At 39.1% G+C, this 72,089-nt stretch overlaps 2 protein-coding genes across 2 annotated transcripts; one reads left to right on the top strand and one right to left on the bottom strand.

Annotated features, from left to right (window-relative positions):
• The first annotated feature begins 48,140 nt into the window (after positions 1-48,140).
• Positions 48,141-50,750, top strand: LOC134612026 (zinc finger MYM-type protein 1-like). Its single transcript, XM_063456410.1, has one exon. The coding sequence runs from the start codon at positions 48,141-48,143 to the stop codon at positions 50,748-50,750; it is 2,610 nt and encodes an 869-aa protein (XP_063312480.1).
• Positions 50,751-53,645: 2,895 nt separating this feature from the next.
• LOC134612025 (tigger transposable element-derived protein 1-like) lies at positions 53,646-56,660 on the bottom strand. The gene is made up of 2 exons (XM_063456409.1): positions 55,524-56,660; positions 53,646-53,657 (listed from the first exon to the last, which is right to left on the bottom strand). The coding sequence occupies exons 1-2, from the start codon at positions 56,658-56,660 to the stop codon at positions 53,646-53,648; spliced, it is 1,149 nt and encodes a 382-aa protein (XP_063312479.1).
• Between the last annotated feature and the right edge of the window lie 15,429 nt (positions 56,661-72,089).

Raw genomic sequence — 72,089 nt, 5'->3', positions numbered from 1 at the left:
CATTATATTCATTATAAACAGACATAACGCTTGCAGCACACTGAGTTGGGTTCTTTAGGGCTTACGTGGCAAGCAACACCAAAATAGAACCTCCTGCTGCTTAAAATATCACCACAAAGCTTTCCTTGTAGCATTTCTGGTTAGTTAAATTGCTTCGCTATTAAAACGCAATGAGATGCATTTTAAAAATGTAAATCTCAGTGCCCAGGTACAAAGTCATTATTTTGACTCTTCTAACGTTATGCACAAGTGATTTCATTTGCTTTAGCTGAAAGGCTGCATCTGCAAAGTTAATGTAATAACATAAAGTATAAAACAAATGTAGCATTCTTTATTGGCAATCCAGTAATATTCAGATATTACTACATATAAACAGAAACTAGGTAGTGATCTATTAGTGTTTATTGCTATTGGAGGGACATACATAAATATATAAAGAGATATACAATCATAGAGTATCTATGGTTCCACTAATTTCCTTTGAAAAGGTAAGGAGATTTAGCAGAACAAGGTGTTAGATTATTGGGAAATCAGCAGAAATTGGAGTTTGTTGTCTTTAAGCTTTATTTTTCAAAATATAACTTTTTTTTATACATGAAAACTCTATATAAAACTGAAAATTGCAAGTGTCGGTTTCGTCTTTGATTTGTAAGGGTATTGTCCTTTTCAGTGTTGGCCAAAATCTTTAAACCCCCCCCCCCCCCCCCCTCTATGCGAAAATAATTTGTCAGTGTTAAACAAATTGTCAAATGGTCCACAATGATGATTTATGGGAACAAAAAGCTGCTTAACCAGAAAAATTACAAAAAGGTTTGAGTTAATAATTATTTTTAAATGAGCAGGGGAAACTATCAAAAATTCAACAAGCTACAATGACAACTGTTTCCACTTTCTGAAAACTGGGAAATCAATAAAAAAACTGGACAACTCCTCTAGTATTTATACTGTACTAGATTTCTCACTGCTTGACTCCATAGGTGTAGGCATACACTAACAAGAATATTGTTTAGCTCTCATTGGACATATAGTGGGTGGATTATTAATTACAAACTGCTCTTGGAACCCATCCTATCCTGGTGAGAGTCAGGTTCTGTTCTTGTCCTAAGCTCATGTTGTAGTAATGATATGGTTACATTTTCCAGGGCTTATACTTCTTCACCATCCCTTAACTGTACCTGGGACTGGTTGAAGAATGAAAAACTATTCATGTGCCTAGGTAGTTTCTAATGCCTTTGGCACAACTTGTTACCATCTCTTCCCTTACAATTTGGTGCCAAGGGGTGCCCAACACTTCTGTAATGATAGTGCCAAACACAACCAACTTGTAGATTCCTTTTATATATGGATATTGCTAAAGTTCTAAAATACATCACACCAGAGTGATTTTACTGCTTAGGCAATTGAAATATAGCTTTCTATATGTATATACTTTTTTAGCAGACATCTGTAGTTTCTACATCATTGGTAATATATCACTTGCTATGCTCTGTTCTATTATACTTTCACCTCAACTCTCTGTGTTAGATTTGTTTTAACCGAATAAGCATACGTTTACCTCCTGGTATAGAGGTGAAAGGATCAATGGTTATCTGACTGATTCCTGACAGAGATTTGAGTGTTTACAGGTGGGAGATCTTGTGGATAAAACTTATTCAAGGAGCATTGCAGGCTCAGTACAAGGTAGATTTTAGTACTTTTCATTACTAAAAGAGTGTGTGGATGCTAAATAAAAGTTTTGGTAATTTACCAGATATGTCAGGGGTAGGCAACCTTCAGCACGCCAGATGTTTTGGACTGCATCTCCTATAATCATGGCAAATCATCAGGGGAAATGTAGTCCACATCTGGAGTGCCAAAGGTTGCCGTACCTCTGCCATTTGGTAATAAAATATTATTTCAGTGGCCTTACAGTAGTTGTACCATAAGAACAGGGTGTTGTGAGTTATGTCTAGTGAGGGAACGTTACACCGTGTCTTTGATGCTCTCATTTCATACCAAATATTATTATTATTATTATTGGTATTTATATAGTGCCAGCTTATTCCGCAGCGCTTTACAATAAAAATACAAATATTGTTGGCAACTACTGGGAGTTCTATTGTATTTAACCCCTTAAAACCGGAGGGCGCACTATTACGCCCTATTCTAAGCGGCTCTAAATGCCGCAGGGCGTAATAGTACGCCCTCCGTTTTTTGTTACTTACCCAGTCGCCGGCGATCCTACGCCGGCGATCGCTGTTGGGGAGACTCACCTGGGCTCCCAGGGAGTCCCCCGCGGCAGATCCTGCCTCCTCCGGCCCCCCTGGCCATGTGAGAGTGAGGTCCTTGCGAGGACCTCACAATCACATGGCCGGGTTAGCTGGCTGCTGCATTGCCAGCAGGGGAACTGCCTGTAATGACAGTTAGTTCACCTGCTGGCTGAATTCAAATAAAATGAAATTAAAATAAGTGTAAACAAAATAAATAATAAACTTAGAATATATATATATATATATATATATATATATATATATATGTATATATATATATATATATATATATATATATACAGTTGCAAGAAAAAGTATGTGAACTCTTTGGAATGATATGGATTTCTGCACAAATTGGTCATAAAATGTGATCTGATCATCATCTAAGTCACAACAATAGACAATCACAGTCTGCTTAAACTAATAACACACAAATAATGAAATGTTGCCATGTTTTTATTGAACACACCATGTAAACATTCACAGTGCAGGTGGAAAAAGTATGTGAACCCTTGGATTTAATAACTGGTTGAACCTCCTTTGGCAGCAATAACTTCAACCAAACGTTTCCTGTAGTTGCAGATCAGACGTGCACAACGGTCAGGAGTAATTCTTGACCATTCCTCTTTACAGAACTGTTATAGTTCAGCAATATTCTTGGGATGTCTTGTGTGAATCGCTTTCTTGAGGTCATGCCACAGCATCTCAATCGGGTTGAGGTCAGGACTCTGACTGGGCCACTTCAGAAGGCGTATTTTCTTCTGTTCAAGCCATTCTGTTGTTGATTTACTTCTATGCTTTGGGTCATTGTCCTGTTGCAACACCCATCTTCTGTTGAGCTTCAGCTGGTAGACAGATGGCCTTAAGTTCTCCTGCAAAATGTCTTGATAAACTTGGGAATTCGTTTTTCCTTCGATGATAGCAATCCGTCCAGGCTCTGACGCAGCAAAGCAGCCCCAAACCATGATGCCCCCACCACCATACTTCACAGTTGGGATGTGGTTTTTATGTTGGTGTGCTGTGCCTCTTTTTCTCCACACATAGTGTTGTGTGTTTCTTCCAAACAACTCAACTTTGGTTTAATCTGTCCACAGAATATTTTGCCAGTACTGCTGTGGAACATTCAGGTGCTCTTGTGCAAACTGTAAACGTGCAGCAATGTTTTGTTTGGACAGCAGTGGTTTCCTCTGTGGTATCCTCCCATGAAATCCATTCTTGTTTAGTGTTTTACGTATTGTAGATTCACTAACAGGGATGTTAGCATTTGCCAGTGACTTTTGTAAGTCTTTAGCTGACACTCTAGGATTCTTCTCATTGATCAGTCTGCGCTGTGCTCTTGCTGTCATCTTTACAGGACGGCCACTCTTAGGGAGAGTAGCAGCAGTGCTGAACTTTCTCCATTTATAGACAATTTGTTTTACCGTGGACTGATGAACAGCAAGGCTTTTGGAGATACTTTTATAACCCTTTCCAGCTTTATGCAAGTCAACAATTCTTAATTGTAGGCCTTCTGAGAGCTCTTTTGTGTGAGGCATCATTCACATCAGGCAATGCTTCTTGTGAAAAGCAAACCCAGAACTGGTGTGTGTGTTTTATAGGGCAGGGCAGCTGTACCCAACACCTCCAATCTCATCTCATTGAGTGGACTCCAGTTGGCTGACATCTCACTCCAATTAGCTCTTGGAGATGTCATTAGTCTAGGGGTTCACATACTTTTTCCACCTGCACTGTGAATGTTTACATGGTGTGTTCAATAAAAACATGGCAACATTTAATTCTTTGTGTGTTATTAGTTTAAGCAGACTCAGATCACATTTTATGACCAATTTGTGCAGAAATCCATATCAGGGTTCACATACTTTTTATTGCAACTGTATATGATCTAAGTATATATATACACATATACATAAACACACATACACTGTCTAGGTGTATTTTACTATTAATATATATATAGTTTTATATATATATATATATATATATATATATATATATATGATCAAATTACACGTAGACTGATACTGATTAAATATATATATATATATATATATATATATAATTATTGTTATATATATATTTATATATAATATAAAAAATAAATATGTAAATACGTTAACAAATAAAATTTAAAAAATAATTAAAAATAAATAATTAAAAAATATATAGATGTGTGTTATTTCATTCTAACTGTATTGTGATATTAATATATATTATCAAAATACACGTAGAACGTAATATATATATATATATATATATATATATATATATATATATATATATATATACATAAATATATACATATATGTCACTATATATATACCTATATATAAATAAAAATATTTTTAAAAAATTATATATATATATATACATATATTAATTATATATATATATTTATGCAATATTTTTTACATAATTAGGTATTTTAATGAATTACAATTAGCGGGACCTGCCTGACAACCAATGCCGAAAGTATAGGGAATTTAATTTGCTAGCACTATATTTAACCCTATAACTTTCCAAGACACCATAAAACCTGTACATGGGGGGTACTGTTTTACTCGGGAGACTTCATTGAACATAAATATTAGTGTTTCAAAAGAGTAAAATGTATTACAAAGATGATATCGCCAGTAAAAGTTACGTTTTTTGCATTTTTCACACACAAACAGCACTTACACGGACGATATTATTGCTGTGATACTTTTTAATGTTTTGAAACACAAATATTTGTGTTCAGCGATGTCTCCCGAGTACAACAGTACCCCTCATGTACAGGTTTTATGGTGTTTTCAAAAGTTACAGCCTCAAATATAAGGCTTGTGTTTCATTTTTTCACATTAAAATTCGCCAAATTGGTTACCTTGCCTTTGATACCCTATGGTAGCCCAAGAATGAAAATTACCCCAATGATGGCATATCATTTGCAATAGTAGACAACCCAAGGTATTGCAAATGGGGTATGTCCAGTCTTTTTTAGTAGCCACTTAGTCACAAACACTGGCCAAAATTTGCGTTTTTTGCATTTTTCACACACAAACAAATACTAACGCTAACTTTGGCCAGTGTTTGTGACCAAATGGCTACTACAAAAGACTGAACATACCCCATTTGCAATACCCTGGGTTGTCTACTGTTGCAAATGGTATGCCATTATGGGTGTAAATGTCATTCCTGGGCTACTATACAGTCTCAAAGGCAACGTAGCCAATCTGGCAAATTTCAATTTCAAATGTAACATGCTATATTTGACCCTGTAACTTCCCAAAACACCATAAAACCTTTACATAGGGAGCACTGTTTTACACGTGAGACATTGCTGAATACAAATATGTGTATTTTATTGCAGTAAAAGCAAACAGTATTATGACATTGACAGTTAAAATGTCATGCAGAACTAAAAAATAACAACATTTCTTATTGTCTCCCATTTTTTTCATATTAAATTATGTTTCATAGCCAAATATTTAATATTAAATGAAAGCCTTGGTTCCCCTGAATAAAATGATATATAATAAGGGGGGGGATGCATTTAATATGAAAGAGGTGAATTACGGTTGGACAGACATGTAGCGCAAATGCCAGGTTTTGTTTACGTTTTGTTTTGTTCACAACGTGTACATTTGGCTCAGTCCTTAAGGGGTTAAAGGCAGGGATATGAACAAACAGCTGGGATTTGCCTTTATAACAGTCTTGTTAAAGGGATATTTCGGACACCTAAAGCACTTCGTCTTGCTCAGAGTAATCCTTTAAGCAACTGATGCAAATGAAAATTCGCCTTACAGTTTAATATAGGCTGCTCAATTGCAGTGTATCATAAGATCTCACATACAATATTAATGTATCATTTTCTTAATCCTTCTATTTAAACTTTAACTTGGTTGTAACAAATTTAAAGATTAAAGACAAATATTTGTCAAATATAAAGATAGACTATATTTACAAATGTTGTGATATCACTGTTTATTCTGTAATTATTTACTTGCCAATCTCTTGACAATATCATACCAATATTACACATTCAGTTTATAATGCTTATATGCAAACAAAAGAAGTAATACACTAATCACAAAACAGAAGATACAAACTAAAAGCTTATTGTTTTACCCATCACTGTTTTGGTTGCATTCTAATATTTCAATAAATATATGGGGATCCTATTCCATCTTATCATATTGCATTGGACAAAGAAACATCACTTAGTTTTACAGATTGGATTTAAAACCTAATGCAGTTATCAATGGGAAAAGTAAGGTGCCAGAACAGTGAAATAGAAGTGTTGATATTAAAATAAATATTGAGCCTATGACTAAGTGCTTACCAGCGTTGATCAAGTTACCAGTCCTTAGCCCCGACTCTCCTTAATACTGGTCTTCTTTATGTTTGCTGTTTCAAATTTTTTATTTTATTTTAACAAAAGCATAAAATATCTTAGTTTGACAGATATGGAAACTGGTTCCTCTCTATTACTTCTTGCTGACTAACAACATAATATTTTTCATATCATTATCAAATTGCTGTTTCGGTTTCGTGTTTTTAAAGGTGGCATTGATCATAATTTACTTTGCCTTCTTGTAAATTCAATGATCGATTCCTTCTGGTGGCTACATGTGGATTGTCTACATGCTTTGCTAGGTATGTATGTATGTTTTTCCTGTTTAAAAAGTATCAAATGAAATTCACATTTGTTCGTGATGTACTCATCTTCAAGATTCTTAAATTATGCTAAGTAGGTATTTTAGCTGGGTTAGATATGGATGGGTATTATAGAAACAGAAAGTTGGTATAATCATACTAATTATTTTTAAAGAAAGGCTTTCAAATTTCACAGGGAGAAATTACAGCTAAAGCTGCACAAATTAAATATATAGGTACTTGTAATGAAGAAGTTACAGCTAATGCAAATTCACAAGTTTCCACGTCTTCAGGCTATCAATCTGTTTTTACAGGCAGATTAATACTTTCACTCCTATTCCTAGTTCTCTCCAGAAAATCACTACAAACTAGATACCTACATCCATGGAATTCTGAGTTACAAATTCCTTGCTATGCTACCCAATCATCAGAATTGATAAAAGGGAGTAAAAATGACCCCCCTTTTTAAATGCATTATATAGATCCACTACTGGGTTCTTTATAGGAAATGTTAAAGGGACACTCCAGGCACCCAGACCATTTCTGCCTATTGGAGTGGTCTGGGTGCCAACTGTCACTACTCCTAACCCTGCAAGTGTAATTATTGCAGTTTTCTATAAACTGCAATAATTACCTTGCAGGGTTAACTCCACCTCTAGTGGCTGTCTACTAGACAGCCACTAGAGGGAACCTGCTGTGTGAGGACCTCCAGCGTCGCTCATTTCCCCATAGGAAAGCATTGAAAATAATTTTCAATGCTTTCCTATGGGGAGCGCTAATGCGCATGCATGGCATTGCCGCGCATGTGCATTAGGTCTCCCCGGCCGGTGGGCGGGATCAGTCTCGCCCACCGGCCGACGGAGTCAGTAGGAGGAGCGGCACAGAGGAGGAGACAGCGACGTTGCTGCCTCAGGTAAGTGACTGAAGGGGTTTTCACCCCTTCAGTAACCCGGGGATTGGGGGGTGGGAGGGAGAGGGAACCTGCAGTGCCAGGAAAACAGATTGTTTTCCTGGCACTGGAGTTTTCCTTTAAGATATTTACTTTTTTATTTTACATTTTTAAAAATCTTATTATATCAGTGCAGTTTTTTTCTTCAAGAAATTAAACAATGAGAGGAAAAACTATATGTTGAAGAATTAAAAACAGTGATATCAATGTCTCCCATAGTAAATTAACCCTTAAATTCCTGTGAGAAGTAACATACTAAAATGACTGATGAGTCTGGCCGCCGGCAGTAATTACTAAATTTTACACAAAATATTCTTTGATTATGCTAACCAAAACATTTCAGACACTGTTGATTATATTTTTAACAATCCAGACATACACAAATTCTCAGCATGTGTGTTGTTTTACACTAATGCATGTTTTTTTCCCCTCAATTTCAAGAAGATGATGGATAGCATTGTAAGAAGAAGAGACCTTTACAGAGTATTTACTGCTTAGTGGGTCCTGTTTATCATGTTGCTCTTTCAATGACTTCACTGTGGAATGATGCACTGTCCTAAAAATAAAACTACTTTTAAAGATTCCCAAAGAGCAATTTAAATTTTATCCTTGGACTGAAGGTACCACCAATAGAGCAATAATTTACCGTTAGATAGAGCAATATTTACAGTTAGGTCCAGAAATATTTGGACACTGACAAAAATTGTATAATTTGTGCACAATGGAGTTGAAATGAAACAACTGAAATGTAATTGAAGTGCAGACTTTCAACTTTAATTCCAGGGGTCAAACTAAAATATTGTTTAAAACGTTTAGGAATTGCAACCAATTTACTCAGTTCCCTTATTTCAGGGGCTCAAATATAATTGGACAAATTAACAGAATCATAAATAAAATGTTCTATTTTAATACTTTGTCGAGAGCGCTGGGTTTCCACCTTTGTGATGCTTTGCTATGCCTTTACTCTAGCTGTCCTTAGTTGTTTGTGGGTCTTTCTGCCTTGTTTTGTCGTTCAGCAAGTGAAATGCATGCTTGATCAGGTGATTGACTCTGCCATTGCAGAATATTCCACTTCTTTGACTTAAAAACAAAAAACAAAAAACTCCTGGGTGCTTTTCCAGAATGTTTTGGGTCATTGTCCATCTGTAAATTGTAGTGCAGTCCAATCAACTTTGCTCAATTTAGCTGAATCTGAGCAGACAAGATATCCCTTAGAATTCATCTGGCTGCTTCTGCCTTCTGTCACATCATCAATAACCACTAGTGATCCAGGGTTATTGGAAGCCATGTATGCCCATGCCATCACACTGCCTCCTGTTTTACAGATGATGTGGTATGTTCTAAGTCTTCTCCATACTTGTTTCTTCCCTTTCTTCTGGTACAGGTTGATCTTAGTTTCATCTGTGCAAAGAATGCTGTTCCAGAACTGGGCTGGCATTTTAGATGTGTTTTTGGGCAAGGTTTAATCTGCCCTTTCTATTCTTGAGGCTATTAGATGGCTTGCACCATGTGGTGAACCCTCTCTATTTGCTTTTGTGAAGTTTTCTCTTTATTGTAGACTTGGATAATTATATACCTACATACTGGAGAGTGTTGTTCACTTGCTAGTTTTTAGTTGAAGGGGTCTTTCTTTACCATGGAAAGGATCCAAGGGTTATTTAGCATTGTTGTTTTCCATGGACATCCAATCTTTTATGTGTTACAGAGCTCACCAGTGTGTTTTTTTTTTCTCAGAATGTACCAAACTTTTGATTTGGAAGCTCCTAAGGTTCATACTATTTCTCTGTTGGATTTTCTTTTTTTGAAGCCTAAGGATGGCCTGTTTCACTTGCATTTAGATCTCCTGTGGGTTTACAGCAACAGCTTCCAAATGGGAATGCCAGACCTGGAATCAGACTATTTACCTGCTTAACTGATGAAGAAATAACCAATGAATAGCCCACACCAGTCCACAAAAATGCGTTCGAGTCAATTATCCAATTATTTTTGGCCCTTGAAAAAGAGGGGCCACAAATTAAAAAGCTGTAATTTCTAAACCCTTCCTCCAATTTGGATGTGAATGCCGTCAAATTAATTTATTTTGTAAATAGCTAAAATGACAAAACTTGTGGCAGTGTTCAAATAGTGTGGCTTTTCAGTAGTTTCCAAGCAATTTTTCCAGTAGTGTAATAAACCCCTCAAGAAACATGTGGATGCCTTACATTTATCTTTTGCATTTGAAACAGTGTGCATAAATTGTATCAATATGCTGAAGACTGCGTCTGCTTAAACCTGGTGCAAATCTGTAAGGTGAGGAGCAGACCATCTTGTCAATAGCTGGGGCACACCACCAGGCAATAAGGGTTACATTCTTTACCCAAATAATGTTCAGAGAACATGCAGAAAGATGTATTTTCTAAATCTGTCCCCTCGCATCTCCGGTGTTTCTACAGATGTAGAGACCATGAAGACTTCCCAATTCTTGTTTCATCTCATGGGAGACTGATTGAACATCTGGGCTGAATATTAACGTCAGAATAGCCTAGAGAGCTGGGGTTTTAAGAAGTTTGTTTTCCAAGCAGGCAACAAAATATCCAATATACAATAGATGGAGAGAAGCAATGCCTAAATGCCATGGATCGTGACTTTTGGATACTTATTCCTAAACCTATATACAGCACATAGGGACTGGAACATTTACACATAACAGAGAATCCACTAAAGTTAAAAAAAAAAAAAAATATTTGCAGATTTACAAATGATCCTATATAAGGATGTAAGTTAATAATAATTCTGTTATTTTTCTCATTAGAATATTCTCTTGCTTTGTTTGATCCTGCCTGTAGGGATTTTATTTTAGCATTATCACAGCACTGTGGGAGACTGTTTTAGCATCTGCTAGAGGAATATTTTGTGAAACTGAGACTATTAATGCACATCTGAAAAAGAGTGTGGAGAAAATTAGAAATGAAATTGTAAAAAAAAGGTTGGAATAAGTAAAAAAAATAAAAATAACACAGACATGAAATAATGAATGGTTCAGATTAAAAATCAGAATACAAGTTATAATAATAAAAAATAACAAATGAAATTTCATCCATCTGTACCTGAATTGGTCATGTTTTACCATTAAATGTGCTTTTATGAATGGTAGAAATGAGGAGTTTGACCATTATATCTGTGTATAACTATGTTAAGACAGTAGGCATGCTTTCTTCCAATATTGCCAAATATGAAAAACCCATGAAATTATAAATCAGAATATTAGCATGTGCTGCAACAATCATTTTATTAAAGTGTTTTTCACTGTTTCTTAAAAGAACACTCCAAACACCAAACATACTTTAACATGATGAAGTGCTTTATGTGTGAAGATTGTGTGCTCTTTTACATAGTTACATAGTTACATAGCTGAAAAGAGACTTGCGTCCATCAAGTTCAGCCTTCCTCACATATGTTTTTTGCTGTTGATCCAAAAGAAGGCAAAAAAACCCAGTTTGAAGCACTTCCAATTTTGCAACAAGCTAGGAAAAAAATTCTTCTTGACCCCAGAATGGCAGTCAGATTTATCCTTGGATCAAGCAGTTATTACCCTACATTGAAAGATTATATCCTTGAATATTCTGTTTTTGCAAGTATGCATCTAGTAGCTGTTTGAACATCTGTATGGACTCTGATAAAACCACTTCTTCAGGCAGAGAATTCCACATCCTGATTGTTCTTACAGTAAAAAAAAAACCTTTCCTTTGCCTTAGACAAAATCTTCTTTCTTCTAGTCTAAACGCATGACCTTGTGTCCTATGTAAAGTCCGGTTTGTGAATAGATTTCCACACAATGGTTTGTATTGGCCTTGAATATATTTGTATAATGTTATCATATCCCCTCTCAGGCGACGTTTTTCTAAACTAAATAGGTTTAAATTTGTTAACCTTTCTTCATAGCTGATATGTTCCATTCCTTTTATTAATTTTGTAGCCCGCCTCTGCACTTTTTCTAGTGCCATAATATCCTTCTTTAGAACAGGTGCCCAAAATTGCACAGCATATTCAATGTGTGGTCTTACCAGTGATTTATAAAGAGGCAAAATTATATTCTCGTCCCGAGAATGAATGCCCTTTTTCATGCATTACAGTACCCTACTGGCCTTGGCCACTGCTGATTGACATTGCACATTTTTGCATAGTTTGTTGTCTATAACAATTCCCAAGTCCTTTTCGTGTGTTGTTATCCCTAATTCGCTTCCATTAAGGGTATACGTTGCTTGTGTATTCTTTACGCCGAAGTGCATAACTTTGCATTTTTCAACATTAAATTTCATCTGCCATTTGAGTGCCCAGTCCTCCAGTCTATCTAAATCCCTCTGCAGCAAAGTAATATCTTGCTCACATTGTATTATTTTACAAAGTTTTGTTATCTGCAAACACTGAAACATGACTTTCAATGCTGTCTTCAAGATCATTTATAAACATGTTATATAGAAGGGGTCCCAGAACAGACCCCTGATGGACACCACTTGCCACCTCTGTCCAGCTTGAAAATGTACCATTAAGGACAACTCTTTGTACTCTGTTTTTAAGCCAATGTTCTACCCAAGAACAAGCATTTTCATCTAGACCGATTTCCATGAGTTTGAACACTAATCTTCTGTGTGGAACTGTATCAAATGCCTTGGCAAAATCCAAATAGATCACATCCACTGCAACACCCTGATCTATACTTCTACTTACTTCTTTGTAGAATGCAATCAAGTTAGTTTGACACGACCTGTGCTAATAAAACCGTGCTGATTTTTGCTGATAACCATGTTTTTCTCAAGGAATTCTTGAATATTATCCCTTAATAACCTTTCAAATATTTTACCAGCCACAGAAGTTAAGCTCACAGGTCTATAATTTCCAGGCAAGGATTTTGAACCCTTTTTGAATATAGGAACCACATCTGCCTTCCTCCAATCCTCCGGGACACTTCCTGAAAGAAAAGAATCTTGAAAAATTAAAAACAGAGATTCACTTATTTCTACACTTAGTTCCTTAAGTACACGTGGATGGATACCGTCAGGCCCTGGAGCTTTGTTTATATTAACTTTCTTTAGTTGCTGCAGCACCTTGTCTTGAGTTAACCAATTACAATTATTCTGCAAGTTTTTAGTAGCAATCATTTGCACATCTATTGCCATGGGTTCTTCCTTAATATATACAGAGGAGAAATAGTTATTTAAAATCCCTGCCTTTTCCTTATTTTCATTTTACAAAAGGTGCAGATTTTAATAGAAATTGACACGTTTACATATTAACCTAGTTACATCCCACTGGTTGTCAGACAACTGCTCCTGTTACTTATTGGCTCTTTAGTTCATTGGAGCTAAACTCAAGTGGCAGGCAATTGCCCAGGCACTTGCTTTGCAAAGACTTAGCTTTGAGCTGCATTAGGAAGTCTGGACTGGGGAAAAATGGAGAGAGCTTGCAAAGGCTGCAGACAAGTGACCTGCAGCTTTTGAAAACTGTTAAATATACCCTAAATTAAAAAAAATGCATAGTTAAATGCATGCATGTTTTGATTTGGGTATAGTCTAAAATGTTTTGCTTGTTTTTTAAATTTCTTGTATTTGGACAGTGGAGTGTCCTTTTAAAGTGGCTCTGTGATAAAAAAATAAATAAAAATAATCTGAATCATATAGTATTTTAAAAGATTTCCATATATATATATATATATATATATATATATATCTTTTTTTAAAATCTGTTCATAATTGTGAATGTAAACGGACACACCTATACATGGGGCAGTAACCCTTAAAGTTCTCCGTACATGTATTCTAAAATTGCTATGTGTGTCAAAAAAGTCAACAATTATAATTTTTTTCTTTTATTTGGCATAGATTAGTGGTAAAATGGTTGCATGAAAAGAGTCAAAATACACCAAGGTTAAACCTTAGGTTGTCTTCTTTTAAAAAATATATACATGTGAAGGGTTATTCAGGGATTCCTGACAGATATCAGTGTTACAATGTAACGTTATTTTGAAAAAAAAATGGTTTGGAAATAGCAAAGTGCAACTTGTAATTATAGCCCTATAACTTTCCCAAAAAAAGCTAAGAACGTGTTAACATTGGGCATTTCTAAACTCAGGACAAAATTTATAAACTATTTAGCATTGGGTGTTTTTTGGGCGGTTGTAGATGTGTAATAGATATTGGCGGTTAAAGTTAGAAAAAGTGTGTTTTTTACATGTTTTTATCATATTTTACAATTTGTGTCCATAGTAAATTATATGATATGATAAAATGATGGTATCTTCACAAAGACCATTTAATGGCGAGAAAAACGGTATACAATATGTGTGGGTTCAGTAAAGGAAAACTACAGCTAAACACAAACACCGCAGAAATGTAAAAAGAGCCCTGGTCCTTAACGGTAAGAAGATTCAAAAACGGTCTGGTCAGTAAGGGGTTAAACACACAAAACCCCCACAAAAGTCACACCTGATAGCCCTGATCTGAGTGACCAACATATCCAAAAATCACCGAGATCAGTTCAGGGGCTTAGGAATTTCCTGGAAGTCATAATTTTGACGACCGTGCACATAATCCTAATCCCAAAACAGTTCCATGAAATCAGTGCTAACAGTCGGTCAAGTTCGGTAGTCTTTTACAGTTTTCCCTGCAGGGCCCATAGTTTGTGGTCAGGAGGCTGGCAAGCAGGCTCCTCCAGGAGCTCATGGCAAACTCACGTGAGAAGGGGAGTTTGTTACATTTAGCTCAGTGGAGCTAACTGAAACTGGGTGTGATCAGTGTGTTACAATACATGTAATACTCTTGGAATTTGTCAATGTAATTTAAACAGCTGTCCTCAGAAAATTTTAACTAATTAAAACAAATTCACACCTAAATTATTGTACTTGGTTCAAGAACAAAGTTAAAGATGGGTTGAAAGAGAATATATGGTGATAGAATTGTAGATTATGCTAGCTTTAGTGTACCTATAATCTTAATTTTATTAATGACAGGAGGCGAGTATTTGCTTAAGTCTCTCTTTACTAGAACTCCACAGCAGCACAGAAAAACAACCAATCAGAAAAAAGTTAGGTACTATAAAACTCCCCTCCCCATGCATCATTTCCTCTTTCAAGCTGCGACAAAACAGAATAAAAGGCAGAGAACATCATGGGGAAGAAACGAAGTCCTAGATACGATGAATATAACGATGTCCACCATGCAGGAGTAACCGTCAAACTAGATAGTGTTGATGGACTGTAAACTGAAACGAGAGAAAAACAGAATCGAACAGGTTGATTATCCAATGAAATGTATCCTGAATAAACATGTAGGTACCCAATGTAGCAAACAAAATTAACCTTAATATGTAGATATCCCAACCCTACTTATGATAAAACACAGACATAAGGAACAAGCGACAGGAAGCAGAGACAACAAACAGAGTTGCATACGTACCTGATAATCTAAACTATAACATTAAACAAGGGAGGGACAAGAATGGGTGGGAAATACTCGCCTCCTGTCATTAATAAAATTAAGATTATAGGTACACTAAAGCTAGCATAATCTACAATTTTATAACATGACAGGAGGCTTCGTATTTGCTGTTTCAACGCTCAGATCACCAATCCAACGCTGTTTGTGTCGCTGGTACCCATTCCAGGAGATATCAGAGTAATCCTCATAGGACTTACCAACTGCGATAACGACAGAAGCCGGATCATGAAGATGCCAGTCGATGTAGTATCTCAAGCACGGGAAAAAAACACCATCTGCCGATAGATCCATTGTACGTGGCGTTGCAACCAGTTTCCTAGCAGTCGGTCCATGAACCGGCAGGCTGACCTATCGGCTTTTTTCCCTGTAGTTGTAAAATATCGAAGACCGCTTGCGGACGTAGGGCCGCGAGAAGAAACTGACACACTGTCTCAACTCGTGCCAGGGTCATCCGGCGACATGGTCTTGCAGGTAGATCTTCAACTTCAAGGAATGCGCCTAAGTCCACCACCAAATTGCAAAAGAACCTAGTAGGATCTTTCGTACCCCCCTGGTCTACCTGGTGAGATGTCTCATCCGAAAATAAATCTATAATGCAGGCAAGAGTGTGGTCAAACCAGTTGTATCCTAAGTGATTCCGATATTCCGAATTAACTGTGTAAACCTCGGACCCGGTAGAGAAAAGATTCCAAAAGGACGTCCATTCAGGGTTCCGAACTGAACTTGTGTGGAGGAACGGTGGTCGACTATCCTGGAATAGTGAATCCAGAAATATTCAAAGGGATGAGAAGTGCAAACCGGAGCACCGATTTCCATCCAGATAAGTCCACGTCTAAGAGTGAAAGATGTCCGTTTAGGAGTCGAGGCACACCAGGTGCCCCCCTAAAATCTCATAGGTCTCCTCGACGGTAGTCGAAAAGTAGGTTAGTGGAATCCAAAACAAAAACGGCTCCCGTGAGGGATAAATAGAGAATAGACGGAGGACCCACCATCTCCGAACCCTGATCACCAGGTATGTGTTCCGAGGAGATGGGGCAGACCTGCCATTTAACACAAGATCGTAATGACCGGGGAACTCAAGACAAACCGGGGTGTCCGGTCTTGCCATGTGAACCATGCGTACGGTTATCTTCAGACCGGATAACAGGCCTTCCTTAACCTAGGTACCCGAGCAAGGCAGTGTCCGTTTGCTCCATGAAGGTTTCCGTAACTCCTGTCATCTTGATATGGGAGAAAACTGTGCGCGCGGTTGGTCCGCAATAGTCTGGATATCCAAGACAGTTCTCCGATTTATATGGTGCAGAATATACCCAAAACCTGCACTCTCGTAATACCAGAGGACCATCCGTTAGCCGTACCATCCCCAGGAGTGAGTGTACCTAAGTGGTCCGGACCCAGTAGAGGAGATAGAATGGAGGGATCCAGTCTAAAATGTATATCCTGCATGACTAGGCAGTCCTCTATAACGAAATCAGTAGCACGGACATCAGATCTAATTGAATGCAGGAGGGATGCCCCTCTATGTAGACATTGATGTATTGCACAGGTACAAGCCTGTGTGATAAGCAAATGGACGGCACTGTAGAGTGTAGAGTGTCGAGTGTATGAGGGAGCCGCGCTCTCTACTAATGTGATCGATTAACGTGATAGCGTCCGGCTGATAGCCTGAGCGGGCCACGCCCGTTAATAACCGTCAAGTCTACATCCGTGACCGGTTCTCTCTATGAGAAAGTGCCCTCCAAACATGTCCTCTGTATCCAGCACAGTATCTGGCCGAGGTTGAGCGCGCCCTCCAATAGCAAACCAGTGTTCGGTCCTGTATCTGAGAGGGGTTCGCTCTCTGTTCCTGAAAATAAAGTATTCTGGATCGAGATGATGGAGGGCCGCACCCTCCTGTGGCCCAATCTAGAGTCCCTAGAGACTCAGGGTGACCAATTGCAGGGTACACCAAATACTAATATCAGCATAAGGCTGATGCTAATCTACGGAAAAAACAACAATGAAAAAGAAAAACTACCAACTGACCGCCCGGATTCCGTGCGTGCGCGCGGGGTCCAGGAAGACCGTTGGTAGCCTGAGGAAAGCTGGAGACGTTCTCCGCAATCCACGAGCGCCCGGGAGGTCGGAGGAGGTCAAGTCAGGCCTCTCGACGACCCGAGCGAAAGGAAAAGGAAGTCAAGAAAACGAAAAATAACGTAGATAAGAGAAAATTACGTAAATTCTATTCCAGATAGAAGGCAAATAGCAGGCCGGAAGGTAAGACAGGTAAGCCCCACTGAAGCTAACCTAACGCAGGAAATAACTACCGATACCTCTAAGGATACCGGGATGCAGGTCCGGAGGTAGATGTAAAAGGCAAGGAAAAACACCGCATTCTCCTGTAGGTGTCTGAGCACCGATCCTTGCCTGTGCGAAGTTCTCCTTTGAGGTGTATGACCGGTGTCCTCAAAAGAAACCCTGCCCTTCAGGCATGAGGCTTAGGGCCTTCACCCTACCCACCATATTCGGATGGCCGTACAGAGGTGTCCTCTTGGATAGTATGGCAATGGTGCTTGTCTGGACACCTGCCTATATCCATGTCACTGGTGGGCACTGGCATTTCCTGAGTGATATTCCCCCAGGCTTGCGGCCTAAAAGGGGTTCGGCACCAATAGAGCAGGCCCGTCAGAAGGACACAGGCCCAGCAGGCCAAACTAATGGACACGGGATAGTTGGCCAAGCAAATAGGCACGGACATAGCAGGCCATTAGATAGGCACCGACATAGTAGGCCGAACAATGGGGCACCGACATAGCAGGACGTTTAAATGGGCACAGACATAGCAGGCCGTCTTAATAGGCGCAGACATAGCAGGCCTTTGAAATGGGCACAGACATAGCAGGCCTTTGAAATGGGCACAGACATAGCAGGCCGTGTAAATGGGCACAGACATAGCGGGCCATACTTATGGGCACAGACATAGCAGGCCATTCTTATGGGCACAGCAGGCCATTCTTATGGGCACAGCAGGCCATTCTTATGGGCACAGACATAGCAGGCCAATCTTATGGGCACAGACATAGCAGGCCAATCTTATGGGCACAGACATAGCAGGCCAATCTTATGGGCACAGACATAGCAGGCCAATCTTATGGGCACAGACATAGCAGGCCAATCTTATGGGCACAGACATAGCAGGCCAATCTTATGGGCACAGACATAGCAGGCCGTTCTTATGGGCACAGACATAGCAGGCCGTTCTTATGGGCACAGACATAGCAGTCCGTTCTTACGGGCACAGACATAGCAGGCCGTTCTTACGGGCACAGACATAGCAGGTCGGTCTTATGGGCACAGACATAGCAGGCCGGTCTTATGGGCACAGACATAGCAGGCCGTTCTTATGGGCACAGACATAGCAGGCCGTTCTTATGGGCACAGACATAGCAGGCCAATCCTGGGTCGTGTATCATTGTTATATATGATAACAAGTTATTTATATAGCGCCATCCCATTCCGTAGCGCGATACAATGGGTATTCTGAGTTTCAGTAGAGGTCTCTAAGAATAGTAGATCCTCAGAGCATCCTGTGACATAGGACCTCTAGACACCAACCCTTTAGGCAGCGTAATGCCGTGTGAATAACCTGAACCGGGACTGGCAGTCCCTAAATGCCCAGCAGGCAAATAGTGGTATTCCACCTGTATTGGGTATAAGCGGAAGTTGTTCCAGTGACTATCATGTCTATGAATGTAAGATACACTGAGCAATACTGTCCTTGAGCTGTGAATAGGTATGCACCCGCTCACACAGATCTGTTTGAAATTTCTCAGCATTATTATAGATAACCATCATCATACCACCTGAAGGTATTGTAACCATGAACTCTTCCAGGAGTAGGGCTAAACCATAGCCAACTCAATGAATTCCCCCAAGAACCTGATAAATAGTATAGTATCAGCGTAGACTGACCAGTTAGAGACAGAGCCAGGTCTGTTAGTTTATATAAACACGCCATGGACAGAGAATTCGTACCAGAGTAGTCCCATCTGAGACCTCATAGATGGACCAGAAAAATATATACTGAGAAGGATATGAATCCTAGAGCTAACTGGCACTGTATACACCCTGTACAGAGCCTGTATAACAGAGTTCATATAAACCTGCAACTCATAGAAATCTGTGATATACCCCGACAGAGAACGCGTAGTAGTCAGCGATATGCACTGTCCGCAAAACTCTCAGCGATCGGGGATATACACTGTCAGCAAAACTCACATGTCAGTAAAACTTACAGCAGTTTGTGATACACTGTAGGAAAACTAAATCTCGAAGTACACTGGCAGGAAAACCAAATCTGAGATATACACTGTCAGTAGCTGTCAGAAAAACACACAGCAATCTGTGAAATATACTATCAGCCAAACCCAATGTAATCTGTGATACACACTTGTCAGCAAGATTCACAGCAATTGGAATATTCAAGCCAATAAAACTCACAGCAGTCTAGATGCAATCTGCCAACTAAAAGATAAAAGAATGATCCATATCTTTATGATCACACAATGCATATAAAATATGGGGGACATCAGAACATAAAATATACGAGTACAAGGCATAATGTGTAATGGCAGTCACAGGTGTACACTGTAATAAAACTAGAATACATATCTGAAGGAAGCGAAGGCAAAACCTGAAAGTAATCCGCCGGCCAGCAGGGTGACCAAAAACGAGAACCGACCACCGGGGAACGGAGGCGGGGCCGCGAGTAGGCGCACTCTCCTCCACCCGGTCGGCTGCCCGCGGCTCTGTGAAGGAGCTGAGTGTGGCGGCGGCCACGTGGCGAGCGGGCGGCCACGTGGGAGAGCAGAGCGGTCGCCGGGTACTCGCGTCCGACCGCGAGTACCTCGGTTGCCAGAGATTACAAAGGGGTTCGGGGAAATCAGGAGACAGCCAGAGGCTAGTCTCCTGAAACCCCTATACCGCGCATGAAGCCCGCGGGAAACGGCGGGACAAAGAGAGTGGGACAACGGGGGGAAGGGGGGGGGGAGGCATGACTGAATCCCCAAGAATTCCCTTAAAACCACCATTAAAGGAAAGGAATCCCCAAGGGAACAGGGGAAGCAAAAATCAAAAGGTAGGGGTCCCAATAACATAACAAATATATAAAATACCATATACATAACCTACCTAAGCAGTAAGAAGTAAATGTATATCAGAAAAATATAACTAGACACAAAAAATATAACATATAAATATATAGAAGTAAAAAACATATGATAATAAATAAGGACAGATAACAAATAAGTAAATATGCTAAGATACCAAATATAAATCATAATAAAACCCAAAGCCACCCACTATGAGCAGGAGGCAGTGGTACTCTGACCTGTACTGATGCGGAGCAGCAAAGAAAGAGGAAATGATGCATGGGGAGGGGAGTTTTATAGTACCTAACTTTTTTCTGATTGGTTGTTTTTCTGTGCTGCTGTGGAGTTCTAGTAAAGAGAGACTTAAGCAAATACGAAGCCTCCTGTCATGTTATAAAATTTAAATTCTAAAGTTACAATTTTGAAGTTAAACAACACAGATTATTTATAATCCTACAGAGAGTATTGAAAGGGTCAGTCCATTTTTGCAGATGACATAAAATTATATAATGTAAATGTTACTTTTCTCCTGAAGGGATTGAATAAATAAGAGGACGCCGCAGAAGTATGTCAGATGCGATTCAATATAGATGAAGGTAAAGTTGACATTTAAGGATGAAAAGAAAACATTCTACATGTATCCTAAATGAGATTGATTTAAAGATATTTTTAATGAGGAAGTCTTAACCATCATTATAAACAACAGAAAAGGCATCAATGTGTAATACCATATTGCAGCTGCAAAGTACATACATGTATAAAAGGGAGTAATAATTCACTGATAAAAATAAAATGTTCTTTCTTTTTAAAACATCAAATAGCTTGTATGATTTTGGACACTAGTTGTCAATAAGGAGACAATAGAACTGGAACTGCAGTAGATGCAGGCTGTAAAATGAATAAAGGGAATGGAAGATTTAAGTGATCAAGAAAGGCTACAGTGTTATTACTTGTTCATATATATAACTCAACAAAGAATGGAGATTTCATCTACATCTGAAGCGTTTCTTCATTTGATCACAATAGAAAAAAGTAATATTATAATAAAATCATACATACACAGGTAGCAGCAGATTTCGCAATTATGTGTCTGGTTTTCGCAAATAATACTGGGTATTAAAACAGAATATTTATTAATAAACAGAATGAATAAAACTATTTAAAAGTTAACTATATAGTAAAAAGAATTATAAATAAAACCAGTCATTGTAGGCAATCCTTAATCTCCACTTGACATGTTTCGCTTACAGCTTTCTCAAAAGTGATTCAGCTATAGTTCTTTGTACTATATAGTTAACTTTTAAATAGTTTTATTAATTCTGTTTATTAATAAAGATTCTGTTTTAATACCCAGTCACTCTTGAGCTCCTTATACTCTCACCATCACTCTGCTGTTCCGGATCTACATATATCCCTAGGTGGGGATTGTTCCACCTAAAGCTCCACACACTAGAGCAGGTCATTGCTCTAGCAAATGTAAGTAGGTCAAATATTATTTACTTATCCTACTTTTACATATGTACTGTACCATTGGTATACATCCCTATTTTTTTCATATGATGAATGCCACTACCTTGGGAATCTGATACCAGCAAAAAAAATCCTTAGACGGGGATTGTTCCGTCCAGGCTCCTAAAATAGAGGTTTTTAAGCTCTGGAAAACGTGAGTGCCCCTTTGGAATATATCTTTATAACCATATTATTTATAACATACTGCACTATTATTGTACTTTTATTTCCCTTTTTTTAAGAGTAAGACACATAATTGCGAAATCTGCTGCTACCTGTGTATGTATGATTTTATTATAATAATTCTTAGCACTGTCCACCTAATTTACTTGCTTGTTTTTTTCTATTGTTCACAAGGTAAAAAGAACTCCTTGTTGGTGAATAGCTGCTTTATTGGATAGAGAGCAGTTATCACTTTTTTCCCTATCAGAAAATAAGTAATGGTTGTACCAAATGCAATAAATATTTAAAACGAATTTTTCTCTTGACGCAGTAGGCGCAGACCTACGAAATGCATAGGACTAGCACACTGTATGTATCTTTGGGATGTATCTTTAATGTATCATCTGGAACCCTGTTGGATACTGTAATTTGTGCGGATAATGCAATCTGAGCTTCTGGCTTGCACAATGCATTTTTTAAATCAGAGAATGACGACATAGATGTCCGAAATATTTTACACTCATACAGGCTCTGTGTGAATTTAGCCGTGCCAGTGTACAGGCACTTTGTCTGTAAGTACCCACCTTAAGAGGGGTGTTATAATGTCTTTTATATGTTTTACAAAAAAACCTGCTACACTACATAGGGTATCCTGGAGACTCTCTTTTTCCAAGATACACAGATTTTCAATAAGTGTTTACAAATAATTTTTGTTTGCATCACATGATATTAATGTCTATAACATTTAATATGAAAAATGATTAACTGATTGGCGATTCCAGGATAATTTTTTCTTTGAAGAAGGATATCCTTGCCATGTTGTGGCACTATTTGAGATTGGTTCAAGTTGCTTTTTATTTTCGTCTTTTAGGTCAACATCATTATAAAGGATACTGTAGTTTGAATGTGATGTCTATGATAATACACAGAAACTTACAATTTAGTAGATAAACTCCCAATTTGATGTTATACTTTCTCTGTTCTCAGATCTGTATTAATAGTCTCAATTTCCTTTTTCATTCTTGTAGCAGATGTTGAAAGAAAGCTCCCCACAGAGTTGTGATGACGCCAAAGTTAAATCACTGGAGGCTTGATCAAACAAAGTGAAAGCTTTTCACTATTATGAAAAATAACAACAGTGGATGATGATTAGTAAGTACAGCACATTCATATTAAAATGTAGGTTAAAGAAAAATAAATTGATATATACAAAAAATATTATATACAGGTTATAAAATAATACAAATCACACATTATTTATGCTACAAAAAGGCCTCTCATAATATATATCTATTTACTCTACAAAATGTATGTTTACAACATTTTTATACATTATGCAAAACAGTTACACTTTACAATAATTATTCCATTCACAGTATTTCACAATAATTAAAGTTTGCATCTTGTTCATGCACAGAAATCTAATTTATTATGTATTAAAGCTTAGATGTACTTATGCTCAAAAAATCTTTCTGATGACTGGTTTCTAATATTATTACATAACAGTAAAATGTAATTGTATCCATTAGATTCTAACTGTAATGTGTGCAATTATTATTATTATTTCCATACTAATTCTTCTTGACCTCCATGCTGCCTTTGACGCCGTTGATCATGCTCTCCTTCTTCAAACTCTTCAATCACTCGGTCTCTGTGACTCTGTCCTCTCGTGGTTTTCCTCTTATCTCTCCCAACGCTCATTCAGTGTCTCCTTTTCTAATGATATCTCCTCCCCTTGCCCTGTCTCGGTTGGAGTCCCCCAAGGCTCTGTCCTTGGTCCCCTTCTATTTTCTCTTTATACTGCCTCTCTTGGCAAACGTATTACCTCTTTTGGATTTCACTATCATTTGTACGCTGATGAAACCCAGATATAGCTCTTCTCCCCAGACCTCTTCCCTGCCGTCCTGCAACGTGTCACTGCTTTCCTTTCTTCCATCTCTGACTGGATGTCTTCCTGCTTTCTGAAACTCAATCTCTCTAAAACTGAGCTCCTTGTCTTTCCTCCTCCTAATACTGATCCTCCTCTTTCGCTCTCCCTTCAAGTTAGTGGTATCCACATAAGTCCATCCTTGCAAGAGCGCTGTCTTGGCGTCATACTTGACTCTGGCACTCACCTTTGAGCCTCACATCCAGTATGTTGCCAAATCCTGTAGATTCCATCTTAAAAACATAGCCAGAATCTTATGTAAGATGCCACCAAGGATCTTCTCCATGCTCTAGCAATTTCCTGCATGGATTATTGTAACCCTCTCCTGATTGGTCTTCCAAAATCCGTATTGCCCCTCTACAGTCTATAATGAATGCTGTCGCCAGACTGACTTTTGCTCTCTAGTTGGTCCTCTCACACCTCACCCCTCTGTCAGTCCTTACATTGGCTTCCTGTATCCTATGAGTCAATTCAAAGTGTTAACCCATAACCTATAGCCTATAAGTGCTAACCTATAAAGCACTGAACAATTCTAGCCCTTCATATATCTCTTCACAGATCCATAGGTATGCCCCTTCTCGGTCTCTCCACTCTGCCCGTGACCTTCTCCTGTCCTCTGATCGCACCCGTATTGCCAACTTACGCTTGCAGTACTTCTCACGGGCGGCTCCCTTCCTATGGAATAGCCTGTCTACCGCCATCAGACTCTCCCCTAGTTTTTAATCGTTTATGAAGTGCCTTAAAACCCATCTCTTTAGGAAAGCTTATGGCCTCCCAAAGTATGCTCTACCTTACATACCTGTCTCTTGCTCTATCCAAAAGGGCAGCACTCTACTCTCTCCTCCAGATCTGCTTCACTCCCACCTTATTTGATTGCTATTTCTTTTACTAATGTGTTTTATACTCATTCTCCTATAAACTGTAAGCTCATTTGAGCAGGGTCCTCTTCAACCTATCGTTCCTGTAAGTTTTCTTGTAATTGTCCTATTTATAGTAAACCCCCCCCCCCCCCCCCCCCTCTCATATTTTTGTGAAGCGTTACGGAATCTGTTGGCGCTATATAAATGGTGGTAATACTCCCACCTCAGGCTGCACCGCTCTTTTCTCCGTTAGACATTCACCCAGTCTCCACTCCTTAAAAAAAAATCATTGAAAACTCACTTCTTCAGGAAAGCGCTTCAACTAAATTGTTAATAGCCCCCTCACACACACCCTGATTCCTCTCCTGCAACTGTCAACAAAAAACAAAACAAAAACCCACTAAGTCTTCAGTAAATACTATTCTGCCTACCTAATTTCCTACCCCTACCTTTACCTTTTGTGTCACTGTACCTCACTCCCTCTAGAATGAAAGTTCATTGAGTAGGCCCTTATTTGGCACTATATAAATAATTATAATAATTATACAACAGAATTAAAAATCATTTAAAATGATACATGTTTTATGTAACTGCTCAATGCGAGGATTCATATAACAAGATTCTTATTTTGGATGTGATGCTGCCCATGATGTCACGTAACATTACCTTTTTCGTTACTGTTCCCCCGGATTATTGAAATTCTGTATTCTTTATCACTTTGTTATGCTATTTCTTGACCAAAAATAAAGAATTGAAAAACACAAAAAAACAGACATTTTCTGTTTCAACTAGAGATGAGTTGATATAATGCATGCTTACACACTTGCCTCCAAATCTGGATATAAATACAGAAAGGGTGTTGGTTTTCTTGCCTGAATAACATCACAACAGTGGAGGATTTATGTAACAGAAAATCAAATCTACTTCTTGGTATAAGAAACCCTGTTATGAAACGTCCTAAAGTCCAATGCTGTTCCCTGTCTTAGTAATATTATCTTTGACTACTGCTGGTAGAACTTCTAATTTAAATGTTTGTTATATCAGGTTGAACTAAGGTAATACAGGTGAAATGCTCATATCTGCAGATTTATGTTGTTATTTAAAGAAACAGTAACACCAAGAACTATAATACATTTATCATGAATGAATAAAAACTAAACTCCCAAGAAACATATTATTGATGTCCTGGCCTTTTTTTTTTTTTTTTTTAATTCTTTATTTTTGTTGCGCAAAAAGATTAACAATCATGCTTGTTATGCCACAACGGCAACCATAAACATTTCAAGAGACAGGATAGTATGGCATGTAATTGATAACTGCACATTTTTTTTTTTTTCACAAGTTACCGTATTTATCGGCGTATAACACGCACTTTTTTCCCCTGAAAATAGGGGAAAAATCGTGGGTGCGTGTTATACGCCGATATCCCATAATTACTTACCTGTCCTGAAGCGTGGGCCGGCTTCACAGCGCGCACCGCGGTACAGGAACTTTAATTTAAGGTTCCGGTTTCCGGCGGGACTGAAAGGAAGTGTGCACAATAGTGTGCACACTTCCTTTCAGTCCCGCCAGAAACCGGAACCTTAAATTAAAGTTCCTGTTCCGCGGTGCACGGTGTGAAGCCGGCCCACGCTTCAGGACAGGTAAGTAATTATGGGAGGGGAGGAAAGTACACTATGGGAGGGGAGGGGAGGGGGAGGAAAGTACACTATGGGAGGGGAGGGGGAGGAAAGTACACTATGGGAGGGGAGGGGGAGGAAAGTACACTATGGGAGGGGAGGAGGGGAAGTACACTATGGGAGGGGAGGAGGAGGAAAGTACACTATGGGAGGGGAGGGGGAGGAAAGTACACTATGGGAGGGGAGGGGGGAGAATACTATGGGAGGGGAGAGGGGAGAATACTATGGGAGGGGAGGGGGGGAGAATACTATGGGAGGGGAGGGGGGGAGAATACTATGGGAGGGGAGGGGGGGAGAATACGAGGGGAGGGGGGGGAGAATACTATGGGAGGGGAGGGGGGAGAATACTATATACTATGGGAGGGGAGGGGGGGAGAATACTATGGGAGGGGAGGGGGGGAGAATACTATGGGAGGGGAGGGGGGAGAATACTATGGGAGGGGAGGGGGGAGAATACTATGGGAGGAGGGGGGGAATACTATGGGAGGAGGGGGGGAATACTATGGGAGGGGGGAGAATACTATGGAAAGGGGGGAGAATACTATGGAAAGGGGGGACACTATGGGATGAGGGGGGAATACTATGGGATGAGGGGGGGGAATACTATGGGATGAGGAGGGAAATTTCCTGGAATTTCTTTCTAAAAATGAGGTGCGTGTTATACGCCTGTGCGTGTTATACGCCGATAAATACGGTAAATCAAGATGTGTCAGTGAATGAGTATATATCAGGGTTGATGGAGAAATGCTTGTAGCCTGACACTGAGTGATTAAATATAGTAAGGTAACACGCTATTGAACCATTAAACATGTGAACTCAAGATGTGTCAGCAAGAGAATATGCATAAGGGTTAATGAAGACATGCTTTGTAGCCTGACACTAAGTGAGTAAATATAAAAAGGTAATTCTCAATCTATTCAGTAGCATAGTAGCCGCTGGGAATTAATCTAAGGACACAGAGAAAGGACAGACTTAGCTGCACTATGGTCTCATGCTGGACAGACTAATTTCAGCCTATGCCACAAAGAGGTCGCCTTGAGCCGGCTCCCTTCCCTGTAAACTCAGTGTCCTCTTTCTCTCTCAGGCAGGTCGGTATGTCAGGCTGGACTTTAGGCTTGCAGGTTGCTGGGGAGGGACTGTGCTTCTGCTTTCTTTCCACCCGAGCTCCTTTTCCTGTTGTTTTCCCAGGGGATCTCCGTCGTCGCTTGGTGCAGGTATAGGTCTGGGGTCGCTCAGGATGCTTGGGAGACTTCCAGGCGCTTGGGTTGCTGTGTCACCGCTCGGGCCCTCAGCTCAGGGCATGGTAGATGTTCCAGTGGTTGTGTGCTGGGGGTGAGTTGTCTGTCAGAGATACGCGCCCAAAACTCCTGGCAAAGTTGGTCAAATCGAGCCTCAAAGCTTTCCCTCCATTTCAGGCTGCCAGTGACTTTCTGGGCCTGTAGGATCCGCGGGTCGGCGGCCATTTTAGGCTCACCATGCGGTCTCCAGCCCGGTGTGAGAGTCAGAGGGTGCAGAGAGATGGGGTTCCCCAGCGGGGACCGGGATATCCCCCACCGGTCCAGAGGGGGGGGTTGCGGGGTATCAGGGCTGTTGCTGAGAGATGCGCCCGCGGCGACGGGAGATCGGCCGCCTCCCCCGACTGCCTGGCTGTTATTCCCTTCAGGCCCCATGATTAGACTGCCTGATGGCACGGCTGTGCAGCGTGTTTCATGCTTGCTGGTGCTGCCGGTCCTTGCTGCTTCAAGTTGATGCTCGGGCACAGTTGATTGTAGTTTGCTAGCAGAGGAAAATTGGCTTTTTTCTGCCTGTTTGTGCAGGAGCCGAGCTGCAGCACGTCTGGCCATCTTGGCTGCCAGGCCCCGCCCCCACGAATATCTCCTGGCCTTTTTTTTTTTTAACTTAGTCTTTTTAATGAATTTCCAAATGTTCTGATTAAAAGTAGACAATTTAATGTTTTATATGTATTTCATCTATAAACTGCTACGAATGCTAAGTGCAATTTCAATTTTATCTGATGTTCTACTTGAGCATTTGATGAAACGATAATGCAAGACATGTAGTTTTCATTAACTGGGAGAAGCTATGGATCATGGATCAATGACTGCTTAAAACAGATTTTAAAAAAAGAAATAAAACGTAGTAACAATGTTTCTTGTTAATAATAAGCTTCATATTTTGCAAGGAACATTTCAACTGTGAGGAGTGATTATATATATATATATATATATTTATTCAAGCGATGCATAAGAAAGGACTTGTTTTGAAAATATTGTGTTTAACACAAAAAATTGTGTTTAAAAGATGAACATAACAGTTCATATCTTGTACAAAATATACTATGCTAGTAGTTTTTAACCCTGGCCATAATATAAAAATGCAGATCAGCCAGAATGCCCATTATTACGCTTGTCCGTTGCTGACAGTGCCTTTAATGAGGATGTAAGCATCAGATCATGATCATGTAGTAATGGAAGAAAGTTAGCTGAATTGATGAATTAAGTTTTTGTGTAGGTCAGGTAAATGGCTGGGTGCGTGTGCATTACTAACCTGGGGAAGAGATAGCAACAGGATACACTTGGCAATGCTCTTGGCAATGCTGCTGCTAAATCTTGGGTCCTGGCATTCATGTGGATGTTACTTTGGCACCTAACTATAGATTGTTGCTGACCACATACACCCTTTTGTGGCAATGGTTTTCTCTGATGGCATTGGCCTATTTCAGTAGAATTTTGCATCCTGCCACACTGCAAAACTTGCTCAGGAATGGTTTGAGGAACATGACAATGTGTTGTTCAAAGTGTTGCCTTGGCCTCCAAATTTCCCAGATCTCAATCCAATTGAGCATCTGTGTAATGTGCTAGATCAACAAATCTGAACCACCTTGCAACTTGCAGGACTTAAAGGATCTGCTGTGAATATATTGATGTCAGATATTAGATACCACATGCCACATTGCTAAGTCTTGTGGAGTCCATACCTCAACACAATCAGAGCTGTTTTGGCAGCACCAGGGGGACCTATGCAATAGTAGGCAAATGGTGTTAATGGTTAATGTTGTGGCTGATCAGTGTATTTACATATATATTATATTTTAACTGCCTTGTTTAAATGCATTAAACTATGAAGACAGTATGTGGGAAGGTGGGCATATTTTATCAATAAGGTAAAATTAATGGAGATAGGGATAGGAAGTTGGAATGAAGAAATGTGAAAGTAAGACAAGAAGGAGACAATTTAATATAAACTAGTTTGGAAGAGGGGAGTGGAAGGCATGTGAAATAAGAATAGAGGGAGTTAAGGAACGGATGATGGTTAGATGCTAAGAAGTAGAGATGAGGAAATGAAAGCACAGAAAGATAAAACTGGGGTAGTCAAAACCACATAGAGATACCCTTTTAACAAGGCCTCCAGTATGTTGATCATATAAAATGCTGCTATCTGCATTAATGGTATTATTAAGTGATGGTCTAGCTGCTAGACAATCGCTAAATAATACCATTAATGCGGATAGCAACTCTAGCATGATTATTGTAGATATATAGTTACCTTTTATGTAAAAAACTGGGTTACAGATCAACAATATTGGGGCACTTTACTATAGTGGTCATCATAGCATAGCAAAGCTATGTGATGTAAACAAATTACCATGTATTTTATTTTAGATGTGTTTTAAAAGCCTTCAATATCTTAAAACTATTGTATGCCTGTGCTGATATCTGTTTAAACAGATTGAATGACATTAGAATCCTTTTGGCAGCAGTAATCATAAAGTTCAGACTATATTAGGATTCATTATTGTATTGAGTACAAAAGATAACTAAGAAACCTTCCCATGACCCACTGAACTATGTGTATTTTCTATCTAGGAAGGATAAAAAAATGGGCATATGTGTAAGGCCTTGATAAAGGCTCTCTTGCTGAGACAGTTGGGATTTGCATAGCGCTTTATTTCCTTGCAGTGCATAACAAAAGCGATGCATACTATTTTGTATGTATCATTTATCTAACCTTTTTGCCATCACAATTAATTGTCTAAGTTTCTAATTTACTTTTTATGTTTTCATGGTATTTATCGGATTATAACATCTGTTACTAAGTAAAATCATTCAAATGTTTTCTTTGAAATCAAGTGTGTCTACATTACATACAGTACATCTATGACATGACAAGAGATTAATTTTTGCATTCTTTCTCTATTACGCCTCAAAAAAGCAGCAAAATATAAAGAAAGAAACAATCAAAAGAGGTATCCTTAAAAGGTAGTGTCACTGAGGTTACTTCCTTTTTCTTTGCTGCTCACCTCTTAAATCAGGCCAGAGAATTGATGTGACAATCATATTCCCTTGTTTACTCTTAACAATAGTGTTTTATTTTATACTTCATTTACTTTTTTTACTGTCTTTATTACAAGATTTTTTTCCCTTCCCTTCCTCCTCCTCTTATATCAATTATTGAATTTCCTATCCACTCCTCAGGTATCAACCCCTTAATTCTGTTTGTCCCATTACTTAATTTCCCAGCTGTATATATATGTCCTGGCTGTATATATTCCAGCTTACCATTGTTCTTTATTCTTCCGACCTCCCGCTCCATTAGGGATCTTGGCTATTTTCCCCCTCATGCTGACAGCACTATCTTTTATTTTTCATGTAGTTGCACATTCTCATCAATCTCCATTTTGGAAGTAGCATTGCGAGACTATGGCGCCATTTTTGGACCTACCACTCGCATCATGGGATTCGGGCACCATTTTCGGACAAGCCTCTGATTGCTTGGTTGTGCCTCTCATTGTATGTTATTCCTGCTAACATTTTACACTCGGCTACTATGTCCTGGATTGTCTCAGAGACCTGTTTGAACAGTCTGCAACTTGGATCTTGCTTGGTGAGGTAGACTCCCACTTCTATTGATCTGGTGCTGAGTGCCTGTTCCCGTGCTGCTAGTATTAGTGCATCTGTGCTGTCTTTCAGTCCTGACTGTTCCCACCACTGGTAGGATTTTGTAATGTGAGCCACATTCACTATCTACTGGTGGTGCAAGCCATGGGGAGGTTTGTCTTACCATGTAACCTCTTTCTTTTTTGCATCCTCTATCTGTTGTTGTCTCAGGCTTTATCTTAGCAGTTCATCTTTGGGAGTCATATTTGTGATGTACTTGTGTAGGCTCTTTTTTTTATCCAATGAGGAATTTATTATATAAGGTAGACTGAACATTAAGAATATCACAACACATTTTTTAGGAAATTACCAATGAGGAATTTATTATATAAGGTAGACTGAACATTAAGAATATCACAACACAATTTTTAGGAAATTACCTAAGAAAGTGGAGGTATCCTAATGAACTAAAAGATACTTAGAATATAGTGTAAAGTTACAATTTCTATTAAGAAGCAACTGTAGACAATATGTTTCCAAAATGTCACATGTATAGACCTTAACATTCACATTTTCGTAATTACATATTCTTTTCATGACGGTATATGAAGGAGACCGATCGAGTTATTCTAATTGTGCAGTCGCGATATAAGAATACCCTATAATTGTGTGGATATAAAACATATACCAAAAACCCCTCCTTCATACTATAAATATAGGCATACTTATGAATTTACTAGTTCATCATTTTTTTAATATATAATGTTACTTTATGTGTACTTATTTTATCGTAAGCAGGTCTACAGAATTTATCACAGCGGGCGCGCTGGTATTTTGCCAGAAGGTATTATTTTATAATTTATATGTGGAGGATATCTGGCTTTAAATTAAGTCTTACTACAAGGATATGGAGGTAGAATATAAAGGTCTGCATAGACATAACTGTAGGTTACAATCTCTTATCCTATGCGAATATACCAGCAAATAAAGAGTTAATTATGGAGTAATGATTGCCCGACTGAATGATATTTTATAGGATACTAATGAACATTTTATGTCTTGCAGATGATCACTCAAGAGGATTAGGATATCAGAGTCATGTATTGTTCATATTGTTGAATTTGTATCTTAATGTCATATAGTTCTAGTCTTGGTAATTTAACTTATAGAAGAATATTTTTTCTGAGTTAATATTTTAAGTCTTGTGAATTTCTCTAATATAGGAATATTTTTTTTTCTGAGTCAATATAAAGGGTGTATTGAGGTATTTTATATGTATAAACTAGAATCAAGAGCACTCCCTATAAGTTTGATTAAATATATAGTTCAGATTATTATTTTTTCAAGTATTCAATGTGGTCTTATGAGGCTCAATTAATGAGAGTTTTATTAATGTGTCAGGAAGCATTATTTTATTTATGTATTTTATTTATGTATGTGAACTTTTTTTTATCTATGAAGTTATAGTAATCAAGTGTGATTTATTGTAAATACCATGTAGATACATTGGTGCAATATAGTTTCTGATTTTATGTGAACAGATCAAGGGTTAAATGCAGATCAGCATAATTAGACCGAATAGTATTTAATAGAACGAAGAAACAAGGATGCCATCCTCTGATGAAGTGATCCTATGATCACGAAACGCGTTAGGCGGCATCTTACACTGATCTCCAGGAGAAAGCAGATTGGAACACATCCAGAGCCACAGTGGAACACACGCGGCTGACAGGCAGTGTTGACACAGCACGAGGAGGTCCAGACTCACTTTCATCCGGCCGGTGAGAGAGAGAAATCAACAGCTTTTGACCCTCAGACTGTAAACCTTGTACTATCTGCTTTTTTCATTTAGAACATTTTATGTATTAGTCTTTTATATATATGTGTGTAATGTTTTGACAGTGTATATTTGCTAATAAATCTTTCTAGTAAGCACTCTGTCGGCTGCACTATATAACTGACACAGACTTTGGATTTTAACCCTAAGAGGGACAATTTATTTATTTATAATATCCATCTTTATGTGTACTGGTTCATGAATATCTTAGAACCTGTACTAGATTACCCTTTCAGCTAATTTGATTTTTCCCACCCCTTTATGTGGAGGGATATGGCATGATTAGCTGATACATTCTTTTTCAAATATATTGAAACATTTTAATACATCCTAAAGTTACACTTTTCCATCTAACTCCATTTCCACAGAGTCCTGTAACTACTATTGTTAATTCAATAGGCATCTGGTATTTAAACTTCTAAACCGTAGGTGGCGGTTATCTCTACAGTGACAAAGTGGTTATGGTAGTCACATCTGGTCTCATTATTCAACTTTAGTGGTGATTCATCATTGTATTTGGTGTCTACCTATTAAGTTATAGTATATTTTCTCTTTTTTTATCCAAACTGTTGCCCTGACCGCATTACTGCGGTAATGTTATTGTTATGTATTTACATTTGAGTATTTACATAGATTATTTGTCATTTATGCTATTTGGAGCCTCAGAGCCTCTAATTTGCTCCCCACTTGTGAGTATACCCCTTCTTTTATTTTTGTTCTATCTTGTACCATCCAGAGAGAACTATGTTGTGTGTTATCTTTTCTTCCTTTACACTGAGAATATACAATTGCTGGACCACTGCTATTGAAAAAGAACAGCCTCCCTACCTTTTGAAGACGCCTGTGATTACGCACAAGGACCTACAATATATCCACAGATGGAGATTGTCCAGGCACATATATCTGGAGCTGAGTACAAGCTCCAGAAAAGTGTAAGTGCATTTCTTTTTCCTTATTTAACAACAGAGGTCTAACATACTACACTATACCTGCGTCTTTTCCTTACTTCCTCCATGTCGTTCTGAGCGTATAAACACTACCTTTTTACGGATACCTCTCTGGTTTGATTGGTTGTTTCTTTATTATCACTTTGCTGGTATTATAAGGTTTAGTAAAGAACAAATGTAAATATTCACCTCCTGTCATTATTAAAATTAAGATAATTTTGTAACTAAAGCTAGAATAAAATACAATTATTAGCAAGCTGTTACAGTACCTAGTTTATGTGTTATAGTATACAAAGTCCTAAACAAAAGGTTGAGCATGATAGCAGTATGAACTATAACACTTAAATTATATAGGTATAAAATTGTATTAATACACATGTACATAGACACTGATAAATAAAATAAAAGAAAGTCATTTTAAATTATTTCTTAAAATAAAGAACACAATACTTGTGTTACAACTCCTTGAGGTGGATTGTAAATATTGCTTACATTTTTACAAAAGCAATACCACCTCAATGACTTCCTCTGCCTTTTGTCCTTTACCTTGATCATCAAATTTAGTGCATGTCCTTAATTTACCGCCAGTGGTACAGATTACTGTACACAAAACATTCTGCCAAGTCAAACTATTGCAGCGCTACCACCGTACTAATTATGTGCAATCAAATAACAAGATCTATGTGGATTCTAAATCACTTCAGCATGATTAAAAGCCAGTTCATAGTTTGTTTTGGTCTTTTTCTAAACTTACTGTTTAATGTGCTCTGCGTTTGTAGGAACAGGGTGTGGACATTAATCTCCTCTGTGTCACTGATATATTGAGTTACAAATCTGGATCTGTGAATAAATTAAATGAGAGGTCACTTTGAATCTCATATTTTGCATAGAATAAATAAAGTGAACAAATGCTACCCATGGAATATGAAATGAAGGCTATGATGCTGAATTTATGCATGTTTTGCTAGATGTTATAAACTTAAAAAAGAAAAAGAAAAAAAAGATCAGCAGTAATATTATAATGAAATGCCACAGCCATTCTGTTTCAGAACAATCTGCAGTGGCTTTTGCTGTCTGTGATACTTTTTTTTTTATCAATCGAGGTGTCTGATTTTAAATGCCACATGGAGTTTATCGAGAAAAGCACACACTGGCCAATGAGATTAAAGTTACCTAGGTGAAACCTGAAAAATCCCAGTAGATATTTTGAAATTACTATAGCAACGCCTGATAAGACTGTATAGGATAAAAAAGTAGCAGAAAAATTAACTATAAATGTATTTGAGGTTACCATAAAGTATATGCTGCACCATTTTAAATGAAATGTAAACACAAAAACATGCACAAAAAGCTCAGGTGGGCTAAGGCTAATAAATAAATTACTTCAATAAATAATTAATTAACTCAACTAAACATCATGCATATTACATATAAAGTATCATAATATAAAAAAACATCTTTATAATAAAAAAACCTTCCCATGCCATGCTTGAAATAATCCATTCTCCATAACACTCAGCAAGAGAGTGACTTTTGCCCCAAGCAAAATATATTTATATAATTTTGATAAGCAAAATTAAATACATAACTACTTCTGGAAGCATCATTATTCAGCCAGAAAGAGAGTGTGTAAAAAATGTCAATCGTCAGCTAGCATAGTATGCTAGTGATAGACATCCAGAGATGGTACAGTCCTACATCTGCTATCCTATGCCCTTCCTTAGTCCTTAGACCGGTCTCTGCAGTGAGGAGAGTGTTATCATAGAAGGTTGTCAGACTAGATAGAAAACTTGACCCCAGCACTGGATTATAGAGTAGTGTATCTAACTATCTATGTTAACCCCAGACCAATGTGGCAAATTTCAATGTGCAAACATGTAAAAGGGGAAATCCTTACAGTTGACCCCTGTAAGTTTACAAAAACCCATAAAACCTGTACATTGGGGGCACTGTTGTACTCAGGAGATGTTGCTGAACACATATTGGGGTGTTATTTGTCAGTAACACATAACAGGAACTGAGAATCCATGCCTAAAGTACAATGTAAGAGAAAAATAACACAAAAGAATGACTACCCAAAAGTTCGACAAAGACTGGTGGTAGGCTTAGTGCATGGAAAGTGTTAAAATACCACAATTTGAAATACCCTAGGATGTCTACTTTTACAAAAATATACAGTTTGATGGGGGTAAATTACATTGGCCGGCTTAAAAAATGTCCCAAATGACATCATTCCGGCCTGGCATCACTAAACTGCGCGTGTGAGGGAGCAGTGAGGAGCAGGATGATCCCCACTGGACCCCAGGGAGAGGCCCACACCTGTTCCCAAAGGTAGGGAGCAATAAATAAAATGATTTGTGAGTGTGTGCAAGAATGTGTAAATGTGCGTGTCTGTCAGTGTTGTCTTTCAGTGTGTGTGTGTCTGTCTGTCGGTGAGTGTGTGTCTGTCAGCCTGTGTCTGTCAGTGAGTGTCTGCACAGTGGAGGACCTGGAGATGCACCTAGGCACGCAACACCACGTCACATTCTGACTTGAACGCGCTCCACCATCACAGGGCAAGGAGTAGCATGAGGATCCACTTTGGCATAGGGTTCGGACCGCGCCATTGGGAGTATACCAGAGGTTGGCCTCTGGAGTCGAATACTGGCAGCGGCAATGTGAGTGGAGTCTGCTTGTTGGCTAATAATGTTTTTTTTGTGTTTTTCTTTAAACAGGGGCCAGGGGTTTAGTAGAGGGGGCTGCTTGGATTTAGAATAGGGGATAATGTTTTTTTTTTTTTTTATACTGTACTTTTTAAAATAAACCTACGTTGAAAATGTGTTGTTGTTTTTTTGCGGGCCACATAAATTTAAACCTTGTTTATTTGGCCCGTGCTGGCCTTTGAGTTTGACATGCTTACTCTACAAAGTGGAAGACTTACTTGAACTACAGCTTTGAGAGGAGGAAAAAGATGGTCTATCTTGCCAGGTCCATTGAATGCCAGGTCCACGTGAAGGACAGGATAACTGAATATAAACTGATCAGGTGTTTCAATTTCACATTTGAAATATTTCCTTTCTCCACACTTTTCTTAAAAAATTTCTTCAAAGTATCAAATTGCTAGTTCAATTAGATAAAGAACATATGGTCACTCGATACTGTGGTTCAAAATATTAAACCCCTCCCCCACCAACCAGTTTGTGTTTTTAACCCCTTAAGGACACATGGCATGTGTGATTCCCTTTTATTCCAGAAGTTTGGTCCTTAAGGGGTTAAAGTACTAGCATATCATTTACATAACACAGATTTGTTCCTTTCAAACATTTCTCTTAAACACCTATACTGGATTAAAAAAGAAGGACTGTATTCTGCATGTAAAGGGGTTGAATACAGTATAAAACTTGAGAGACAAATAAAAAATAAAAAACATAAAAAACAAATAAAAAATAAAATAATTACAATATGCATGCAGCCATACTAATAATCACATTTTGTGATATTGCTCCAAAGTCACAATGAACAATAAAATCTATGGCAGTCAAAACTCTTAGTATGTTTGATTTGCTGGCATTCCTCATTATACAGTGTTATAGAGGTGCATCATTTTTTAAATTAAAAGTGCGACCTTATAACAAAGTGCAATTTAAGCAAACCTCAAGTGATATAAATTAATATTAAAACGCTTGTATAATTTCTGAATTCCAATTTTTAATGTACATGCCATCTCTGTACTGTATAGACGTGTAGACAAATAAATGCAGTTAATGTGCAGATTTAGCAAATGAAAATGTCCATATTTTGTTAAACCTTTAATATAATAAATCATGGTGAGAAGAAAACCCAGTGGGTAAGTCAGACAATTGGATCATGTTACTAAGCGGTGAGTGGTGTTGAATTGAGAACCATATACTATTAATAGAACAGGGGAAACCAAAGTACAGGTGATACTCAAAAAATTAGAATATCGTGAAAAAGTTCATTTATTTCAGTAATGCAACATAAAAGGGGAAACTAATATATGAGATAGATGCATTACATGCAAAGCAAGATAGTTCAAGCCATGATTTGTCATAAGTGCGATGATTATGGCTTGCAGCTCATGAAAACCCCAAATCCACAATCTCAGTAAATTAGAATATTACATGCAATCAATAAAACAAGGAGTGTACATAGAACAATATCGGACCTCTGAAAAGTATAAGCATGCATATGGACTCAGTACTTGGTTTGGGCTCCTTTTGACCAATTACTGCCTCAATGCGGCATGGCATGGAAGCTATCAGCCTGTGGCACTGCTGAGGTGCTATGGAAGACCAGGATGCTTTAATAGCGGCCTTTAGCTCTTCTGAATTCTCTATGGGGTTCAGGTCAGGCGAGTTTGATGGCCAATCAGGCACAGTAATCCCACCTCTGAAAAGTATAAGCATGCATATGGACTCAGTACTTGGTTTGGGCCCCTTTTGCCCAATTACTGCCTCAATGCGGCATGGCATGGAAGCTATCAGCCTGTGGCACTGCTGAGGTGCTATGGAAGACCAGGATGCTTTAATAGCGGCCTTTAGCTCTTCTGAATTCTCTATGGGGTTCAGGTCAGGCGAGTTTGATGGCCAATCAGGCACAGTAATCCCACCTCTGAAAAGTATAAGCATGCATATGGACTCAGTACTTGGTTTGGGCCCCTTTTGCCCAATTACTGCCTCAATGCGGCGTGGCATGGAAGCTATCAGCCTGTGGCACTGCTGAGGTGCTATGGAAGACCAGGATGCTTTAATAGCGACCTTCAGCTCTTCTGCATTCTCTATAGGGTTCAGGTCAGGAGAGTTTGCTGGCCAATCAGGCACAGTAATCCCACGGTCATTGAACAAGGCTTTGGTACTTTTGGCAGTGTGGGGAGGTGCCACGTCCTGCTGGAAAATGAAGTCAGCATCCCCATAAAGCTTGTCTTCGGAAGGAAGCATGAAGTGCTCCAAAATCTCCTGGTAGATGGCTGTGTTGACCCTGGACTTAATGAAGCACAGTGGACCAGCACCAGCAGATGACATGGCTCCCCAAATCAACACAGACTGTGGAAACTTCACACTGAACTTCAAAACATCAGTGTGTGCCTCTCTATTCTTCCTCCAGACTCTGGGTCTTTGGTTTCCAAATGAGATGCAAAAGTTGCTCTCATCACTAAAGAGGACTTTGGACCACTGAGCAACAGACCAGGTCTGTTTTTTTTTAGCCCAGGTAAGACGCTTCTGACATTGTTTGTTGTTCAGGAGTGGCTTGACAAGAGGAATACGACATCTGGAGCCCATGTCCAGCATCCGTCTGTGTGTGGTGGCTCTTGATGCACTGACTCCAGCCTTAGTCCACTTCTTTAGTCCCCAACACTTTTGAATGGCCTTTTCCTGACAATCCTCTCCAGGCTGCGATCATCCCCTGCTTGTGCACCTTTTTCTTCCACACTTTTCCCTTTTACATAACTTTCTATTAATGTGCTTTGATACAGCACTTTGGGAACATCCAACTTCCTTCGCAATTACCTTTTGAGGCTTTCCCTCTTTATGGAGGGTGTCAATGATGGTTTTCTGCACAACTGTCAGGTCAGCAGTCTTCCCCATGATTGTGATCCCTACTGAACCAGACTGAAAGACCATTTAAAGGCTCAGAAACCCTTTGCAGGTGTTATGGCTTACTTAGCTGATTAGAGTGGGACACTGTGAGCCTAGAATATTGCACCTTTACACAATATTCTAATTTACTGAGATTGTGGATTTGGGGTTTTCATGAGCTGTAAGCCATAATCATCGCACTTATGACAAATCACGGCTTGAATTATCTTGCTTTGCATGTAATGCATCTATCTCATATATTATTTTCTCCTTTTACGTTGCATTACTGAAATAAATGAACTTTTGCACGATATTCTAATTTTTTGAGTATCACCTGTACATATTGTTCTGAATTAGCCCTTAACTGATCCGAATTAGTCATGAGCTGGGGTTTATTGACCTGAAAATCCCTGACTACAATCAAAATAAGTCGGGTTCTACATAGGAATGAAATCCAAAACAGGTACATTGCAAGATTAGTTCTAAAACAACAATGAAATAATTCAGCTAATTTGCACAAAATCTAAATAAAATTGTAGCAGAGGTCCCAGAACCCCCTCATTGATGTGATAGAGTCACCTCTCTAGTCTTCCCTCACTTCATGTGCTGAAGATGAGTGATTGAAGATACGCATGAGTATCATGCAATCATCTTACTACATCATCCAATCATCCAATGTGTGACAAGTATACGAGGTAAAAAAATATTCTAAAAAATGAGAACTGATTGGAGCAATATCAACGGATATGTGACGTCAATTTCCACATCCTCTCATCTGATCTTACCTGTGAGTATCTATGCTTCTATATATCAAAACACGGGGATGCTATTTGAATAACTTCTGAAAAGAATTTATAATACTTTGTACATCTTTTTCACATACACACACATGCACTATTAATGCTCTCCAATTGTATTCACATATGACTGTAAGTTTTAAGTGGAAATACTCTTATTGCTTTTTTAAGTATTTATTAAACACTTTACTGTTAATATTGTGTATACACTGTTTTACATTTGTGTCATATTGTAATGCAATACAAATTGTAGGCTATGTTTTGGAATCAAAGTCAGAGTTCTAAGACATTTAAGGTAATCTGAAAAGCCTAGTGACTCTAACCACTGACTGTCAGGAAGTCAGAGTCAGTCACAAGTTATTTAGGAAATCTGAAATCAGGTGAATTTGACTATGACCTCAACTCTGACCACTGGCTGTCAGAAATCAAAGTCAGAGTCAGAATGACAAGGCATTTTAGGAAATATCAAAAGTCAAGATATTCTGACTCTGACCATTGAATGTCATAAATCAAATGGTTGTCAAAGTCAGATCATTATCTGTGCTAAATTTGCTTTGTGACATGATATCTGAAAATGTCCTAAAATGGACCACGTGTGAGTATCCACTATCAATGGATAAAATCACTCCCTTTTTACAAGTGGTGAATATTCATTGTCTTTTAGATAAGACTGAAACCACAAGCATAGTTCCTGTGCAAGCAAGCACAGGATTTACGCTTAATATCATGCATGAACCTTAAACTATATAAGTTCTTAGTATTATATTCCTATAAATGTAATCTATATTTGATTTATGATTTTGTTTTTCCAAATTGCTAAATATATTTGAATTGTCCTCCCGCAAAATGCCATAAAATAAAGTGCTGTTCAAGGAGTCGGTTACATAGGTCTTTGAATTAATCTGCATTACTGTGCAATTCTTCAAAAATCTGTGATGGTTCTGGATGAGATGCTTTCAGTTTTTTAGAATGTGCGCCATTCCAATGAAATATGAATGCCATCATTCCTTAGTTTGACAGTAGACAGAGAAAATTGATGCCTTTGTTTAATGCATAGATAAGACATTTCTCAAACAGTTCCCTTAGAGTATTGTAGGTGAATTCAGAACAATCTAACTTAGCATGCAGAACTTGTATTTTCCAATATTTTCTACAGAAACTATTTTTTTTTTTTCCAATATTTACATATTTATTATTGAAAATGTTGCATTAAATAAAATGTATAATGCAGTATAACAATGTATCACATTTACAATAACCATTATAGCAAAGGCACTAAAAATGTATTCAGAAGTGCCAGAGAGATTCAGCAAAAGTTTTTAACATTTCGCCAATAGTTCTACATATAACCTAGTGTCAGCATTTAATTTTTAAGAGTTTGGTCTGAAGCTGGCACATAGGTTAGGGGGTTAACCAAGTTTGTGAAGTGTTATAATGTTGGTTTTGCACATTTCAGGGGGAATTATGAAGGGCTGTCAGCAAATTTAGCATAGTAGATATTGGGAAAGTCATGAGGGCACTATGTTTTGAGAGCTCTTTAAGGGAGCAAGAGGCTTAGTCCAGTGTATATCATCTCTCCAGATGTTTTCTGGAGAAAAGGACGGTAATGCTACTGTAGTTAAAAAGCTAGTAAAGTCATCTGCATTAACCCCTTAATGACCAAACTTCTGGAATAAAAGGGAATCATGACATGTCACACATGTCATGTGTCCTTAAGGGGTTAAGAAACCTACAATCAGCATCATCAGTCAAACTGTAAAGGGAGTTAGAAAATAAAGCCAGCTCATTGACTATTTGATAGCGGTTGACTAATTTCGAGCCATCATGTGAGAAAATGTATGAGAATGTTTATTCTTTAACTTGGAGGCTAACCATTTAAAGATTCCAGGCATTATGACTACTTCAAATCACTGTCCAGGCTCAAGAAAGATGCATGAAAAATATAGAGCAGTGCACAGAGAGAATTGAGTCATGAAAGTGCAGTGGCACTATCTATACTGCTTCATTAAAGATACATTGTAGAAAACATAACTTTTTCATCTCAACTGAAGTAGTTATAGTGACTGGTACTTTTAGTACATTTAGCACTAAACTGTTTTTAACATTGTAAGCATAGGTCCTTAGAAGTCCAATCCACAGTGCTGCTTGAGCTAATGAGGAAATTTAAGTCTGAGCAATAATGGGTGGCCGAGGGTGTCACGTCACTTATTTATTATATGACTTGGCATGGCTGAAAGGAAGCTTGTAATCTTTGCCTTAGCCATACCTCCAGCAGGGACTGGGTTGTGGGAGGCCAGGGACACTTAGTTATTGTTGAACTGCTCAAAATGGTTTAACATTGAATGACCAGAGGACTCCAGGAACTATAACCAGTTAAATGAGATAAAATCGATATAGTGCCCTTTAGAGCTAAGTAGTTTCGGTGCTTATAGTATCCATTTAATATGTAGTTTTTTGCTTTATGTGTAACCCCTTACCTGTGGTATGTTCGGTAAAATGTTTGGGGAGAACACACTGGGGAAATTTTCTCTTAGACAGTGGGTTTTATGTAATGTTTTTAAATGTCTCATTCCTCCAAATTTAGCAGGCCGTGTAATCGCCCCAAAACAAACTGACTTGCATTTCATAAATGTCTAAATTGCAATTTTAAGGACAGCTGGGTGATTTACGTAGAATTTACCAAATTCGGAGTTAAATTTAGAGCTTAGTGAATAACTTTGGGTTGTTATGAAAATAACTGTGAAATTGCATGAATGGAGGACTGCATTGCAAAATTTACGTAAAATAGTTAAGTTGTTATATCTCTAATCAGCCGTTTCCCTAAATTAACCATTTGTTACCTATATTTTGAAGTTTGGTTGTTAATCGAGCACATTCCACTAATTTGCACAAAAAAAAAAAAAAAAGAAATAGGTAAAGGTATTTATATGAAAGGATATCTTGGGAAATGAATGCAAATATTATCATGCCTTGTGGGTTTACTGTTACTGTTCTCCTCACAAATGACAAATAATAATGTGTAACCATGTAAAGAAACTCACACAATAATTAATATGCATTTCAAACATTAAACATACAAAAACACACATATATTGCAATATGACAGTAAAATAGTTTTCTTTAACGTTTCATCCTGCTTTTTTTATATGAAATAAATATATAATTATTTCTTAAATAACTATACTCAATGAGCTATGGATAGCATGCTTTATATTTCTGTCAATAATGGCATTTAACGTAATGTTTGAAAAACGAAATAAGACCCAGAAGACTAAAGAAATAACATTTATCAGTGAAATCGGGGCTTATGTGACCTTTTGTAAATATGGATGCAAAAATAATAAACTCTCTATTATGTAGCATAATGTCAATCATCTAAAACATGCACTGAATTTTATATTTTAACATCTTCAAAACAAATTCATTATTATTAGGACAGTCAAAAAATATTGAACTGGTGGATGTCCTCTATTCCAAAACAGAGTTTGTGTCATTAAATTGTCTAACCAACCATGCGTCATCTGGGGTAATTCTCTTCAATGTAAGAAATTGACTTTTTGGAATGGACTGGAGTATTTTCTTTCTGTGGATGATCACTTATAAATAACAAAAGACTATTACAATCTGTATCCTTAAGAAAAAGATACATGTACAGTTTACCAGATCTCTCAAAGATGCTAATATCCAAAAATTTCTTGAAAATCAACCTTCAAGGTACCCTTTTCCAACACATCTGACTACAACAGTAACAATCTTTTAGCTGCTAGTCAAGTATGTGTTCTAACTTTGCCCCTGCACCTGGCTGCCAGCACAGAGAAAGTTTATATAGAAGAGCATTTCTCCTCCTCATTTACAAAGTTTGCCCTGGTAATGCGCAGACTGAACATCTCATGATGTAAAAAAAAAAGATAACATAGGTTATGGGTGATTTTCAATGTATAAATTCCAGAAAAATAACAGTTTCCTTTAAAATCAATACTATTAGCTAAAACTAGAATGCAGTTTTGTAGTGTGTGTGTGTGTGTGTGTATTGTATATATTATATAATGTAAAAATATAAAATATTTTAAGAAAACAACATACAATTATTATATATATTCTTTATGTTATTTATATTACCTATTTGGACTATATTAATTTAACCCCTTAAGGACGGTGGGTGTACTATGCCACCCTTGGGTACCCGGGTCTAAACACCGGCGGACTGCATAGTACTTACAGTAGTGATGGTGCGCAACAACAAAAATCGTATTCACTATGGACCTCTTATAGAGACTGAAAGTACCCCTGTGTACATGAAATGAGGTCCATACAGAGTGGAAACATTATTAGTAATTGAAACACAAACAGTGGTTGTGGTAAAACAAAGCACAATCTGTAGGTATACTTGCAAACATGGAAATCACTCTGAGACCTATTAAGGAGCCAAAAACAGAAGGGGCATAGGCGTGCGCACGGGGTGCGCCGGGTGTGCCTGGGCACACCCTAATCACCTCCGTGCTGCACTGCCGTCTGCCGCCCGAGTTTGTCTCCTAATCTATCCGATCCTTCACTATGCGAGCGGAAGCGCCGCATAGTGAAGGACAGATTTGCTCCTCCCTCAGACCCTCCCCTGTAATGTACGCGTTCGCGTACACGCGTTCCGTGACGTCACGCAGAGGCGGAGTCACGGCAACGCAAGGGTGAGGCCCAGCCGCAGTGCCAGAAGAGAGGGTGCAGAGCACAGCCAGGCACAGCGTTTTTTCCGAGGAGGGGGTTCCGGTGCTGGTAAAGTAAGTTTAAATATTATTGATTTCTATTTCTTCATGAGGCTGCAGGTTTGATTTTTTTTTTTTTTTTTTCCTATTACATATTTATTTAATTTAAACAAATAAACAATTTTTTTTAACAAAAATATAGAACACTCAGAATGTATCACTTAACATTAAGCTCTCTATTCATCACCAAAACCTTCAAATATTTTCCCAATTTTTTTAAGAAAATAAAAAAAAAAAATACACCCCAAAAGAAAATGGTGGCTTCTCAACGAAACATAACTCTTTAAGAACCAACGATAAAGCATTCATCGCAGTCCAATCTACCTTGTACCAAATGCAAGTGCAGGTTTGATTTTATGCCTATGTTATTTATAGTTCTGGGAGATTGAGAATGAAATAGATATAATTGACGCCTTGAGAATACTTGAGAATTGAAGGAATCCAATATTTATTTCTTAATAAATATTATGCCATTTATCATTATTCTGGAATGTTACAGCTCCATACTCTGACATATAAAATACTTGCAATATACATGGCAGTTCTGAATTATTGCACTTCCAAAACACTAAGTGCATTTGATTGATTTTGCTCAATTTACTGGTGGATGTGTCATTGTATATTGTAGTTTTACTTCTATAATGTCATTCACAATGCAAGTGCACAATGCCTATATATAATAGACAACACTTGTGCTAAAACAGTTTCCTTCAAAGCACTGGCATTAACTACTAAACAGCCAGGATTCTCCATTCTCATGTATGCTTCTTCAATCCTAGAAGAAAAAATGGCCAATAGTTAAAATAGCAAAATAGTAAATAGAAAAATAATTTAAAAAAAATTAGTGTGTTCAATTGTCCTAACTTGTATCCAGATTCAAAAATGTCTAAATACATAACAGCCATGTGTAAAAGCATGGCTGTGAGTGACTGACTAAATATTACATAATTTACACACACTACACTATACTACAACATTTACACACACTACAAGAACCTCACACAAACACACACTCTGCAGTCACTACACACACTCTGCCGTCACTACACACACACACACACACACTACATCATTACACACACTCTGCAGTCACTACACACACTACCTTTTTGTTTTTTACTTAAAAACACAATCTGCAGTCACATCACATGTCAATTAAAAGACTGAATCAGTGAGCTTGCATGTTCCTTCCTTGACATTGCATAAATGCAAAGTCCACCCACTTAGCAATAAAACATGGCTGCTTAGACATTACTGAGCAAGCCTATGCTCCTCAAAATCAGTATAGGTAGTATTATACCCTTCAAATATAAAGGGGCAACAAATAGCAAAAGCTATGTTTAAGAGATAAGAATAAAACTTAAGAAAATGCAGATAATAATGATAATTATTTTAGCTTAATGATGATTATACACCCATTGTTTAATTGTGAAACAGAGCAGAATGCTCATAAAAATAAGAAAATAATAATAATAATGGAATATCAAAGAATAACGTCACAGAACAAATTTCAACAAGGGAAGCATGAAGCACGTTTTACCTTTAGATACACTGCTCGTAACAAGAGAAGACTTTATATCTGGCCATTGTTTCATTGTTCAACAGACGAGTACAGGACAAAGAAGTGGAGGAAGAGGACAGCAAGAGATAAATAGAATGAATCATACAAAGTGGAATCTAACTTATCAGTAAGTGTACCTAGGGCCGGTGCAAGGTTTTGAGCTACACAGTCAAAGATTGATTTTGTTGGTACCCCCCCTCTTGAATTTCATACTCCTTTTGTGTTTCTTAGTCCCTCCTTTGTGTCGTACAACTCTCATTAGTGTATCTTATCCCTGATTGTGTGTATCTAGGGTCGTAGCGCAGCGGCATTAGTCTCCTCCCAGAACTGCGGAGCGGCGTCAGTCACCTGTCTCACAGCCTTTCCTCCCTGATCCCTGAGCCTGCTGGTGTCTTCACAACAACTGAAGACTTTTTGGACTTTCAGTCTCAGATCACCCCTCTCAACGACCTGTACTATCTGGAGGTAAACTGCAAGGATAGAGACACTCTGTACGGCACTGACACATTAAAGGGCCATCACATTGTACCATTGCTATGCATTCAATGTGCCATGTCCAATTAATGTGCCATGTTCCATCAATAAATGTGCAATGTCTAATCTGTCAATACTGTGCTCTGTATAGGTGGCAGTAAGTTGTTCAATCGTTTAGTGATCATGTAATGGCACACTGGTGGCACACAGCTACTCATATCTGTGCAGCTGGTCATCATTCAGATTAATCATGCAATTCTATAAGGGGAGCTATTACTTGTTTGAGAGGGTAAATGGTTGGAGAGGGGAAGGGAGGGAGGAGGTGGGAGGTTAGTACAGTACTATCTGTGCAGTGATACTCATTCACTGCACATTAAATGCCACAGTCACACTCCACATCAAGAAGGGCACTGTAGTGCTTAGCGGACCAGGGGGACGTGATCTTCACTAGAAGCTTCAATGCTTAATGCTATCAGGTTATCCCTCTAGCCTATCCTCTGTTACATTTTTATATATAGATTATCATTATGTACTTTTTAAGTACTTTATAGGTATAATATAGGTTATGTTTGTCTTCATAGGTTATGAACTCTTGATATATTTGCCTCATTGTGGATGTCCAGAGTGATACGTCTGTCTGTTAATTCAAGTCAGTCTGTTTAAATCTTAACCAAGATTTATCGAACATATTGAAACACAGTCTGTTATCCTGAAAACAATAATTGTGAGATACAGAATTTCAAAATATGGATCGGTTTGTTATCAAGAAACCAAAAAAAGCCAACACCTCAGACTTGGTGGCTAACACTGTGCTTGAGTATGTTGCTGCTAAAAGTGCAGAAGAAGATATTTCTGTTGGTTCCGATCAGTGCAGTTTACACTCAGAAAATGTACCAATTGATGACGTGGTGTGTAGCAGTGTATTACAAGCTTCAAGTCTTGATGAAGCTGAGGATGTTATTTTGTTTAGTTCAGAACAGAGCTCATATTCAAAGCCATCAGACATACAAACTGATGAACCAGAACCAATGTGTAGTCCCAGTGAGTGCCAAGCGGCAGGTCATGACCAAACAGAAGACCTTACATATTTTACTTCAGGTCTTTCAAGTCAGAGTACTTCATATTCAAAAAAGCAATCAAACATAGCAGCTGATGATCCAGTCTGTAGTATTCCCCAAAACAGATTTGAACGCCAGAATCGAGTAGCTAGAGGCCCCTATCAGCCAAAACTGAGCATGTTTCCGAGAACTAAAATAGGGAATAAAGAAAGAAATTTTCAGAGTGATTGGTATGGAAAATACAGGTGGCTCGAATACAGTCCAGCAAAAGATGCAGCATTTTGTTTCTACTGCCGTTGCTTTTCTTCTAATGATGCAACACAAAAAGGTCACGCTGATCCAGCCTTTATTGAAAAGGGATTCAGAAACTGGCACAGGGCTAATGAATGTTTTAAAACTCACCAACAATCAAAATCTCATATGCTGAGCACTTCTGCATGGTCAAGCTTTAGTGAAGGAAAACATATTGATGTGTTACTAGATGAGAGCAAGAAAGTTTATCTGTCAAAAAAAGAAGAAGAAAGGTGCAAGAACAGAAATCTTATGAAGCGACTGATTGACATTGTTCGGTGTTTGGCAACAGGTGGCAGACCATTTCGAGGTCACAATGAAAAAGCCGATAGCCACGAGAGAGGTTTATTTCTAAATATTGTCAAGCTACTGGAAAAATATGATCCTGTCATGCAAAGCCATTTGCAAGAATCTCCTCGAAATGCTACATATCTGAGTAACCGCATCCAGAATGATTTAATTATGGCCTTACATAATATTGTGCAACAAAAAATTGTGTCAGCAATAAATGGAAAAATTATATCAATAATTGCAGATGATACTGCTGACTGTGGACACCATGAACAGATGTCTGTTGTAGTACGATATTTTAATAATGAACAGCAAAGTCCAGTTGAGCATTTTGTTTCAATTCAAAGGCTTTTAAAAGTTGATGCTCAGTCGATTTTTGACCAAATAAACAATGTTCTTGGAATTATTAAAACCGACTGGTCATCAGTGATCTCTGTGTGCTTTGATGGAGCATCTACTATGTCTGGATGCACTGCAGGTGTTCAGATGAAATGTAAAGAAAAAAAACATGAAATACTCTATGTACACTGCTATGCACATTGTTTAAACCTTGTCCTAGTTGATGCATGCACCTCAAGTAGACAAAACAGAACAGTATTTGACTTCTTTGGCATTATCCAAACTCTTTATGCCTTCATGGAGGGAAGTCCTGTGAGACATGCTGTAATGGAGAAGATTTCTCAAGAAGTAGGAACTCAGCTGAAGACTCTAAAGTCACTGTCAAACACAAGGTGGGCATGCAGAGCAGAAGCAGTGGCTGCAGTAAAAGAAAACTTCTCGGTTATTTTACAGGCCTTAAATGAGATAATTGAATCAAGTCGCTTAGCTGATGCTAAAATAAAAGCAAGAGGTCTTATTTGTGAATTAAATTCTTTCAAGTTTATCTTTGCTCTGCACATGATGCACCCTATTCTCCAAATGGTGGTAAAAGTTAGCAAGACTCTGCAAGCATCAAATCTCAACTTGCTTACTGCAATGACAGTGGTGAAAAGCCTGCGCAACTCCTTGGTTTCCATGAGCAGTGAACCAGATTATTTTCAGTCCATTTTCCATGACTGTGAAAAAAAGTGTGCCGGAAATAACATCGCCATTCCCCCAGTTAGGAAGAGAAAACCTTCTGTCCTTCTTGATGAAGGAGCAGCACAGTCTCAGTATCACTATGAAACAAAAGAGGAGCAGGAGAGGATAACTTCATTTTACCCACTATTGGATTCATTGATAACTGGTATTGACCAGCGATTTGAACAGGAGTCGTGTGATATTGTAACAGCAGTAGGAAAACTGCTAAACTTGGAGATTCCTAAAGGTGACCTAGAAATCCTTGCCAACAAATTTAAAGTGTCAGTGGATGAATTGGAAGCAGAAGCCAAACTGCTAAGGGAGTATGATGGACCTACTCCTAAAGGTTGCACCACAAATACCATCAAAGAGTGGCTTGATTGGTTTAAAGAATCAGATCGATCCAACACATTTAATGTTTTTTATAAGTGTGTTCAGTGCTTTACAGTGTTACCTGTGACAAGCTGTTCATGTGAAAGAGCCTTTTCAAAACTGACACATGTAAAAACCAAACTGAGGAGTACAATGTCCCAAGAACGCCTGGATGCCCTCATGATATTATATATTGAGCAAGAATTGGCTTGGTCGGCTACTTATAACGAGATCATTGAAGAATTTAAGTCTATAACACCTTCTGTGAGACGTCTTCTTCTCTAGAGCATAAAGAAGAGCAATCCATAACAGTATGTAGTTGTCCTGACAACTTTACTCATGCCAAATTGGTTGAAGCAACATTTTGATTTAGTTTCTGTTGTAAAAATTCTACCATGCACTTTGTGTGAAAATGTTTACTTAGATTTGTTACAGTTATAACAGCTTATTTATTTTAAATGTTTTTTTAAGTTAAAAAATGTGAAATGTGATGGGCGGAGCCAACAGCCGAGGCGAGCGGTCGCAACTTCAGTGAGCTCCGTGCTGCACAAGCCAATATACTGCCCAAATCTACGAATATCACCCCAGAAATCGACAAAAAACCCTCGCTGCTTACCCCGACGATATAGGGAGCAATGGGGAAGAAAAACAAAAAACTTAAATCGGACGGGACTCGCCCAGGCGCAAGCATTGGAGACTTATGGCGGAGAGCGTGTGAAGCCCAAGAGTCCCACATGGCGGACTATGCAGACTTTGCAGACGACCTCACCAACTCTGATGCCTTAACCTCGGACCAAGAAGAGGTGACCATACCCACTACCCGACCACAGATGCAGCCTAAGATTCCGTCGGATACGTCCCCGGTCACGAAGGCCGAGATGAGGGAGCTGCTGAAGGAGCTGCGACTAGGCCTCCAGGCTGACATGGCGGGTATGAAAAAAGATATTCAGGGCCTGTCAGACCGACTGAGCACCGTCGAACGAGACTCCAAGAGCTATACCCAACAACTCACCACGCTACACCGAGAAGTGGCCTCCTTACAACGCCAGCACCTGCAAGTAGACCAGAAAATGGCGGCGATAGAAGACACGAGGCGGGCTCAAAACCTCAAAGTAAGGGGAATTGCGGACTCAATTTCCGACGCCGAAATCCCCCACCTCATACGACGCCTGGTGAGCACAATCCTCCCCACAAAACAGGCCAAAGGTATGTGCATTGAAAACATATTTCGCATACCCAAACCCACGATGGCCCCGGCGGCGGCACCCCGGGACACGATAATTACATTTCAGAAGCGCCAAGACAAATCGGCACTACTGGCCGCCCTTAGGGATCACTCTCCTTACATCTTTGAAGATATGTCCCTCACCTTCTATGCGGACCTGTCTAGAGGTACGATGGCATGGCGCGCATCCCTTAAGCCGCTCACCGCCTTACTCCGCACACATTGCATCAAGTACCAATGGCGCAAACCCCATAAACTACAGGTGCTTAAAGGGGAAGATTCTTACCTGATAGCCGACCTAACAGAGGCAAGAAGACACCTAACGGTTTGGGGCCTTCCTCACGACGCACTGCAACAACCGACTAGACACAACGCCACTCATACATGGAATCCAGCCACCTCCGAGACATTTGTCCCGAGAAGAACCTCCCCAACGGGACCATCACCGAGCCAGCCATGACACCTTCCGTGAAATAAGGATCCTCGCTTTTCCGCCGCAACAGTTCCTTGGTTTATAAGAACTGCATTGTCCATACAGTGGATTAACCCCTAACGGACACAAAGAATGGCAAGAGCTTTTTTCTCCGACTTGACCTCCCACCTTCAGAGGAACTGTCCACATGCTATAGGGGCACCAGGCCTTTACCTGACCAATGTAGGCTGAACAAGAAGGAATTACAACCTGTCTGCCTCGAGGACTAAAACTATTTGAGCCGATCATCCCACTACCACCCAATGGACTTACTCTTAACCCGAATGACTCATGCGTGTTATCTCCGGCATTTAGCCTCAATAGACTATTCTTTATCAAAGTTTGTAATGCTAGTTATGTATAAGTAGTGCAGGAGTAACAATGCCTAAGCACTCCAGGTAGAGTGCTGAGCGAAAGACCTGAGTCCACACAGACATCCATGTGAGGACGGTTACCCATTACCCACTGCCTGCAGGCACATGCTAACTTTACTTTTTACTTTATGGTTTATTTCAGGCCGTTGGCTACTTTTGTTTTTCCTTACAGGGGTGTAGTGAGACACTCATCCACGGTACTTGCCGCCACCCCAGCCTGGGAGGATACTAGATTGCCCTTTTCGTTCTGACGGCTACCCATAAGGTACCGCAACTTACCCAACTGCAACACGTTAAGTTTTTATTGTTAGATTTGTTCATTATCAATTGTGTGCTCAACTCGCTCCCAACAGCTGATATACACGAACCTATACACCGCAACAGAGGCCCAATGGGGCCAGAAATCAGCCCCTCAAACCCCCCCCCCATACCCTAGATGACCAACCAACTACCAATAGCGACACACAGAGGCGTAAGTCCAGCGACATTATTAACCAACTCTCCCACACTCTAAGACACACGCCTAGCCACGGAACCTACTTCCTGCAAACGGCAGGCCACACAAGCTTGCACACTATTACTATGTCTTAGCATGTTCTCAGCCTAATGTTACCTTCTTAATCTACCTAAACTGCTACACCAAAGCTGGACTAGCCAGATCTGCCTGATTGTTGTTGCTCGACCCAAGCTACCTACATGTTTTTGGCAGGTTGCCTTACCTTTACGGAGAGGCAGTTTCGCAGGTGTCTTATGTTTTAACCTATTCTATTAACCTATTCTAGTAACACTTTCAAGTCTGACGTTTCCTAAGACTGACTCATCAGTCAGATGTCCTGTTCTGTATGCATGTAACGTTAACTACCAGACAACAACTGTTTTTATCCAGACTTGCGGGTTAATGCACATACTGGAAGGTGATAATACATAGTAACTTCATTTTAACTCTCTTGCATGCTAAACTACAGTGAAGTATCTGTTAACCACAGTTCAACCTGTTATATTGAATTTGTTTATGCTTAAAAAAAAAAAAAAAAAAATGTGCAATTACTAATGCCACGAACAATCCTATATGAATCTTTATATGAACGCTGTTGTGGCGTATGGAAATGTCATGTAACTACCTGCACAATCAAAAATAAAGAATTAAAAAAAAAAAAAAAATGTGAAATGTTTGTTTACATTGCTAAATGCTTAATTAATAAAAAAAAGTTTTAATACAGTTTTTAAATGTTTGTTTATATTGATAATTATATGAATGCAGGTCTGTATGTATGCAGAGTGCATTTGTGTGTGTATAGATATATATATATATATATATATATATATATATCTATACACACACACACGTGTGCGGCGCGTGTGTTTGTGCTTTAGGGTGCACACCCTAATGCAATAGGCTGCGCACGCCTATGAGAAGGGGCTCCTAGTGCAGCATAGTAATTCACTTATAGATATATAAAATAAAGCAAACAGAGGTGCCCTTAAGGTATTACACTCACAAGATTGGAGTGGTAAAAGCACCACTCGTTGCTATAGCACTCAGGGAGGATCAGCCCCTAGAGTGCGTGGGATTCATGGAAAAGAAGCTTGCAATACAGATCTCAGGTAAGTATACTTTATTAATAGCAATTAAAAACAGCAAAACTTGTTGTGGAGGTAGTTAGTCCGCTCACCAGCCTCAGGAAACCGCAAAGAAAGTTCCATATACTCATGCAATGAAAAAATCCTCCGGCTGCTGTCCTGGCTGCTGTTGCCGACTGTCTCCAATTCACTTCCTGGTTCTGGGTCCATAATGCATTTCGCCCCGCCCACAGGGCTTTGTCAAATGGCATAGTACATCCCCACCATCTAGGGGACTTACCTGCTCGCTGGCAATCCCCCGCCATGGATCGCGAGGTCCTTGCGAGGACCTCACGATCAAATGGACGGAATAGCCGTCCATAGCAGTGCCAGCAGGCGGAGTGCCTGGAATGACAGGTAGTCCCCCTGCTACCTGTAATAAAGTAAAATAAAGTTTAAAAATAATGTGAAATTAAATAATATATACTTAGATCATATATATATAAGTGGGACCTCGGTTTATGAATTTAATGCGTTCTCCGGGACGTTTCGTATTGCGAAAAATTCGTAAACCGAAACATGGTTTCCCATAGGAATGCATTGAAAACCAATTAATGCGTTCCGGAGGTGAGAAAAAAGTCAAATAAAGTATTTTATCTGTTCAAAACTCTTTATAAAGTGCACTTTAAAGGCATAAATACTGTACAGGGACATGGTTAATCAATAAATAACATTTCAAACATCCAACTTTATGTTTTAAAACATCACACATCAACTATTAAAACATGGCAGAGTGTTGGTAACATGGTACAGTACACTTTAACTGTACATAAATCACACGTCAACAGGGAAAACATGGAAAATAGCAAAACAATTTCAACACTGGAAGATGAGGAGGACGAGGGCAATTGGGCAGCACTAACACAAGCAGGTTCTTCTTCATGTCTAGGCTGTTTTTGTAGGAACCTTTCCATTGTCTGCTGCCTCTGGCACCTTTTAAGCATCCCTCGGAAAGGGGACATGATGTCTGTGTCAAAACTGCTCACAAGTCTGTGGGCTAGAGCCTTATCTGGGTGGTGCTGCTGTACAAAAGTCTGTAGGTTTACCCACATTTGGCATGCCTCCTTGAGTTCCGTGGAAGAGAGCTGTTCCTCACTCATTTCCTCCTCCTCCTCAAATGCGATCTGCTCCTCCATCGACTCCTTCTGCAATTCCACCAGCTCCTCGGTGGTTAGGTCACGGTTGTGTTCCTCCACCAGCTCGTAGACATCCTCCTCAGTCACCTCCAGGCCCATGGTCCTCCCCAAGGAAACAATTTCCTCCAAGACTGTTGACTCTGGTGCAGGTGCAGAAGCACTGGAGGCAGGTTTTACAACACAGTCTGGCCAAAGGTTGCGCCAAGCAGAATTTAGGTTTGTCTGGCTGACCCCGGCCCAGGCAATGGTGATAATCTGCAGACAGCTCACAATGTCAAAATGCTCTCTCCAAAATTCATGGAGGGTGAGGCTTGAGCGATCTGTCATCTCAAAGCATCGCTGGAAAAGCTCCCTTGTGTAGAGTTTTTTAAAATTGGAGATGACCTGCTGGTCCATTGGCTGGAGTAGTGGGGTGGTGTTAGGCGGAAGGAACATGACCTTGATGAAATTAAAGTCCTCCAGCAAGTCTTCCTCGAGGCCTGGAGGATGGGCAGGAGCATTGTCCATGAGCAGCATGGCCTTGAGTGGCAGGTTATTGTCCAGAAGGTACTTCTTCACAGCAGGACCAAAAACCGCATTGACCCACTTCACAAACAAGAGGCGTGTGACCCAAGCCTTTGCGTTAGACTGCCACAAAACGCTCAACTGCTCCTTGTTCACCTTGTGTTTCTTGAAGGCCTGTGGGTTCTCTGAATGGTAGACAAGCAGAGGCTTGATCAGGCTTGAACTGGCATTGGCGCAGAACAGGAGGGTAAGACGGTCCTTCATCGGCTTGTGGCCAGGCAATGAGGTCTCCTCTTCTGTGATGAAGGTACGCTTTGGCATCCTCTTCCAGAAGAGTCCAGTCTCGTTGCAGTTGAAGACCTGCTGAGGAAGGTAGCCCTCTGAAACTATGACCTCCAGGAACTCCGTAGCAAATTCTTCAGCTGCAGCAACATCGGAACTTGCAGCCTCTCCATGCCTGACCACACTGTGGATGCCAGATCTGTTCTTGAACCTTTCGAACCACCCCCTGCTGGCCTTGAAGCCTTCTGCATCTGCTGACGTTCCTGGCTGTTGTTTGAGGAGGTCAGCGTGCAAGGCCTTGGCTTTTTCGCAGATGATCGCCTTGGTCACTGAGTCCCCTGCACGCTGCTTCAGTTCAATCCAGAGAAGGAGCAACTTCTCGACCTCGTCCAGAACAGGTGGGCGTTGCTTGGAGACCCTGGTGACTCCCTTGGCTGCATCTCTCCCAGTAATCTTCTCTTTCATTTTTAGGATTGTACCGATTGTGGATGCACTCCTTCCATACTCTTTGGCAAAGTCGGTCAATCGCATTCCTCCTTCATGCTTCCTGATGATTTCCTTCTTGTCCTCAAGCAGAATCATCACCTTCTTCCTCTTCCCAGCTTCAGCTGCTTTCTTGGGTGCCATGACACCACCGTCCCTAAGTATGCAAAAAAAAATTAAAGATGCTTTACACCCATATGAGCTGGCATGGAAAAAAACCCCACAATGCAAAACACACAGTAAAAGGCATGCACAGCACATGAGCTGGCATGGAAACCACAGTAAAAGCCATGCACAGCACACGAGCTGTAACAGGCATGCACAGCACACGAGCTGTAACAGGCATGCACAGCACACGAGCTGTAACAGGCATGCACAGCACACGAGCTGTAACAGGCATGCACAGCACACGAGCTGTAACAGGCATGCACAGCACACAAGCTGTAACAGGCATGCACAGCACATGAGCTGTAACAGGAATGCACAGCACATGAGCTGTAACAGGCATGCACAGCACATGAGCTGTAACAGGCATGCACAGCACATGAGCTGTAACAGGCATGCACAGCACATGAGCTGTAACAGGCATGCACAGCACATGAGCTGTAACAGGCATGCACAGCACATGAGCTGGCATGGAAACCGCAGTAAAAGCCATGCACAGCAGATGAGCTGTAACAGGCATGCACAGCACATGAGATGGCATGGAAAACAACCCCACATTGCAAAACACACAGTACAGTTGTAACAGGCATGCACAGCACATGAGATGGCATGGAAAACAACCCCACATTGCAAAACACACAGTACAGTTGTAACAGGCATGCACAGCACATGAGCTGGCATGAAAAGCAACCCCACAATGCAAAACACACAGTAACAGGCATGCACAGCACATGAGCTGGCATGGAAATCACCCCCAGAATGCAGAACACACAGTAAAAGGCATGCAAACAACCAAGCTCAGCTCCCTACCTTTCCACTTCTTGAGATGCACCAAAAAGGCTCCAAACCCTGCTGCATATGGCTCCAAAAGGCTCCACAACTTGCTGCAAATGGCTCCAAAAGGCTCCACAACTTGCTGCAAATGGCTCCAAAAGGCTCCACAACTTGCTACAAATGGCTCCAAAAGGCTCAACAACTTGCTGCAAATGGCTCCAAAAGGCTCAACAACTTGCTGCAAATGGCTCCAAAACCTCTCCAACACCTCCACACTACACACTCACGTGCTACCCACACTTCAGTATGCATGGGGCGGAGCTATAAACCGGGACACTTGTTTCGTATTGCGAAAAAAATTCGTAAACCGAGGCATTTTTTTTTACGAATTTTCATTCGTAAAACGAATTTTTCGTTTACCGAGGCGTTCGTTAACCGAGGTTCCACTGTATATATATATATATATATATATATATATATATATATATATATATATATATGATCTAAGTATATATATAACAAATATATATATATATATATATATATATATATATATGTATATATATATATATATATATATATATATATATATATGATCTAAGTATATATATACACTTACACATAGAATAAATAGTGTAAAAATAGCACTCCATGGACTCAGAGATATGGTAAAAAAACATATATTTTATTCAGGCATCTGCCACGGTGAATCAATGTTTCAGTTCTTTAATGGATCTTTCGTCAGGATACAGTGCAATACAACAGTGTTTAAATAACATGAAAACATAATTAATACATTGTATACAGCCTGTACTCACAATTAACCCCTGGACTGCTACCAGCTGCATCACAAAAAAGTTAGGTAAATTTGACCAGGTATGGCTAAAACTGCTGGTGCAAGAGTGTGCTGGAATAAGCTGTTTGCGTTCCACTGGTTGTCATAGTTACCAGTTGGAACGCATGTCCAGTGTTTGTGACTAAGTGGCTACTAAAAAAGACTGGTCATACCCCATTTGTAATACCGTGGGTTGTTTACTTTTGCAAATTGTAAGGCATCATGGGGGTAATTCTCATTCCAAGCCTACCATACGGTCTCAAAGGCAACGTAACCAATCTGGCGAATTTCAATTTGGAAAAACTGAAAAATTAACATGCTATATTTGTCCCTGTAACTTCCCAAAACACCATAGAACCTGTACATAGGGGGTGCTGTTTTACATGCGAGACATCACTGAATACAACTATGTGTATTTTATTGAAGTAAAAGCAAACAGTATTATGACATTCACAGTTAAAATGTCACGCAGATCTAAAAAAATAACAACATTTCTTAATTTCTCAATTTTTTTTATCCATATTACATTATGTTTCATAGCTAAATATTTGATGTTAAATGAAAGCCCTATTTCTACTGAATAAAATGATATATAATAAGTGTGGGTGCACATAATATGAAAGATGTGAATTACGGTTGTACAGACATACAGTAAAAATCCAAGTTGTGTTTACGTTTTATTTTAATCAAAACGTGTACCTTTGGCTCAGTCCTTAAGGGGTTAATCTCTAGCACATAATTTGTACAGGTTTTCTGTTTCTCACATCCTAAATTAATTGATGATGGCAGTGTAATCATTCAAGTTCATTTGTTTTTCTTTGTAACAGTATTGATAGCATCTACAAACCTGTTTTATATTTTGTTATCATTTGTTTGTGGATCCCTACTGTTCCATAACTGTTATAAAGAAATAGTAGACATTGATGATTAGATGAAATTGCAAAAACTGATAATGTTTCCCTGTGAGGAGTCTCTAGATAATTAATCTATCAGTTTAGAATCTTTCCTTTCTAATTTAGCAAAATAAAATGAATTGTACCAGTAGACAACTAACAAAAACAACAAAAAAAAGGGAAAAATTGCCAAAGTGATGTCATGGTTAAAGCAATTATTTCAGTTCGATGTTACTCATAGCCATCCTTTCGGGACTGTGATACATTGATAAAATATAATGGAGCACATTTCAATCTATTATTTAATATGAATTAGCATGTTAGCAATGTCAAAGTAATTACAATTCTACTGTTCAACAACAGAAAAACATATGGCCATGTATTTGGGCATGAGCCAAATTAGCACCACAAACACTACCTTTGAGCTGATGATTTGTGGAAGTATCACCCCCAAACCTATACTAATTATTCAGCTGACACAAATAAAGTAGAAATTATATCTGTAACAAATGGCATAAGAAACTTGACCATACCTAAAATGTCTGGTATGAACATGCTTAAAGAAACATTAATTTATATAAACTTACGACACCCTTATCAACAGAAAAAGGTTGTAACATTGTTGGATTATGGTTGATTTTAAAACACTCATATGAAACTGGCCAAAAATCTGAAAATAAAAAATAAAACTATTACAATCTGTGAGACTTGAAATCGCTGTTTAGTGGATGAGCGAGTGCGCTGGATTGTGTATATATATAGTGGATGAAAGATGAACATGGAGGAAAAACTGTCAAAGGAGCCAAATCTCCTTCAAAAATTCAAAGAAAGAAAAACCTCTTCCTCTCTCTCTCGATCTCTCTGTCTCTCTCTCTGTGTTTTAGTTGGGTATCCAAAGGCAGCTACATATAAAAAAAATAGGTTTTGAAATAAATATAATAATGTCTAACACTAATTTACAATAATATTTATGACAGGTATTGATGCAAAACCTATAATGAAAAAACACATTAACACAGCTTAATTAATTATAATGCTGACATCCAGTGTACTTTTTAAATGATTACAAAGTTAATTTAGCAAAAATATATTTGCTTTAAAAATAAAGAGTGTTTGAGGTACACAGTACACATTTCAGTAACAAATGGTTTAAAAATTAATGAACCAGGTGAGAAAACTAGATAGGTTTTAGAGAATGAAATGGAGCTGAGGAATTATTTTGGATTTTCACTGAACTGAATGTTAATAATTAGGCATTATCTTCAGCACTTGTTTCATAACTTTCATTCAATTACATTCAAGTGTTGTAACATTTTTTTATCTAACCAGTTCCAAGATTAAAAAAAATAGAAAAATATGTATCAGTAGTCTAAATATAATTTTTCTAGATAAATAACCCTTCTTCTATTTTGAACCTGTTTTTGGTAGCTATGGGATCACGCTCCAGAACTGTGAGCCATGAGTCTCTGCAACAAATATTTTGGGTAGGTCACTCACATTGATAAAGGGCTAAGTCCCTAGTTCATTGTTGTTCTAATTTTCTTTGTAATACATTGGGTTATACCACAGGGCCTTGCATAACCCATTTACACTCTTGGAGTAGTTTTCTTGTTTCGATGCATACACCAAACGACAAAAAACAGTGGTGGTTCTTCTCCTTATGGCAGCATCAGGATGGATTTTCAGGTTAAATGAACACTTCAAGCACCATAACCACTACATCACATCCTGGAACCCTATCATTGTAAGTAGTCAAACTATTTTAGAATGCTTTGACTTCTTACCTGGACTCTTATGATGGACTGCCAGAAGCGTCTATGCAGAAACTTCAATTTGCTCTCCTGATTAAAGCCATACAATGTAGGGCTAGCTCATTGTTGGGTCACAGTCAATCAGTAGTCATAGAATAGTGATTAATAGACAAGAAAAAGGGATTCCCCAAAGCCAGATTATTTAGTGAGATAGTTACACTCTTGTCTCTATATCTTTTCCTTCTTTTCAGTGTATGAACTTATTTTCACATTCATGTTTCTAAAGTGTTTTATTGCTACTTAGAACCATTATAAATAGTGACAGCTAAACAATGCTAACAGGCTCATTCAAATGTATGGAGAGGAAAGAATTTAAATGATCTACAGGAAAGCTTACCATAATGTTCCATGAAAAATTGCAAAGAAAATTGGAGCAATCTGGGGGAAATTAATTTCCTTTGGTTCAGCTTAAAATAACAATATTTAGTGTCACTTGAACTGAAGCAGACATGGAAACAAATAAGAGAGATAGTGGAGGTGAATGGTTTCTTTCAACATATATTTCCTTTAAGTGATGCAATAAAAATCAATTCATCTCGGACATCAATACTTCTCTTCTGGAAAACAGAAACCTTTGGCAGACAAGTTCACACAAGAGGTCGCAACAGAACTCCACAGATTCAGGTATCATCAGATCCAATATTTCTATGCTTCCCTCAAGGGAAAACATCTTGTCCATGTGGAGCTTTCCCTATTTGAAACATATTGCTCGAATAGAGAGCACCTTACTTGGGGACTCTCCAGTCTCTATGGCATGCTGCAGAATTCTACACAGAGAATACCTCCAAAATACATGGCAACTTGGGAGCAGTCCATAGTCCCTCTCTATCTGAGAACCCGTGGAAAAAATTGTAGGTACTTACACATGAAGGCATGATAAGCTCTAAACTAAAGAAACTTAACTATACATTACTCACAGGCTTGTAGAGGATCCTTGCAAATCTACACTGCATAGGCCTGATTCCCACTGTGACGTGCTGGAGATGTGAGACTGTGGTCGGCACGGATCTCCATATTTCATGGATGTGTCCCATGATTTCCCTGTACTGGATGAGGATACACTGCCTGACCAATGAAATCTTAGACTCTGATCTCCCATTGCAGCCCTTGCCGATGCTGCTTCATCACACAAAATTACCAATTGCGGCTTAAAAGTCTCTCTCCAGACACTTGCTAAATGCAGCTTAGAGTCTTATACCAGTCAGATGGAAATCAAAATACATCCCCACCACAGTAGATGGACAAAGTAGAGGAGCTCCACAGAACCTCAGCCGACTTGGGAACAATGGAGAGACTATACGGCCAGGTGAACTCAGACACCAGCAGATCAATAATGAGGGGCTGACGAGGTGCAGGCGACTGGGGGAACCTCTCTAATGGGCTGGAGGTGTGGCTCGGGTGGGCGCGGTGGTCCATGGAAAGCGTTGATGGATACTGGCCCATCCATCTTTTCCATTACTCCTTATCTCCTTCTCTCCTTTTCTCTCTTCTTCTCTTTTCCTTCTTCACTCCTTTCTCTGATTATTTTCTATACTCTCACTAATGCAGGGATTCTGTCTGCACCACACTAATACGTTTGGCTTTGGGGACTTCGCTGGGTGACTGGAAACTGGGGGGAGGGGGTAATACAATACCAGATAGTTGGAGCAATGGTGGTTGGGGTCTTAACATACACAACCGGCTTACTACCTGAGGACAGAGATGGGACGTCTATGAGAATTACCAGGATAGCCCTCTCCTCTGACAGCATGAGATGTACAAGACAGATATATTGATTCCTCACAACTCCTGTAGTTGGACATACATAACCCCCATATTAAGACCGGCACCACCCTCTGTGTTACCACGTGCGTCTAAGTGCCAGTCATCCCCCTGAATACCACAGTTCCAACTAACACGAAGCCAAAAGAACCCCCAAAACAATCCTATAAATTAGCTCTGAATTACAACTTCACATAATGTTTGTTCTTTCATGCTTTTGTATCTGAAGACTGCTTCTTATGCTTCTTATGCTTCCTGTAAATTACCGAATACCTCCCTACCTGTACTCACCAAAAAATACATATATATATAAAGATTGTCAAAAAAACAAAAACAAAAATCAATTCATCATATGGCTACAAATTCACAGGCAAATTGTTAACTAGAATTGCAATATTGCTTATTTTAAATGATAGTTTGTCATAATTATGACACAGCATGAAGGCATAGTTAAGCATCACTAATTAGATTCTGACATTTGTGTTACATAAAGACAACTACTAATGCACGTTATAAATCTGTAAGACATGTAATATCATTAAGTACACATACCCCTAAATCCAATCGACATAATCAGCATGACATCATTATTAAGCACTTTAGTAGATATGTTTATTAAATCACTAAGAATACCTATCTACTACCATATTGGTCCAAACTGGTTTAACAATGTCAAGCAATTCCTGCAAATATGTCAGCTACAAATAATAATAATATATGTATAATAATATATGTATAATGTGTTATATCTCATCTCAAAAGTAATCCTTTGGATTGAAATATGGAGAATGGACAGGCTATTGAAGCACACTATTATAGTCTAATTCCAAGAACCTGCTTGAGATTTCTTTGTGACATAGTGTATTATCCCATAAGTGTCCTTTTGAAAATGGGTAGAGTTGGCCATAATGTTGCCTACATATAACACTCTTTGCTATTGAGGGAAAATAAAGTGCAACTGGGATTAACAGAGAATTGGCAGAAATGTAATAATAGACTATGTGGACAAGTTGTTCTTTAGAGAAGATAAGAGGTCTAATACCACTAGCAAAAATAATTAAGATCCTACTGGTCCTTTGGCAGGTTAGCAGTCCCTGGCTTCATTCTTCACATAGGAATTTCTATTTTGGTTTTGACATTTTGGTCTAACCCATTGGGCCCTAGACAGCTGCGCCAGGTCACTTTAGGATTAATTCTCTTCTACACTAGCCTTTCAAACTGCTCATAGACATGGAAAAAGTCCAGAACCCAAATGTAAATAGGTCTTTTTAACCTATGGTCTTAATATTATACTACTTACCCCAATAAACTGTACTTTTCACACAAATCAATATTGATCTGTGAATTCTTGTTATTCCAAAATGTTATTTATCTGTGTGTTGCAAAATATATGTGTGATTTCAAAATAATGCTATCACAGAGTTCTTCAGATATTTACAAACCACTCTACTTTATTATGTCTCCAGCATTGTGAGACGTCATTATTTTCCCATGATATATATCTCAACTCAAATATCTAAATATAAATATATATGTTTGACTAAACTGTGCTGCTGTTTTTGATGGAAAATCAGCAGTAGATTTTATGTAACATTCTCAAACGTTACAATACATTTCCCCTCTCAAACCCTGAGAGAAGTCATTGTATGTCACGGAGCAATGCAGATGTGGAAACTGGAAGAAAATCTATTTATTTATTTATTTATTTATTTATTTAGCTTAGCTGCAAAACAAATATAAACAGTTTACTTTAGCTTGCTTAGCAGAGTTTTTTTTTTACTAGCTTTGATAGAATATTGCAATCAGTGCCTGGAGAGGTTCTTGCCGGTAGGAGCTCCAAACGTATGACCATTTCAGGCAGATGGCAATTCACCTTTGAGAGCGTCTAACGAGGCAGCTGTGTTTGAATTTATGAACACAGATTGTGGTCAGGATGCAATCAACTCATCACTCCCTCTGTATCAGCAACTACAAATAGACTGCTTTTTATAACTGTGAAACACTGTTTACTCTCTTACACTCTAGCTAAATACTTGTCTTAGCTTGTTAAGGTTTGAATCACTTGTATATGTTGTATCGGTACACAAAATAGGTGGCTGAACTGTATAAATGAACTGACCAGTGTAAACCTGTAATTGCTGTAGAACATCAGGGAAAGAGCTAAAGAAATACTTCAAGAATATACCCACTAGACTTGGGCATTCGTTTTAGGATGAACACGTTTTCATACGAATTTTGGTTATTTGTCCATTTGTCTGAAAGACAAATTACATCAAATGAAACGATGAACAAATTTCTTGTTGGACGAAATTTCATCCATGTAATTTGTTCTTTCGTTTGTTCATTTTATGTTACAAGGTAGGAGCTTCCGGCTTCCTATGGGGGTCAACATGTTAGTATAATGGAGGTTTAATACTTCTTTCTTCTCCTACTCACTGTGCTGCAAGTAGGGGCATGTCAACAAAACAGCAAGCAGCCAGTGGCTAGGCAACTTATGGTGGGGTACCTAATAAAATAATTAACTTCTGGGAAGTCCCCCCCCATGTCCCATGAGTGGGAACTATTAAACTAAATGGAAGTGGTTGATCTAATGTGGAATGTGGGCTATTAAAAATAAATGGGGGGAAATAGTGTTGCCATGGGCCCCACCTGATCCCCGCGAGTGCCGACTCTTAAACTTAACGCTGGGACATTTCTTTTGTTTCAATGTATTTACTTGTCCTCTATGAGAAGCCTGTAATTGGACCACGCACACCCGCAGTGATATCACGAGGGGGTGAAGATAAGCAACACTAGGAGCTTCTCCCGCACTTGATTTAAGGTAATTAAAACCTTTATTTTCAGGTTTTACAGCGCTTTGAGAGGATGCACCTACTCTACAATGCCCAATAGGGCATCTTACATCAGAAATGTAAAAGAGTTATAGTAACCCTTTAAGCACTGAGTGGATTTTTTACCTGGGGTCCAGTAGGGCTTAGCTCAGAAGAGCTAATGGAAGTTCTCATGGGTTTAGCTCAGATGAGCTAATTGAAGTTTGTAAGCTGGAACCTCCATCTCTCCTAAGACTGAGAGGAGGCAGATAGTGGTGCATGGTGTTGTATGGATTTTAATCAGTGATGTATTTACCGTGAGGTTTACAAAGTGGTTGGCACTTTCTAGGGGGTGGCAAAATACAGGTAGCCTTGCTAGCCTTGTGTCCTGGGGGCCCAAGAGGTGGGCAGCCAATTGTATTACAGGCGGGCAGTGAGGTGGCACTGATCTGTGAGCTCTTCCTGCTCTGCTCCCTCGCTCACCCTGCAATGATGCCAGGAGCCAGAATATGTAGTCACTCTGACTACCGACATCACTAATTGAGGGAGCTGAGCAGGAAGATCACAGCTCCCTTGCCACATACTTTGCATGCTCGCCCACCTGCCTGCCTGCACAGTGGCCCTAGCAGCCCCAGCAGCCCAGCCAACAGCCAGCCCAGCAGTCCCACTGGACCCCAGGTAAAAAATCCATTCCAGCTCTCCCAAAGGTAGGGAGGCTAGGTGGATTTAAATTAAAATTTTAAAAAATAATAATAATTTGTGAGTGTTGGAGGAAAATGTGGGGTATTAGTATGTGTGTCTGTCAGTGAGTGTGTGTATGTCAGTCAGTGAGTGTGTGTGTGTCTGTCAGAGTGTCAAAACAGTGAACGTGTGTTCATGTAAGTGTGCGTTTGTCAGTGACTGTCAGTGTGTGTCTGAGTGATTGTGTGTGTCTGTCAGTGTCAAATCAGTGAATGTGAATCACTGAAATGCTACTAGTTCAAATGGAGGGATCTTGAAAAAGCCCGCTGAGTACGGGCGGAACGCGTGGATGAGTTAGAAGCCTTTCATCTTATCTTTCCAGGCAGACACCTTTGGCAGTTAAGTGCTTTGTCGTCCCTCCATTTGAACTTGCAGCATTTCGGCTAGATCCTTGGACATTTTCTGGATTTCTACTGCACCAAGGGAGTGGTAATACTTTCAGCACACTGCTTATCTGCAAAAGGATAAATTGGTGGGTGGTGAAGGTGATGACAGGTTTTAAACTTAATGTAGGCAAGCCACTGTTCTGAGGTCACTCCAACCTCTATACAAAAATAAACACAAAGTCTAGTACAGACTACAGGGCGCCACAAGCATTAAGATGTGTGGTGATCTGATTCAAAATAATACTGAATAATTCAGAATAATGTCATAAAAATACCATATATGAAAATATAAAATCCAATTTATTAGGACAATATCTAAAAGTGCAACATGCACAAAATGATCAAGAACCCCTAGAGGTAGCAGCTATATTTATACAATGCTTGAATATAATAAAGTGCCAAATGCTAAAGTACAAAGCATACAAAATGCCAATGATATTTTCCTTTAAGCAAAAAATGCACAAATATTTAAAAAAATGAAATGCATGTAAGAACAGACTGCTATACCAAAAATGTAGGGTTCTTGTAGGTGCTCGGTGCTCAACGCGTTTCGTCGGTAACGACTTCCTCAGGAGCTTGCTGAATTTCTGCCGGTCTTCTCCCTCTTTTAAATCCGCCGGTCTGGCCGCCAATTAGTGGTTGCGCATGCGCAGTCCGTGCCGTGCGCGCCGTCATACGTAATGACGTGCGGTTGGTCGGAGTGCGCATGCGTCATCCACGCTGGAACGCAAATAAACTTTATGTGTAATATACACAGCCACAAAACGAGCAAAACTCCACTTGGAGCGCTCGAGAATAATGCGGTCTGAATTCACAGACCTGCCTACATCCAATCTCGGTATGATTACAATTCCAGCATCCTAAATAAAGATACAAATTGGGCTTTAAAGAAGTAGAGATGACCAATTTGATCAAAGAATTAGTTATGTTAATTTTACTTGCAGAAAATATAATATATAAAAAAATATATGGTATATAAAATGTGTAAAAAATCTACATGTATATATGTACATAAAAAGAAAAATAAAACATGATAGCCCATTTGCATCACTACATTTATGATATAAATTACATATATATATATATCTAAGGCTAACATAGAAAAACTATCTTCAAGAAGTCATAAAAAGTCATAAAAATGAACAATCAATCAGTGAATTTTAACGGAATGTATGGAGAATATCAAATAGTTAGATATCAAATCTATCAAAATGAATACAAAGTGTAGAGAATAAAGAGAGAATAAAAATCGACATAATTGGATAAGGAACAAGTATAAAATAAATGAATAAGATAAAGAAGCCATGGAAGGTTATAAAAAATTGCAACCTCTGTGTGGTGAGAATAATTTTGTGAAATTCAAAAAATTGAGGAGCTTTCTCTTGTTTTCATTTTCTTCATTGCACAAACAGGACCAAAGATAAATATAAAAATAAATATATATATATATATATATAGAGAAATAGGATATCTAGATAAAAAGGGGATATAAAAACAAGTTAATATATGCAGGTTAATATATGCAGGTTAATCTATAAAAAACAGTATGTCAAGATCCGTATTAAGACCCGAGGGAACCGATGATTTCATTCTATATATCCATTCGGTTTCCCTCATTGCCAACATTTTCTCAGTATTCCCCCCTCTCCAGTGTGGTTTAATTAAATCAATCCCAATGCAAATAAAATCTTTCCAGTTAAAAACATTGCAGGTGGTACAGTGTTTCGGAACACTGTGTTTCATGTTTTTATTATTAATCCCATTAAAATGTTCAAGCAGTCTAACATGAAGTTTTCTGATGGTGCGTCCTATATACTGGACGCCACATTTGCATTGTAATAAATATACAACATTTTTACTCTGGCAATTAATACAATGTTTTATTTTAAAAACCTCCTTTGTGACTGTGCTCCTGAATTCCGTAGTTTTGTTTACTTGAAATTTACAAGTACTACATCTGCCACATTTAAAAAAAACATTCGGTTTCCTGGATAAAAAATGCTCCTTTTCCTTGCCTTCCTTAGGTAGTATGCTAGGTGCTAAAATGTTCTTCAAATTATTAGTTTTTTTGTATAGCACTTTCGGTCTTGATGGTAAGACCCTTTTTAGATACTGATCCTGTAGTAAAATGGGCCAATTTTTCCGTATAGATCTTTCAATCAGATTCGCCCTACCATTATACTTAGTGAGGAAGGCAAAATCAAAGTCATTTCTATGGCTTTTATTATTCGTAATCTTATGTTTATCTTTATCCACTAGGAGATCCTTCCTCTGGAAACCTTCTATCTTTTGTTGAGTTTTAAATAAAAGATCATTGGGATAATTCCTATCTTGAAATTTCTTGTTTAAAATTTGTGCTTGTTGTTTAAAATCGTCCCTGTCTGTGCAATTTCTAAAGATTCTCATGTGTTGCCCCCTTGGAATATTTGTCAACCAATTGCGATTATGGCAGCTAGAAAATTCGATGAATCCATTCCCATCTGTGGGTTTAAAATAGGTCTTACTTCTGACTCTTCCTTCTTTTATAAATAGAGTCAGATCTTAGAAATTTATGTGTGTGTCGTGAATTTCTTCAGTAAATTTAAGACCATAGGTGTTAAAATTAATAAAAGACAAAAACTCATTTAAGACCTTCCTTCCCCCCTTCCAAATTATTAAAACATCGTCAATATATATTCTCCAATGTACCAGGTTCGCACCGAATGGGTTATTCTGAAAAATGTTCTGAAGTTCCCAGTCTGCCACAAAAATATTAGCGTAACTCGGTGCGAACCTGGTACCCATTGCGGTTCCACAAGTTTGAAGGTAAAAAATCCCCTCAAACCAGAAAAAGTTGTGGAACAGAATGAACCTTATGAGGGCTAAGATAAAAGAAATCTGCTCTGTATTCATTTCTGGGTCTTTCATTAAAATCCTATGGACGGCATCTATACCTTTCTCATGATCTATAACTGTATATAAGCACTGCTTATCTGCTACATATTCTGGACTCTGTTTGGATCCTTAGATGGAAAGTAGGATTTAAACACCATCTTTTTTACTGTGTATGAGTTTTTTTAACCCCTTAACCCCTTAAGGACCAAACTTCTGGAATAAAAGGGAATCATGACATGTCACACATGTCATGTGTCCTTAAGGGGTTAAGGACCAGACTTCTGGAATAAAAGGGAATCATGACGTGTCACACATGTCATTGGTCCTTAAGGGGTTAAAGGATTTGGAGTTTTGTTATCTGGTGTCACAATAGCGTGCATTTAAAAACAAAAAAAACTTTTTTCACTGTAATAGATTGAATAGCAGTTAGTTGTCTGCAAGCGTCGGTGTGTCAGGCCAACAGCGTGTACTCTGCCAACCTCTGCCATGCACATTGCCACTCATATCTGGTGTCACAATAGCGTGCATTTAAAAACAAAAAACGTTTTTCACTGTTATAGATTGAATAGCAGTTAGTTGTCTTCAAGCGGGTGTGTCAGGCCTACAGCGTGTACTCTGCCAACCTCTGCAAGTGCACATTGCCAGTCATATCTGGTGTCACAATAGCGTGCATTTAAAAACAAAAAAAACTTTTTTCACTGTAATAGATTGAATAGCAGTTAGTTGTCTGCAAGCGTCGGTGTGTCAGGCCAACAGTGTGTACTCTGCCAACCTCTGCCAGTGCACATTGCCACTCATATCTGGTGTCACAATAGCGTGCATTTAAAAACAAAAAACGTTTTTCACTGTTATAGATTGAATAGCAGTTAGTTGTCTTCAAGCGGGTGTGTCAGGCCTACAGCGTGTACTCTGCCAACCTCTGCAAGTGCACATTGCCAGTCATATCTGGTGTCACAATAGCGTGCATTTAAAAACAAAAAACACTTTTTTCACTGTTATAGATTGAATAGCAGTTACTTGTCTTCAAGCGGGTGTGTCAGGCCTACAGCGTGTACTCTGCAAACCTCTGCCAGTGCACATTGCCACTCATACCTGGTCTCACAGAAGCTTGCATGCATAGTACCACTAATCCCCCCAAAAATGACAGGCAGATTCAGGCCACCCCGCAGGGGCCGTCGTGGTCGTGGTGCTGTGATTCCCTTTTGCCCTAGAATAATGCCCAATTTTCAGAGGCCACGTATCCTGAACTTGAAAAGTTCTGAGGACATAGTTGACTGGCTAACAGAGGACACCCAATCTTCAACAGCTTCCGCTCGGAACCTGCCGGCCACCACCAACACTAGCACCACAGCCGCTTCACTTTATCTGTCAGAGGAGTTATTTACACATCCGTTTGAAGAAATGAGTGATGCGCAACCATTATTGCCAGAGGATGTAGATAACAGGGATATGTCTCAGTTAGGCAGCATTACATACATGGACGTACGGTGTGATTATGATGATGTTGTACCCGCTGCTGCTTCCTTTGCTGAGTTGTCAGATACAAGTGAAGCGGTTGATGATGACGATGCGTCCATGGATGTCACGTGGGTGCCCGCTCGGCAAGAAGAAGAACAGGGCGAAAGTTCAGATGGGGAGACAGAGAGGAGGAGGAGACGAGTTGGAAGCAGGGGGAGGTCGTCGCAAGGAGCTAGTGGCACAGTCAGACAGCATGCATCGGCACCCGGGGTCAGCCCGACAGCACACCAATCAACGCATGATGTGTCAACCACCAGAATGCCGTCATTGCAGAGCTCAGCAGTGTGGCATTTTTTTTGTGTGTCTGCCTCTGACAACAGCGATGCCATTTGCAACCTGTGCCAAAAGAAACTGAGTCGTGGGAAGTCCAACACCCACCTAGGTACAACTGCTTTGCGTAGGCACATGATCGCACATCACAAACGCCTATGGGATCAACACATGAGTACAAGCAGCACAAAAACTCAAAGCCGCCATCCTCCTCCTGGTCCAGCATCTTCAGCCACGTCAACCACTGCTGTCCTCCTTGCCCCCTCTCAACCATCCGCCACTCCATCTCTCGCCTTGAGCAGTTTCCGCTCATCTGCCCACAGTCAGGTCATGTCAAGGACATGTTTAAGCGTAAGAAGCCAATGTCAGAAAGTAACCCCCTTGCCCAGTGTCTGACAGCTGGCTTGTCTGAACTATTAGCCCGCCAGCTTTTACCATACAAGCTGGTGGAGTCTGAGGCGTTCAAAAAATTTGTGGCTATTGGGATACCGCAGTGGAAGGTACCCGGACGAAATTTCTTTGCACAAAAGGTAATCCCCAACCTGTACTCGATTGTGCAAAAGGAAGTAATGGCATGTCTGGCACACAGTGTTGGGGCAAGGGTCCATCTGACCACTGATACCTGGTGTGCAAAGCATGGTCAGGGCAGGTATATTACCTACACTGCGCATTGGGTAAACCTGCTGACGG

This window comes from Pelobates fuscus, chromosome 5 (assembly GCF_036172605.1).
Source record: "Pelobates fuscus isolate aPelFus1 chromosome 5, aPelFus1.pri, whole genome shotgun sequence".
Classification (NCBI taxonomy): Eukaryota; Metazoa; Chordata; class Amphibia; order Anura; family Pelobatidae; genus Pelobates; species Pelobates fuscus.
The sequence above is the reverse complement of the archived record's forward strand: the minus strand, read 5'-3'. Positions and strand labels throughout refer to the sequence as shown.

Bases quoted from the DNA above. Each gene is read 5' to 3' on its own strand.
- LOC134612025 (XM_063456409.1), bottom strand. From the start codon at position 56,660: ATGATTCTGCTTGAGGACAAGAAGGAAATCATCAGGAAGCATGAAGGA.
- LOC134612026 (XM_063456410.1), top strand. From the start codon at position 48,141: ATGGATCGGTTTGTTATCAAGAAACCAAAAAAAGCCAACACCTCAGAC.